This window comes from Protopterus annectens, chromosome 1.part1 (assembly GCF_019279795.1).
Source record: "Protopterus annectens isolate FY-2018-M chromosome 1.part1, PAN1.0, whole genome shotgun sequence".
Lineage (NCBI taxonomy): Eukaryota > Metazoa > Chordata > Ceratodontiformes > Protopteridae > Protopterus > Protopterus annectens.
This window is the reverse complement of record NC_056726.1, coordinates 1,983,076,257-1,983,148,345: the sequence shown is the minus strand read 5'-3', so window position 1 is coordinate 1,983,148,345 and position 72,089 is coordinate 1,983,076,257.

Sequence of the window (72,089 nt, the reverse complement as noted above, 5' to 3'; positions counted from 1 at the left end):
TTCATTTTGATGTGGTAGTACCCGTCCTGAAGATCTATCGAGCACATCCAATTGTCCTGACCAAAGAAGGGTAGAATGGACTGTAGCGTGACGATCCGGAATTTTGTTTTCCTGACAAACTTGTTTAAGTAGCTGAGATCCAGTATGGGTCTCCAGTCCCCTGTTTTCTTTGGTACCAAAAAGAATTTGGAGTAGATTCCGGATCCTTGCTGGTCTGCCGGGACTGATTGGATAGCTCTTTTTGATAGCAGCTTTGAAATTTCTAATGCTGCTTGTTCCCTTAAACCGGTTGGAACATCTGGAAGGGATCTTTTATTTGGGTTGGGATGTGAATAAAGGGAATTTTGTAACCCTCGGATATGATTGACTGTACCCATTTGTCTTGAGTAAGGGAAAGCCAGGCTTTTGGGTACAGTGATAACCTTCCCCCGACTGCCTCCGAAGGTGGACAGCCGGGCAGCCCCTCAGGGATGCTGAAAGGGTTTGTCAGAGAACATTTCTCTGCTACCCTGGTTTTGCGGACCTCCTCTGCCTCTAGGGCGGCTTCTATTATTATTCCCCCCTCTGCCTCTAGAGGGGAATCGGCCTTGTGCGTCAGATGAGACTCCCTGGGATTGTTTGCGGAACCACATCTTTTCTCCCCTTTGACCTTTGGGATAGGGTCTAGAAGGGGTAGAAAAACGGACTCCTACAGCAGAGAGAGTCTTACCTTCTACCTCGCACCTGATCAATGTATCCTTCACCTGTGGACCAAACAAGGATGATCCATCAAAGGGAGAACTGGTGAAGGACGCCTTGAAAGGGTCCGCAAAGTTGCATAGCCGCATCCAAGCGTGACGTCGTAAGGCAACACCTGTGCCTGCGGCTCTACTCGCCCCATCTGCTGCATATGAGACCAGCCGCATGGAGGAGTTAACTATGGAATTTAGGGTTGCCAACTGGGAGTTCATTGTGTCTTTGAACCCCTCAGCTGTAGGATCCTTTATCAGTTCACCCATATCCTTGAGTAAATCTCTCTGGAGACGAGTGAAGTGGCATAAGTAGTTCAGCGACCGCATTGAAAAGGTCGCTGATGAGAACATCCGCTTGCCGTACCTGTCCATGGTCCTAGATTCCTTATTAGGAGGATGGACAGGAACCGAAGGATCAGCTAACTCCTTCTTTGTGGCCGCAGCCACCACCATGGCATCAACAGGGACACCTTTGGATAAAAAATCTTTGTCTCTGGGGGCAGTAATAAATTTGGATGGTCTCCTCGGGTGGGTTCCACTGAGTCAGGAGCCGTCCAAGCCTTCCTTGCCACCACTTCCATAAGGGGGTCAAAGGGAGGGGACACCCAGGAGGTAGAAGGGCGAGAGCCAAACGCCTCAAGATACACTGACTCATCCTCCGAAGGGTTAAGGGCTGGCCAGTTCCCCCTCTGTTTCAGGATCTCAAGGATGTCAGCAAAGGAGACATCCTCAGAGGGGGATCGAGGGGAACCTTCAGATTCCTCTAAGTCAGTGTCAGAGGTGATAGACTCAGTGGAGTCAATGTGCTTCCTCTTGCACTGCCTCTTCCTTGCGGGATCTCCTGCGGGGTCAGGAGAGGCCGCGGAAGAGGAGGAAATTCCCAATGGGGAAACTTGAGGAGTTGGCTCTCTGTGGTCTGAGACAAAGGGGTGAGTAGAAATCACCGCAGGCACTGTAGATGGAGGGGCTGAAGGAGCCGACTGTGGGGCAGAACCTGGTTCTAGCACGCTCCGCATGACCTCGAAGGCACCCCTGTCAGGCAAGGCCCGAGGCCCCCACTCCGAAGAGACAAGGACCTCCCCCGGCACCGACAGGGACGGCTCAGAAGCCGATGTCGGAGCCGAACTCACCAACGCCGAAGCCCCGACAGGGAGAGCGGGGTCGGACAAGGGTCCGATGCCACTCACCCTCTCGGAGCCGACGAGGTAAGCTCGGCGCCGAGATCCCTCCAAAGAGGAGATCGGAGCAGACGACGGAGCCGAAATGGAAGGTATCAGATCTGACGCACCGACAGTCATGGCTCCGACAAGCCTTGGCTCCGAACTCAAAGGAGTTGGAGGAGGAATGTATTGGGGAACGGGAATAGCCACTGACTGGTGAGTCGGGCTATGCAGCATTTGGGCCAGTGCCTCGGACTTGAGAAGTCTACTCACTACCCTTTGCAAGTCATGGTTGGATAATCTGGAAGACCGTGAGGAATGAGTTTTGTGACTTCGTTCCGAAAGAAGAGGGGATCCTGGCGCCGAATGCACGGATCTGATAGAGGGGGATCTGGACCTCTTTCTCGATTGTGGCTCCAATAAAGGTATCAGAGCCGACAAAGTTTTATCAGCCTCGGCTCCAGCCGGAGCTGAGGTAACAGTATGAGGCTTAGAAACATCGGCTCCAGCCGGAGCCGATGTCGAAGCCGACTTATTCTTCTCAGCAGTCGACTCTGGAGCAGGAGCTGACTGTTTGGAAGTTTTTGAATGCTTCCCCGACACAGACTGAGTCGGGGGGCCTTCAGGCTTTAATAAGCCCCGCAAGATAAGCTTATTCTTGCGTTCCTGCAGGACTCTAGGGCTAAACCCATGACAAAAAGCACGAGAGTCCTGCAGGTGCAAAGGCCCCAGGCAATACACACAAGAAGTGTGACCGTCTGTCAGAGACATTTTCTAACAGCACGAGTCACACTTCTTGAAGCCTGAGACCTTGTCTTTAGGCATAGTAAAAAGAGAGTCTAACACACACAAACACACTACAGACACTCTCTTTAGGAAACTATTAAAATAAATTATTAAGGCTAAGCCACAAACACACACACACAAGCCCTTACAAAAAAAACTAATTTAGTAAAGGAGTATGGGGGGAGAAAGGGGCCAAAGGCCTAAAATAAGGGAAAAAAGGAAAAGGGGCTCGACAAACAGGGGTCGACTTATCTAATTTTTTTAAATTAAACTGAAAAGTTATGCATCAAAATTAAAAAAGGGATTTTAAGAAGTACCTAAAGGTAAAAGTGTAACTAACCTGCCTGAGCCGGTAGAAAACGCACCTCATCAGCTATAGTGGCAAACATGATCTGGGTAGTTACCGCCTAGCATTGTGGGATATAGGGGAGCCTCGAGCCGGTGGAATCAGCTCTCGAGCTTTAGTATTGGCCGAGTCGGAGCCAAGGATCGGCTACGAACCCATCCAGCAAGAATGAAGGCGAGATTGACAACTTAACATTGAGGTATAAACAAAAGTTGTATAATTGCCATAATGATAGATCTGTGTTGTCTGTTTCTGTCCTCCTCAACATATTGGTCCTTCGGATCTGATGAGATCTGACTTTGCCCACTCCCACTCTTTAGATCCAAGGCCCAGGTTTATAGGCAGGTGCTACGCTATCGGCCCAAGGGCCTACGTAAGGCTAGCCAACAAGGTTCCCTGGCTTAAGCCACCCAAGAAAGTTATTTTCCTGTGCCACCGTCGAGCAGAGACACAGAAGTGATCCCCGGGGTGTATTTCCTATTTCCCATCCACTCATCAAGATTTTTCTTGAAGAATGCTAATGAAGAACTTTGCTTGACATAGATGGGTAGCCTGTTCCAGAGTATGGGAAGTCTCAGGGACAGGAATATATCCCTCCAGTGTGACCTGTTTATTGTGGTGACAAGGTTTAGGTTCCTAGAGCGTGTAGCTCGGAGGAATTGGGATTTCTTTAGGTGTAGCATGTCCAACAGCTCTGGGTATGACATAGCTTTATATGTTAGGCAGAGATCACCTCGGAGTAGATGATATGCTATGGAGTAAAGTTGGAGTTTTTTGAGGCAGTCAGTGTAGGGCATTTGTTTGAGGCCAGTAATCCTCTTTGTGAGGTACTTCTGTGGCCTTTCCAGCTGCTACAGATGTCTTGTGAGGTACATTCCAAAAGGGGCGTTGTACTCTATAATGGGTCTAATGAGTGTCGAGTAGAGGGGAACAATGACCTCTTTTTTCCTGGATGAGAACCCTTTTATGATGAGGTGTGCCACGTAAAAAGACTTCCTGACTACTGTGGCAATGTGATTATCAAAAGAGAGACTACTGTCCACCCGGGTCCCAAGGTCTCTTATCACACATTTGGTGTTAAGTAGATTGCTGCCTATATGGTAGTCCATGGGTACAGAGTTTTTACCAAAGGGGAAGACACTGCACTTTTTGGCATTGAGCTTGAGGCCGTGGCTCTGACAACAGGCATCTGTCTCAGTGAGTCCCTTCTGTAGGATGTCCACATCATTTGGGGACTTGACTATGGCTCCTAGTTTGCAGTCATCTGTGAACTTCGTTAGCCAGAGGACTTCTGTGTTAGCCTGTACTTCAGAGAAGTAGATACCAAACAGGAGAGGTCCCAGGACGGAACCCTGTGGTACTCCACTTGTCACTGCTTTGAGGTCAGATTTGGAGTCTGCAACTTTTACAGTGTGGGTTCTGACAGTGAGCCACTTGGCAACCCATCTTGTGACGTAGGGATTTATACCTAGTTTAGTGAGTTTAGCTATAATTCCAGAATCGGGGATGGTGTCGAAAGCCTTGGCGACGTCAAGATAGGCTGTGTGAACCACCTTACCCTTATCTACGGCTTTGGTGACTGCCTCAAAGAAGTCGATCAGGTTCAGTAGGCATGATCTGCCTTTCACAAACCCGAACTGGGTGGGAAGCAGAGTTTGGAGGTTACCAATGTCTTTGTTTATGAGTGCCATGATGATACGTTCAATGGTCTTGCAGACCAGGCTCGTCAGGCTAATAGTTCGATAGTTCCCAATATCAGTGATGGCTCCCCCTTTGTGGAGTGGGATAACTGTTGCTGTGCGCCATTCAGTGGGCACAAAGCCTGATGCGAGGCTATTATTGAACATGGTGCTTAAGTGGGGAGCCAGATGGTTCTGAAGTTCATGTAAAATGCAGCCTGGGATGTTGTCCGGTTCCATGGATGCTGTGTTTTTGGCTTTAGAGAGTGCAGCTTTTACCTGTTAGTTGCGATTACAGGGACTCTACATTCTTCCTGTATAGATATGGGCCCGTTAGGGGGTGGGGTGGGGGGTAAAGTTAGCACTGAACCTATCTGCCAGGATGTTGGCAATATCAGTTGGTTCTGTAATTTACGTGCCTTTGTGCTGTAACTCACAGCAGATCTGGGTGTTGCCATCGAGATTCTTGACATAGCTATAGAATGCTTTGTGGTTGTCCTTAGAATTAGTGGCGATTTTGTTTTCGTAGCTAGCTTTGGAGGATCTTATAAGGGATCTCAGCTTCTTACTGAGGCTGACCAAGGAGCACCTCCACTTATAGGATTCTACACTCTTTTGCAACAGTTTCTTCCTTCTGTTGTACAGTTTGTTTATGGCAGGGGACCACCAGATTGGCTTCCTTTTTTGGAGGGTAGCGTCTTGGTTCTGTTTGGGATACCATGATCCATGCACTCATGTAAGTGCTTATAGAGTGCATTTGTGTAGGAGTCAGCAGTTGTAACTGTATTGTCCATCTGTATGGGTGTCATGAAGTTCACCACTTCTGTCTTAAGAAATATGAAGTTGGCTTTGGAGAAATTTTTTTACCGTGGTTTCCTTAATGGGGGGTGGGGGCAGGATGTGGATACAAGGGTGATTAGCTTATGGTCGGATCGGACCAACGAGGAGTTGACTTCAGGTGTGGAACACTGGTCACTCATGTTGGTAATGACTAGGTCTAGGATATTGTTGCCCCTGGTGGGGGTGTGGATAAGTTGATCCAGGGCATTGGAGTTTATGAATTCCAGAAAGTGTTGAGCTAAGGAGTTGGTACACGAGTAGTTTTCTCAGTTAATGGTGAGGTAGTTGAAGTCGCCCATTATTAGGGTGTTTGGTTGAACCCTAATATTTTCCAGTACATCAAGGAAAAGAGGAGTGGGAATACTGGGGCTTGGTGGGGAATCTGTAGCAAGCTACAATTTGGACTGCAGTTTTGCCCAGAGTTAGTTGCACTTGGATAACCTCGAATGCATTATGCTGAGCAACAAGCCTGGAGGTGTGGATATCCTTAATGAATATGGACACATCTCCGCCTTTGGTGTTTCAGCCCAGGTTACATGGCCGAAAAGTGTGGTATGAGTTATAGCCTGGTAGTGCAGGGGTGCTCTCTGGAGCGTTGAACCAGGTCCCAGTCACTGCACAGATATCGATGTTCTCCAATTTAAGGAGTGCCTAGAGTGAGTGCATTTTGAGATTTAGACTTCTAGCATTGAGTAGCATTGCCCTCAGTTTTTGCTTGCCTGTTCGTGTTACAGTGGTAAATTTGTTATTTGAACCTTGCCTAAAAAAGGCACTATAAAGGCTGCAAGAGCCTTAGCCAGTATCCGGAATCCCAGGGGCGACAGGTGCAGGCCATCTGTGGCAAAGCATTGTGGTCTGTCGACCATGTCATCCTAAGCAGACAGATACTGGATCCCCGTAGAATGACACCAGAAGCTTAGCCAATTGTTGAAGTCAATCATTTTGTCCTTGTACTGCAGTATCATTCAGGGCGATGGCAGAATGCTACTCAGGGCTAGGGTCATACCTGCCTGGGCTACAAGATTGAAGAGCTCTTCCATGTCTCTTTTCATGTAGTCCAGGGAGGTACATTTCAGGTCATTCACACCAGCATGGACAATGACAGAGTCATATTTGTACTTGTTGTGAAGTGACCTGATTGCATGGGTTATGTGGCAGCTCCTGGCACTCGACAGGCAGCTGACAGTAACCTTCCCCTTGTTTAGCCTGGTGAGTGGGACATCAGGCTTCTCCATTTACCCATAATCCCCTATTTGCATAAAATCAACTCAGATCATGTTTGCCCACTTTCTATAATAAGAACAATTGCACCCCACCCCAAAAGGGAATAAATTACCTCAGATCAGGTTTGCCCATTTCCTATAACAGGGACAATTATACCCCCAAAAAGGGAATATATTCTGAATATATGACAGAATGGCAAAGAACTTTTGAAACACAGAAACACAGTACATGGCAAAACATCAGCAAGCTGTTAATAGATCAGTGCAGTCACTCCAGAACCAAAGGACTATAAAATGAGATCTAGAAGGTGAAGAGAGGGAGGGATGATGAGTATGGAAGCAGACGACATGGATATAGAAGTTATGTCCTTACCATAACGTTCCATGTGGAGTGTTCATCTCGCCTTTGTTCTTACACATGGGTTCGGAGCCGATCCTCGGCTCCGTGCCGGCCGCTTGCAAGCTCTGCATCGAGAAGAAGCTCGAGACAATCTAATACCCACAATCCCCCTCTGCCTTTACCTCAGATCTAGTTTGCAAGCAAACCAGTCTCTAGAGAGAGCACATTCATGCTTACATCACATATGCACAGAACTAAGAGTCTATATATATAACTATATATAAAAAGACACATAGACATATATATATACATGCCAACTATGTACACAACATCTGCAAAGCAGAAGCAGAATGCTCGGCCAGGCATCAAAAAGAACGTTCTTCTTAAGGGCGGCAGGGTGGGAATGTAAGAACAAAGGCGAGATGAACACACCACATGGAACGTTATGGTAAGGACATAACTTCCATATGTGATAGTCTTCAATCCCGCCGTTTGTTCTTACACATGGGTAGCCCTAGCTCCTTGTTCCTGAGGAACTCACGGAAGGGCGTTCTTGAGCACAGTGGAACCAAAGGTTGCCCTGTCCCTAGAAGCCTTGTCTACCTTATAATGAGAAATGAATGTATGTGGCTTAGACCAAGTAGCAGCCGCTCAAATAGCGTCTAGTGGTAGGCGGGCTGCATGAGCCAGAGATGTAGACACTGACCTTGTGGAATGTCCTTTGGGTTTGTGTAAGAGAGTTAGATTTGAGGAATCATAGACATAGATTATACAATCCGTTAGCCACTTAGAAAGAGTTCTTTTGGTAACCGCTAGTCCTTTCCTGCTATCAGCAAAGGCCACAAAAAGTTGATCAGTTTTCTGTGATCTTTTGTTCTATCCAAGTAAAATCTTAGTTGTCTGTGAACATCTAATTTGTGCAACATATACTCCATTTTGTTGGAGTGATTTTTGAAGAAGGTGGGTAATTCAATGGACTGATTAATATTGTTAATAGAACACACTTTAGGGAGGAAGGATGAATTAGTTCGAAGAGAAACTCTGTCAGAGTGAAAGATCAAATAAGGGTGCTTGATGGAGAGAGCCTGAAGTTCAGATACTCGCCTAGCGGAAGTAATGGCTACCAAAAAGAGAGTCTTCCAGGACAAAAATTTTAATGGGCAAGAGGAGGCTGGTTCAAAGGGGGGCAACATTAATTTAGATAACAACAAGTTTAGACTCCAAGGTGACGTAGGAGATCTGACTAGTGGTCTAATATGGAAAACCCCTTTTAAAAAGGCTTTACAAAGTCTGTGGGCCATGTCTGTGCTGTAACTGAAACCTGGTTCAAGGCTCCTGAGAGCACCCCGGCACTATTAGGTTTTACCTCATATCATGCGTTCCGGCCCCAAAACCCGGACCACTCCACAAAAGGAGGGGGTGTATCCATATTCATAAAGGATACTCACACCTCCAGGTTGGTGGCAACGCATGAAGCTTCGGAAACCATCCAGGTGCAACTAACAATAGGCAAAACTGCTCTACAAATTGTAGCATGCTACAGGCCACCCTCTCAAACTCAGGAACCCCACACAGCCTTCCTGAAGACACTGGAGGGTATAAATGTATCTCCAAACACCATCATATTGGGTGACTTCAACTACCCAAATATAGACTGGGAACATTACTCAAGCCCTAACTTTCTAGCCCAACGGTTCCTGGAGTTCATAAATTCAAATGCCATGGAACAGCTAGTCACTGTTCCCACGAGAGGAGAAAATATACTAGATCTCATTGTCACAAACATGGGGACAAAATGCTCCACACCGAAGTATATCCCTCATTGGTGAGATCTGATCATAAACTAATCTCACTGGAAATCCACATCCGCCCCACCCCAAACAAAAAGACCATAGTGAAGAACTTCTCTAAAGCAAACTTCACACTACTCAAGACTGGTGTGGTATCCTTCAAGGCCCCTGAGTCAGAGGAAACCACAACCCAAGCTGCGGAAGCCCTTACAAATGCCTTCTATGAACACCTCCAGGACTGCATGGATCAGGCAATCCCAAATAAAACCAAGACTCTTTCCACAAAGGGCAAACGTCCAGTCTGGTGGACCCCAGCCATTAACAAACTTTACAATAAGAGGAGAAAGCTATTACATGATAGAACAAAATCCATAAAGGGAAGTCACCCCTGATCATTATTAGTAAAAAATACGAGCACTCATAAAATCAACTAAGGCCAATTTTGAGAGAAAAATTGCCATGGATTCAAAGGACAATCATAAGGCCTTTTTCAGCTATGTTAGGAACCTGGGTGGAAACTCACAGATATGCTCAGAATTAGTCCAAAATGATACAAAATCACTGAACCCACAGACATTGCCAACATACTGGCAGACAGGTTCAGTGCAAACTTCACTCCCTCTCCCCTAAAGGAGAGATAACTATCCCAGCCGAGTGTAGCCTCCCGGACATCTCAAATGCAGGTGAAAGCTGCTCTCTCTAAAGCTAAAACACAGCATCAATGGGACCGGATGGTGTCCCCGGCTGTGTGCTACACGAGCTAAATGAGGAATTAAACCCACATAAGGCAGCTGTTTAATCTCAGCCTTACCACAGGATACGTGCCCAAGGAGTGGCGTCACGGCAACTGTGGTCCCACTCCACAAAGGTGGCGCCTCTACAGACCCTGGTAATTACCGCCCCATAAGCTTAACAAGTCTAGTCTGCAAAGCTATGGAGAGGATCATAATGGAGCTCATAAACAAAGATATAGGGACTTGCAGACATTGGACCCGACCCAGTTTGGCTTTGTCAAGGGAAGATCATGCCTTTTGAACTTGGTCGACTTCTTGAAATAGTCACCAAGGCCATTGATGAGGAAAGGCAGTCCATACAGCCTACCTTGACCTTGCAAAGGCTTTACACAATACCCCACTCGGGTATTGTATAAAACTTACCAGCTTAAATGTAAACCCATATGTCACAAGATGGGTTGCAAACTGGCTTAAGGACAGAACCCACAGGGTTAGAGTTGCTGGCGCTGTGTCAGACTCCAAGCCGGTCACAAGTGGTGTCCCACAGGGTCGGTCCTTGGCCCCTATTGTTTGGCATCTACTTCTCAGAAGTACAGGCCAACATGGGAGGACTTTGGCTGACAAAGTTTGCAGATGACTGCAAACTGGGCCATAGTGGAAAGTGCATCGGACACTGATATCCTTCAGAAGGGACTCACGGAAACAGATAGCTGGTGCCAGGGCCATGGGCTGGAGGTAAACGCCAAAAATGTATAGTCATACCCTTCGGAAAAACAAGGTAACCCCAAGCTACCATATAGGTGGCAATCCACTAAGCACAGAAGAGGTTATCAGGGACCTGGGGACCCAGGTTGACAGTGGCCTTTCTTTTGACACTCACATTGCTAAAGTGGTTAGAAAGACCTTCTACATTGCCCACCTGATCATGAAGGGATTCACATCCAGATCTAGTGAGGTCATTGTTCCCCTGTACTCTTCACTTATCAGACCAATGATCGAGTACAATGCCCCATTCGGGATGTATCTCACCCGACATCTGCAGCAATTGGAGAGACCCCAAAGTTCCTCACCAAAAGGATAAAGGACTCCAAAATCTGTCATATGCTGCCAGATTGAAGAAACTCCAGCTCTATTCAGTGCATACCGTCTGCTCAGAGGTGACATGTGCCTGACATACAAGGCCATGTCCAACCCGGAATTAATGGACATGCTCCACCTCAAAAATCCAAATCCACCAAAACCACTAGAGCAAGCGACTTAAACCTTAGCACGGATATAAATAGGACGTGCTGGAGGGATAGATTTATCACTCAGAGACTCCCTATGCTGTGGAATAAAATCCCGGTCCATGTGAGGCAGAGCACCTCGCTGACTCTGTTCAAGAGAAATCTAGACCTGTGGATGGGAGATCGTAGGTTTACCCCGGGAATCATCTCTGGGTCACTGCTGGACAGAGGCACAACAAACTAATGGGCACAGTATTTTTTCATATAAGGGGTGGCGTAAGCCACAATAATTTGGGCTAGGCTTATAAATGCCTTAGGGCAGATAGCCTAGTATAAACCTATGAACCTATGAACCTATAACAGGAGCCCCACATTCTTCCACATGGAAATTTGAAATGGCAGCCAATTGAACTCTTAGTGTAGCAGGAGAAGCACCCTGATGGAATAAGTCCGTTAAAAACTCTAATATTTTATTCAAAGGAGCTATAAAAGGATCCACTTGCTGTGTATTCGCCCAGAATACAAATCGCTTCCATTTACTAGAATATGTTTTAGTAGTGGAAGCTTTATGAGAAGCCACCAATATATTCCGAACTGCTGGCGAAAGAAGATCAGACCTGGCTAAGTTGGGAATTGGAGCAAACAAGCTGCTAGATGGAGGGACAGGAGCGGGATGGGGAGCCCCTGACGAGTGAGTCAATAGATCTGGCTCTGGGTCCAGAATCCAGGGTCCCCGAATGCAGTGTGTCTTCAGGAAGGGAAACCAAATTTGACGAGGCCAGAATGGGGCAATGAGGATTATTGTCCTGTGTAGGTTTCTGGCTTTCTGGAGAAACTTTGATATCAGGGGAAATGGAGGAAATGCGTGCAGGAGTCCCGGGGCCAATCGTGAATCAGTGCGTCCCTGGGGACTTCCCTGGAGGGTAATAGGGCAAAGTAGCTCCTGCATTTGGCGTTCATTGGAGACGCAAACAGATCGCAGGAAGGCTGGCCCCACGCGAAAAATCCTTTTCGCCACTGACTGTTTTAGGGACCACTGCGGTAACAGAATTGCTCTGCTCAGCCTGTCGGCTATGGCGTTGGATGACCCGGGATGTGCGTTGCTATTAGAAAGCGACCCGTGGACTCTGCCCACTGCCAGATTCTCATGGCCTCTCTGCATAGCTGATAGGACTTGGTTCCCCCTTGCTTGTTTATGTACCAGACTACTGACATGTTGTCCGTCTGAACTGCAATAGTTCCCAGAGGAAGAAGGGGAGCAAAGTGTTGCAACGCTAGAAACACTGCCCTCAACTCTAGAACATTGATGTGCAGATTGTACTCCAAATTGGTCCATTCGCCTTGGACTGTCTGTCCCTGATAGATGCCCCCCCACCCTATCAGGGAAGTGTCCGTGGTCACCGTAACTGTAGGCGTGGGTAGCACAAATGGTCTCCCCTTGGAAAGGTTGCACATTTGAAGCCACCAGTTTAGATGTGTTTTGCATGTTTTCGTTATAAGAATCTCGTGTGTTAGAGGTAGTTGTTGAAACGACCATTGAGCAAACAGTAGCCATTGTAGGACTCTCATGTGCAGCCTTCCCAAGGGTATTGCAATAAGAGAGGCTGACATGAGTCCCAAAACCTTCAGTACCAGTTTTGCTGGAGATTTCCTTGACAAAAGTAGAAGGCGAATGTGAGTCTGAAGTGATAGTATCCTTTCTGGGGGAAGTCTTAGAATTAACTGACGTGTGTTTAATTCTGCTCCTATGAACAAGATACTTTGTGATGGCTGAAGCAAGGATTTTCCGAAGTTTACGGAAATTCCTAGGTGAACACACAGTTGAAGAGTAAAGTCTCTGGCCTGTAATAGTTGACGCTGGGTGGTGGCAGAAAGGAGCCAGTCGTCCAGATACGGAAACACCTGGAATCCTTGGCGTCTCAAGTGAGACGCTACCACTGCCATGCATTTGGTGAAGACCCTGGGGGCTGAGGTCAGACCAAAGGGCAGGGCTCGAAATTGAAAGTGACTGGCCCCAGCCGGAAGCGCAAATGATCTCTGGATGCCCTGGCCATTTTGATGTGGTAGTATGCATCTTCTAGATCTATTGAGCACATCCAGTCGTCCTTCTGTAAGAATGGAAGGATCGATTGAAGCGTGACCATTCCGAACTTTTCTTTCCTGACGAAGGTATTGAGGTAGCTTAGGTCCAGGATGGGCCTCCAGTCCCCTGTTTTCTTTGGAACTAAAAAGAACCTTGAGTAAGTCCTGAATCCTTGCTGGTCCGCTGGGACTGGTTGGATGACTCTTTTTTCTAGCAGCTTTGAAATTTCTATAGCTGTTGGCTCTCGCAGATGGGGCGGTACATCTGGGAGTCTTTTCTTTGGGATGGGATGGGATAGAAAGGGTATGTTGTAACCTCTGGTAATCACGCTTTTTACCCACTTGTCTGTAGTTATATTTTGCCAGGCCTGAGGGTATAAAGCTAAGCGACCCCCGACTGCCTCCAGAGCAGGACAGTCGGGCCTCCTCTCAGGAATGCTGGAAAGGTTTACCAGGGAGTGTATCCCTGTCACCTTGATGTTGCGGACCCCCTCTGCCGCCAGGGTGGCGTCTTCCACCTCTGCCCCCTCCTCTGCCTCTAGAGGGGCATCTCCTGTGTGCCTGGGAAAGATCCTTGGGGTTTTGAAACCACATTTTCCACCACGTTGCCCTTTGGGGTGCGGTCTGGTTGGGGTGGAAAAACGGACTCCGACAGCAGACAGAGTCTTTCCCTCCTGTTCACACCGGGTAAGGGTCTCCTTTACTTTGGGGCCAAAGAGAGTGGCACCGTCAAATGGGGCGTTAGTAAAGGAAGACTTGAAGGCTTCCGCAAATGAACATAAGCGCATCCAGGATTGTCTGCGAAGAGCAATCGCTGAAGCTGCTGCCCTACTCGAACCTTCGCTGCGTAGGAAATCAGCCTCATGGACGAGTTCACAATGGATGTAAGGGTATTAAGTTGCGCTGTCACTTTCTCTGAGACAGCCGCATCTGTAGTACCCTGGAGGGTATCTCCCAACTCTTTGACTAGATCCCTCTGTAGCGTGTAAAATGGGTCAAATAGTTCAGGGATCGCATGGAAAAAGCCGCTGAACTAAAAATGCGCTTCCATACCTATCCATCGTCCTAGAATCTTTATTAGGGATGGTCAGATGAGGAAGATTCCGACATCTCCTTTTTCGTGGCCGCTGCCACCACCATAGCGTCCACTGGAACTCCTTTTGTTAAGTAAGTCTTGTCCTGAGGTGCCGTGATGTATTTATTGGGTTTCCTTGGGACTGGTTCCACTGTGTCAGGAGCCTCCACGCCTTCGAGCAATTAGTTCCATTAATTCGAAGGGCGGAGTGACCCAGGAGGAAGAAGGGCGAGCACCAAATGCCTTCAGCAAAACTGACTCATCCTCAGAAGGGGGAAGGGACTGCCAGTCACCTCTCTGTTTCAGGATCTCCAATATGTCCGAAAAAGAGACATCTTCTGAAGGTGACTTCGGGGACCCTTCTGACTCATCTAAGTCAGTATCAAATGTCAAGGATTCTTGTTGAGAATCCAAGTGTCTCCTCTTACACAATCTTTTCCTAGGGGCTTCTTCGTGGGGAGCATCCGAAGAAGCCTCCGAGGAAGAGGGGGCACCCTCCAGGGGTGGCTGAGACACTGGTGCTCGACGCTTGGATGTGGCCGTGGGTGCAGAGGAGGATAACGGCCCTTTATGGGGAGGAGAGGTTGCTTCCACTGATGTGGTTGTCTGGGTAGACAACACCTTCCTCATTAGGTCGAACGCCCCCGGGTCCCGAATCGAAGAATCTCCCGGTTCCGAAGAAATGGGAAGAATCCCCGAAACAGGCACCGAAGGCATCGACCCCGAGGACGGAGCCGAATCGATCCGCGCCAAGGCCCCGAGGGGAAGAGTCGGAACCGAAACGTCGGTTCGACTCTCGGCCCTGGAACCAAGGACAGATCGTCGGCTCCGAGACTCCGGTATCGGGTCCGACGGAGTCGAGGTGAGAGGAACAGACCGAGAAAAAGACGGTTCTGGACCCGAGGGCTCCACAATCAGAAGATCAACCTCTTCCGGCTCCAAAGACTGAACAGGTCTCGGAGGAGGAATGGATGGAGACACTGGGAGGCCTTCAAGTTTCGACACCAACTGGGTGGAAACTGAAATAAGTTTGGACAGGGCCGAATGCTCCAATAACTTCTGCACCACACGATCCACATCGACATCGGAGAGTTTGGAAGAAGAACGGGTCGAAGGAACCGAAGACGGAGCCGACCTCAATAAGGTCGAAGGAGGGAGCTCCATCACCGGTTCCAAAACTCGAGGCTCAGGAACCGACATCAGTTGAACACTCGGCCCCGAAGTCTGTGGAACCGGTGATCTAACTTTTGCTGAAGAGCTCGGAGCCGATGACTTGGGCTCCGACGTCTTCGATTCCTTAGAGGATTTCGATGCCTGGTCAGAAGCATCCAGAGCCTCCTGAAAAGAAGGTTTTAATAAACCTCTGTCCATGAGTTTCCTGCGCCTATCTGTCATGACCCTCCCACTAAAAGAGTGACAGATAGAACAGTCCTCTTGTAAGTGGAGAGGGCCAAGACAGTAGACGAGGAACTATGGTTGTCAGTCACTGACATTTTTGGCCACACTGACAACGCTTAAATCCTGATTTTACCTTATCAGACATTTTACAAGAAAAAGACAAGTCCAGTATAATAGTCAAATCCGATAAATTAGTGTCAAATCCGATTTAAATGTCGAGTCCGGTTCAAATTTAAGAAGGGTTGGTAGGCCCCGAAAAACTCTAACCGATTAATAAAATTAACGGTACCGAGAATTTAACCTACTCAAACACACAAACACTCAGTATATCAAGTAATCCTTTCTAGTATCAAAGAGAACAAAATTATCCAATAAAATATAACAAAATAAGTTATATCTTAACTTCAGATGCTTGAGCTAGCTCCCAGCGATGCGAACGCAGCAGCGGCAAACTAGATCTGAGGTAAAGGCAGAGGGGGATTGTGGGTATTAGATTGTCTCGAGCTTCTTCTCGATGCAGAGCTTGCAAGCGGCCGGCACGGAGCCGAGGATCGGCTCCGAACCCATGTGTAAGAACAAACGGCGAGATTGAACACTATCACATCTATCATTATGATAAGTGCATAACTTTTGTACTTGATGTTGTCTCTTCTGTCCATCCTCAATGTACAAGAATCAAAAGCTACCACAAACCTTGTGAGGTTTCATGGAAGGATATTCCTGAGGATGGATGAACCAAAGAATGCCCCGGACCTAGGATGCAAGTCCACTTTTTACAGAAATATCAAGGCATGGACATTAGACAAAGTAGCTGATGAACTAATGTCATCAATTGGAACTTTTAAGAAAAAAAAACAGATGAAGTAGCAACTGACCTAGTAGAATGAGAATTAGGATTGCCAGGGAAAATATAGCCCCTTCTCCTTATAAACATAAGAAATGCACTCATACAACCACTGTAAAACTGTTACTTTAGGCAGTCCTTCATCCAATTTTATTGAAGAGAAGGATACAAGTAATTAGTCATTCTTTCTAATGTCCTTAGTCATCATCATCAACCCCTTTTTCCCATTTACTACATAAAGTCTGGTTGTCATGTCAACTGTTGCCATCTCTCTCTGTTCTGTGCCACTTTCCTGTCTTCTTCAACACCCATGCTTAATTGTCGCAGGTCTTTTCTGACACAATCTATCTACCTCTTTGCTGGATGCCCTCGTTTCTTCCTGCCTTCTTCCTGTCTGTCCCAAATCTTCTTTATCATATTGTCTTCTGGTTTTCTGCACGTGCTCAAACTACCATAATCTGTTCTCTTTGACATTTACTGCAATTGGGGCTACTTTGGCTTCTGCTCTTATGTCCTTATTTCTTTGTCTGTCCCACACTGTGCATCCTACCACCTATCTTAGGCACTTCATCTCCATCACCTCTAGTTCTTCAACTGCTCTGCCTTTACTGTCCAGGTATTTGTACCACACAGTAGTACTGGTTGCACTACTGTTTTGTACACCTTACTTTTTAGCTTCTTTGTCATTCTGTCATATACTACACCAGACACTCTGTGCAAATTGTCTGCAGCCCCATCTGATTCTAGCTTTAACCTCCTCATTCAGACTTCCCTTCTCAACCACTACTTGAAGGTGTTAACCAGTTCCACTATTTTCCCTTCTATCTCAGTTCTCAACTTCTTCTGTTTTTCCCATTTGCTGTCATTACAACTGTCTTATCTGCACTCAGTTTCATCCCATGTACCTTCAGTTTTGCATTCTATTCCCCTATCATTTGCTGAAGTTCTTGCTCAGTCTGCCTGTAATGCCACAACATCTGCATACAGCAACTTTGATTAATTGTCCCCTCCGACCTGTTTGCTAAATGTAGTCCATCACTAGTATGAACAGCAGCGGGCTCACAGCTGAGCCCTGATGCACACCTACTCCCACTGGGAACCCCTCTGTGAGTCCAAACACTGTCCTTGCATGAGTCACTGGTCCTTGTACATAGACTGCACTAATTCTACCAAGGTTTCTGCGACTTTGAACCATCGCAAGACTGCCCAAATCAGCTTTCTTGGGACCTTGATATATGCTTTCTCCAAGTCTAATAATGTCCAGTTGGACTCTTTCCTTATCTCTATCTTCTTCTTAACTATCTGTATCACTGCAAATATCAGGTCAGTTGTGCTGTATCAAAATCTGAATACAAACTGCTCATCTCCCATTTTACTTTCTACTACTTGGCATATTCATTTATCAATCCCTCTCTCCAGAACGTTCATGTAATGTGACAAGAGTTTGATAACTGTACTACCCAAAATAATGAATATCCCCTTTATTCTTGAACACCAGCACTAGTATACATATTCTCCAGTCATATGGGATATGCCTTTCTTTCCACACTGCTATCAATACCCTCAGAAGCCATTTTCCTCTATTTCACCCAGCATCTTTATTATATCTGTTCCAACCTCATCTGAGCCTGCAGCTTTCCCTGACTTCATTTTCATTAGCGTGGCTCTTACTTTTTCTGTGGTGGGCTCCTTCTCTTCATTCATTGTAGGCTGTGTCTGGGGCAGTACAGCTTCTGCGGGATCTTCTTCATTCAGAAACTGCTGGAAGTACTCCTTCCATCTGCCTTTCATGTCCTGTGGACTGGTGAGCAAGTTGTTGCTGGCATCCCTTAAGAAGTGTGTTGGACTATCTTCTTTGCATCAGGTTGCAAGGCAAAGATAGAAAGATAGTTTCTCTGTGCCATCCACTGACTTACTTTCCAGAAGCTGGTAGAGTACCTCTAATTCCCTGTTCTTTGCTACTGCAACTTCGCTCTTAGTGTCTGTTAGCCATCCAGTATTCAACCTAGTCTGGTCCATCTTTTCTATCTCCCACTTTTTTTGTATACTCCTTCTTTCTTTTGATTACTTCATGGACTTCTGCATTCCATCACCACCTTTCTTTATGTACGTTATTTCCATACTTGGCTCTAACACATATCTGTTCTGTGGTCTTCACATGTGCTGTTTTGAGGCGCTACCATTCTTCTTCAACTTCACCTAGTTCTTCTAATTCTAGAGGTGCTACAGCCCTGAGTAATTCATTTCTCTCCAGTCAACTTCCAGCAGTTCAGCCTGGTCTCTGTTGACCTTACAGCCTTCTCTGACCGCTGCTTGCAGCTCATTTTGACAACCAGTGATTTATGCTGTGGGCTGACTATTTCACTGGGAATGAATTGGCAATGACTGATTCTACCTCAATACCCTCGGCTCACTAAGAGGAAGTCTACCTGAGTTGCATGTTAGCAACTCTTGTATGTGATCTTGTGACGTTAGCTACTATCAAGCCATTTTCCAGACAGAAGTCTAGAATGGCCTCTCCTTCTTTATTCCTGTTGCTCCACCCATGTGAAAAAAGCAGTCCTAGTATCCTGTTATGTCTGTCCTGATATGTACGTTCAAGTCACCTATTATCAACTTCAATTCATGCTGTCCTCCTTTATCTAGTAGGTGATGCAACTCATGTCTAAATGCATTCTTTTCCTCACTGTCACAACTCTGATGTGGGGCATAGGTTGAGATTATGAATACTGCCCTATCATTAGGCTGCAGTCTAATTGCCATGAGTGCATCACTAAATTCCCTTACATTCACTATTGCAGTATTCTTAAGCAATGGGATTCCCTGCCATGGAAGCCCAATGTCAGACTAGTCTACCAAAGCCTACTGTTGCTTTATGGTATGCCAAACGTCACCCTTACGCTCCTCGTGTAGCATACGGCATAAAAGTAAAGTTCAGCCATACCATCCTCAGAACTTCTTTGCCGCTAGTCACCAATTCTGATGATATTCTGACTGCCTTCTGAAGCCTCTCCCTCACCACATTTCCCACACCATTTATATCCTGTCTTCTTATTGAGCATTAGACTCTGAATCCCAAGCTAAGTGTGTTTGCTACACTGCCCTTCCATCTTATCTACTGGATACATAGGATGTCCAGCCTCCTCCTTGCCATCATGTCATTTGCTTCCAAGCTCTGCCCTGTCAGTGAACCTACATTGAGTGTAGCAATTCTTAGTTCATGTTTGGCAGGCTAATTGGTTTTACGCCCAGCTTTTTGCTCACAGAGCTACCCTAGGTAACACAGGCTGGGCAACTGGACAATGGGTGCCCTTAGCTTAATTGTCCCATGGCTGCTGGGCTTTATGGTGGGCATAGGAACATACACCCCTCCAACCTTTAGAATGGATCACTGACATAAGTCGAAGTAGGCCGAGTCCTCAACCCACTTATCACTGGCAAATATCCATGCCCATTTAATGACATTAATCAACACGACCAAACCCCCTTGAGCCATATGTCAAGTGGCTAGCCTTGCCACAGCACACAGTCTGTGATCCATGTTCTATTACTATGAAAATACTGTGCACTACAGTTAATGTCCAAAACAGCTGGTGTGTACAACTCTTCCCCTATAGAGCACCATCTAAAGTCTGTGCTGCTGCCCACTACTCCATCGTTTGCTGAGTTTGAGACAGAAACACTAAGCATGTTTATTGGAGGTGGGAGAAAACCCACAGAGTCACAGGAAGAATGTACAACTTCTAAAGAGGTATTGATCAGAGATCAGGATCGAACTTTGCATCTTGCGCATGGCAGGCAAAGACCTTAGCCATTATGCCAACTAATGTTCTTAGTGCGGTGCAAATAAAATCTGAGTTGTCAAAGCACATCCATAAGATGAAGCATATATTCTCTCTTATTAGAGAAGTGGGGAAAGAAAATTGTTTCAGTGAGGATTTTGAGGCCACCTTAGAAAGAAAAGAAGGATGTGTCCTCAATGATATCCTATCCTTGTGGAAAACCAAATAACAGCACTTACAAGAAAGGGCATGCAGTTCCGAAACTCCTTGTGTAGAAGTAACTACCACTAGAAATAATTATTAGTTATGGACTTACCATAACTTGGTATCTGTGTTGTCTGCTTTCATTCCTCCTCACGAATGGGTTACAGATCCGTGCTTGGATCCAACTTGGCCACAATTTTTCAGACTAGGATCCAAGTCTCGTGCTCCTCCCACTACCCACAATGCCCTGCACTCTAATCAACCTCCTCAGATCGAGTTAGCTCCCCATAGATAACAGACAGCAAAGGACAGAGACATTTTTAAAATATACAGTTATATATGTATAAATATATGCATCTCCATAACCAGAGGATCAAAAGGCAGGAAGAAGTTATGTACTTACCATAACGTTCCATGTGAGTTGTTCATCTCACCTTCATTCTTACAACTGGGTTTGGAGCCGATCCCTCGGCTCCAAGTTGGACGCTTTCACAAGCTCGAGGTTTTCAAGTAGCTCGAGGCCGAGTCCCTATCCCATGATGCTCTCTGCCTCACCTCAGATCTAGTTTGCTGATCCCAATATATGCAGCATAAGTAACATGAGTATAATTCCAGTCGGAGTAAGAAATTCCACACAAAGACCCACCAGACCTCAAATCTCTTACTCATTCTTCGAGAAGCCTGAAGGGGGTAGGTGGGAGGGAATGTAAGAATGAAGGCGAGATGAACAACTTCCATGGAACGTTATGGTAAGTACATAACTTCTTTGTGTGAAGTTGTTCAATCTTGCCGTTCATTCTTACAAATGAGTAGCGTCCCAAGCACCATTTATCCTGGGTGGCTCACGGAAGTATATTCCTGAGGACATTGGAACCAAAGGAAGCCCTGTCCCTGGAGGCCTTATCTACTTTGTAATGTGTAATGAAAGTATGTGGTTTACACCAAGTGGCAGCTGCACATATTGTATCTAATGGCAGTCTAGCCATGTAACCTGAAGAGGTAGAAATAGCCCTTGTGGAGTGCGCCTTCACTTTATGTTCTAGCGGTTGATTCACGGAAGAATATGTGAATTTTATACAATCTGTTAACCATTTGGAAAGAGTGACTTTTGACAGAGGCTGCTCTTTCTTGGTATCTGAATGAGAGACAAAAAGTTGTTCTGATTTTCTAATTCTTTGGTCCTATCCTAATAAAATCTGAGTTGTCTGTGTACATCAAGTTTATGCAGCATATACTCCATCTTGTTGGAGTGGTTACTGAAGAAGGTTGGAAGTTCAATTGTTTGATTTAAATTAGCCTCTGAACAAACCTTTGGAAGGAAGGATGGATTAGTCTGGAGTGACACCCTGTCAGGGTGAAAAATCAGGTATGGAGGTTTAATAGATAAAGCCTGTAGTTCAGACACCCTGCATGCTGATGTAATGGCCACCAAGAAAATGGTTTTCCAAGACAAGAAAAAGAAGTTATGTCTTACCATAACGTTCCATGTGATATGTTCATCTCGCCTTTGTTCTTACGCATGGGTTCGGAGCCGATCCTCGGCTCCGAGACGGCCACTTCTACAGCTCTGCATCTTGAGAAAGCTCAAGGCACAGTCCTATCCCACAATCCCCTAGTGCTAACCCTCAGATCTAGTTTGCTAACACCAGAAGATAACAATGCGCCCCAGGCGCTAGCAGTAATTTAAAGATAAGGGGCAGCAATGCCCAAAAAAACAGCTAGATAATGAAAGGAGTACCCTGACAACAGAAGCAGCCAGAGACTAACAGAAGGTGTTGAACACAAGCTGAATTAGAATTCAAATCATCCCATTCTCCGAAAAAAAAACATAGGCCAGGGGATGGAGGGTGGGTAGTAAGAACAAAGGCGAGATGAACAATTCACATGGAACGTTATGGTAAGACATAACTTCTTTATGTGAAATTGTTCAATCTCGCCGTTTGTTCTTACGCATGTGCAGCGTCCCTAGCTCCTTTACCCTGGGTGGCTCATGGGAGAACGTTCCTGAGAACCGTGGAACCAAAAGAGGCCCTATCTTTGGAGTTCTTGTCCAACTTATAATGGAGAATGAAGGTATGAGGCTTCGCCCAGGTTGCTGCCGCACAAATAGTATCCAACGGCAAACGGGCTGCATGGGCTAGAGATGTGGCCATAGCCCTGGTAGAATGAGCCTTGGGTTGAAAAGGTAATTGTTGTTTCGTCTGTGAATAGATAAATTTAATACAATCTGTCAGCCATTTAGACAAGGTAACTTTGGTAACCGCCATACCTTTTCTTTGGTCAGCAAAGGATATAAATAGTTGGTCTGATTTTCTGTCATCTTTTGTCCTTTGCAAATAAAATCTGAGTTGTCTGTGGACATCCAACTTATGTAGCATATATTCTAACTTGTTAGTGTGATCTTTGAAGAAGGTGGGAAGTTCGATGGACTGGTTAATATTTGAGAGTGAACAAACTTTTGGGAGAAAAGGCAGATTGGTGCGTAATGTCACTCTATCCGAGTGGAAAATCAAGTAGGGAGGTCGAACAGATAGCACGTGTAATTCCGAAATTCTACGAGCAGAGGTTATAGCCACCAAGAATAATGTTTTCCATGACACGAACTTAAGAGAGGCTGTGGAGGCTGGTTCAAAAGGGGGTAACATTAACTGGGATAAAATTAAATTAAGATTCCAAGGAGCAACTGGGTTACGAATGGAAGGGCGGATGTGAAAGGTGCCTTTCAAAAACACCTTGCAAAGTCTGTGGGACATGATGGAAGAATTTTTGTAACCCACATGAAAGTTCGATATGGCCGCCAGTTGGACTCTAACTGTGGACGATGATGCTCCTTCTTCAAAGATCTTAGACAGAAACTCCAAAATTTTGTGTACCGGCACTTCTGTTGGATCTAATCCTTGTTGTAATGCCCAATAAGAAAAACGTGTCCACTTGCTCCGATAAGTCTTTGTAGTGGATGGTTTAAGAGAGGAAACAATTATACGTTTAACCGCAGGGGATAAAAGGCTTGACCTGGCTAGGATGGGAAGAGTAGCAGCCAAGCTGTCAATTTTAGGGCCTGCAGGGATGGATGAGGGGCTCCTGACGCATGGGTCAAAAGATCTGGAACTGGGTCCAGAATCCATGGCTCCTCGATTTGATGGGCCTGAAGAAAGGGGAACCAGATCTGTCGAGGCCAGAATGGGGCTATTAGAATTATGATCCTTTCCAGACGTTTGGCTTTCTGTAGAAACCTGGCGATTAACGGAATGGGTGGAAAAGCATACAGGAGACCCGGGGGCCAATCGTGAACCAGTGAATCTCTGGGGACACTCCCTGGTGGAGGGAGAAGGGCAAAGTAGCTTCTGCATTTGGCATTCATCGGTGATGCAAAAAGGTCGCAGCAAGGCTGGCCCCACTTGCGGAATATCGCTTCTGCCACTTGAGATTTCAGAGACCACTCGTGAGGTAACAGGATGGCTCTGCTCAACCTGTCCGCAATTATGTTGGACGTCCCGGGAATGTGCGTTGCTATCAGAAAGCGTCCGGTGGAGACAGCCCATTGCCAGATCCTGAGGGCCCCTCTGCATAGTGGATAAGATCTTGTTCCTCCTTGTTTGTTGATGTACCAGACCACTGACATGTTGTCTGTCTGGACTGCCACTGTTCCTTGAGGTAAGATGCCGTGAAAGTGTTGCAATGCTAGAAACACCGCTCTTAGCTCTAGAACATTGATGTGCAGTTTGCATTCTGTTCTGGACCATTGACCTTGGACCGTCTTTCCCTGGAATAAGCCCCCCCCACCCAATCAGGGAAGCGTCCATGGTTATTGTCGCTATTGGGGTTGGCAGGGTAAATGGTCGACCTTGTATCAAGTCTTGAGATGGCATCCACCATCGTAGATCCTGCTTGCAGCAGGATGTGATCAGAATTTCGTGTGACAACGGCAGGTGCTGATAGGACCACTGGGCGAACAGTAGCCATTGTAGGATCCTCATGTGCATTCTTCCTAGACGGACTGCAACCAGTGCAGCTGACATTAATCCCAGGACTCTTAAAACCTGTTTTGCTGTAGCTTTTGTCTTTTGAAGGAGTATTGCAATTTGCTCCCTTAGTTTTGAAACCCTTTCTGGAGGAAGTCTGACCGTGACCAAGGTAGTGTCCAGTTCTACCCCTATAAATGAGATACGCTGTGATGGCGATAAAGAAAATTTTTCTAAATTGATTGTAACGCCAAGACGGGAACAAAGACTGATTGTGTAATCTCTTGCTTGGAGCAGATGATACTCGGTGGTGGTGGAGAGGAGCAAGTCTTCTAGATACGGAAACACCCGGAATCCTTGTTGTCTCAAGTGAGACACTACTACTGCCATACACTTGGTGAACACCCTGGGGGCTGAGGTGAGGCCAAACGGCAGAGCCCGAAACTGAAAATGACTGGCTCCTAGCCAGAAGCACAGGAATCTCCTGGACGGTCTGGCCATTTTTATATGGTAGTACGCGTCCTTGAGATCTATAGAGCACATCCAGTCTCCTTCCTGTAGAAAAGGGAGGATTGACTGTAGCGTGACCATCCGAAACTTCTCCTTCACAACAAAGGTGTTTAATCTGCTGAGATCCAGAATTGGTCTCCAGTCCCTTGTCTTCTTTGGAACTAAAAAGAACCTTGAGTAAGTTCCGGATCCTATTTGGTCTGCCGGGACTGTTTGGATGGCTCTTTTCCTGAGCAGCTTCTGGATCTCTAAGGCTGCCTGATTCCGCAGATTGGGTGGAACGTCTGGGAATCTTTTGGTGGTAGGGGGAACGTTTATGAATTTTATGTCGTAACCTCTGGTAATTATATTTTGTACCCACGCATCTGAGGTTAAATTTCGCCAGGCCAGTGGGTACAAAGTTAAGCGTCCCCCGACTGCCTCCAGAGCAGGACAGTCGGGCCTCCTCTCAGGAGTGCTGGAAAGGCTTGCCAGAGAAAGTATCTCTGTCGCCCTGGTTTTGTGGACCCCCTCTGCCGTTTGGACGGCGTCTTCCATTTCTTCCCCCTCCTCTGCCTCTGGAAGGGGCATTATCACTCTGTGTGGACTGAAAGGAACCCTGTGTCTTATGGAACCACATCTTTCCGCCTCTTTGCCCTTTGGGGTATGGTCTGAAAGGGGCGGAAAAACGGACTCCTACAGCAGATAGGGTCTTCCCTTCTTGCTCACACCTAGTGAGGGTCTCCTTTACTTTGGGGCCAAAAAGAGAGGCACCATCAAACGGGACGTTAGTAAAAGAAGACTTGAAGGATTCCGCAAAGGAGCACAGCCGCAGCCAGGATTGTCTCCTAAGAGCAATCGCTGAAGCTGCTGCTCTACTCGCACCTTCGGCCGCATATGAAATGAGCCTCATGGAGGAGTTGACTACAGAGTTAAGAGTATTAAGTTGCACTGTCACTTTCTCGGTAATAGCAGCATCTGTACAACCCTGGAGAGTATCTCCGAGTTCCTTGAGGAGATCCCTCTGTAAACGCGTAAAATGCGTCAAGTAGTTCAGCGATCGCATGGAAAAAGTTGCAGAACTGAAAACGTGCTTCCCATATCTGTCCATCATCCTGGAATCCTTATTAGGAGGATGGACAGTGGAAGAGGACTCTGACATGTCCTTCTTAGTGGCTGCCGCCACCACCATAGTATCCACTGGAACACCCTTGGTAAGAAAACTCTTGTCCTGGGGGGCTGTTATGAACTTATTCGGCCTGCGGGGAACTGGTTCCACCGTGTCAGGTGTCTCCCAAGCCCTATGAGCTATCAAGTCCATAAGTTCATCAAAGGGAGGGGTCACCCAGGAGGTAGAAGGTAAAGCCCCAAATGCCTTCAGCAATACTGATTCATCCACAGAATCCAGGATGTCCGCAAAGGAGACATCCTCCGAGGGGGACCGTGGGGACCCTTCTGCTTCATCTAAATCTGTATCTATACTAATAAAGAAAGTTATGGAAAAACTTCGAAAAACAGAAAAAGTTTACTGGCCCGAGCTTCTGCGATGCATCTGCTGCCGCGGCAAACTAGATCTGGGGGTTAGCACTAGGGGATTGTGGGATAGGACTGTGCCTCGAGCTTTCTCAAGATGCAGAGCTGTAGAAGTGGCCGTCTCGGAGCCGAGGATCAGCTCCGAACCCATGCGTAAGAACAAACGGCGAGATCGAACAATTTCACATTTTTAGTTGGAAGGAAGATGCAGGCTCAAATGGAGGAAGAATAATCCTAGATAGAACAACATTTAGGTTCCAAGAAGTGAAAGGTTGTCTAACTGGTGGTCTAAGATGTATGGTTCCTTTTAAGAAGGCTCTACATAATCTGTGAGACATGAGATTCGAGCCTTCTGATCTGAGGTGAAAATTTGAAATTGCAGCCAGTTGACACAGAACCATCATTAAAAAGTTTAGTCAAGAACTCTAATTTGCTAGGAATTGGAGTGATATATGGATCAATATTATTTTCAGATGCCCACAAAGCAAATCTTTTCCACTTGCTGACATATAACTTTCTGGTTGAGGCCTTGTGGGATGATACAAGGATATGCTGTACTTCCGAGGAAAGGTTGTGAGATTTGGCTATGTTGGAAATCGGAGCAGCCAAGCTGCCAATTTGAGGGTGTGAAGAGAAGGATGGAGAGCCCCTGACAAATGTGTTGGCAGATCTGGAACCGGGTCCAGAATCCAAGGTTCCTCCAATTGGTATACTCGAAGGAAGGGGAACCAAATCTGTCGAGGCCAATAAGGGGCTGTCAGAATTACAGTCCTTCCCAGGGCTTTGACTTTCTGCAGAAATTTTGGAATTAAGGGAATGGATGGAAATGCATAAAGAAGTCCCAGGGGCCAAACGTGGACGAGAGAGACCCTTGGGTTTTCCCCTGGTGGGGGATTCAGGCAACATAGCTTCTGTATTTGGCATTCATGGGGGATGCAAACAGGTTGCAGCAAGGCTTGCCCCATCTGCGAAAAACCCTTTCCGCTACTTCGTTCTTGAGGGACCACTTGTGCGGCATCAGAATAGCTCTGCTTAGATTGTCCACGATCACGTTATATTTCCCCTGGATGTGCATCGCTATCAGAAAGTGCCTGGTGGATACAACCCACTGCCAGACTCTTAGGGCCTCTCGACATAGGGGATAAGACTTGGTTTCTCCTTGTTTGTTGATATACCAAACTACAGACATGTTGTCGGTCTGAATCGCAATCATTCCCAGAGGAAGAGAGACCTGGAAGTACTGCCACGCCAAAAGTACTGCTCTCATCTCCAGAATATTGATGTGCAATTGTGACTCTGTCTCTGACCAGGTGCCTCGGGCTGTTCTTCCCTGAAAAAGTCCTCCTCACCCTATCAGAGAAGCATCCGTGGTCACCGTGGCTGATGGCGGGGGAAGGACAAATGGGCAACCTACTGTTACATGGTGACTGGTCAACCACCATTATAGATCCTTTTTGCTTGAATCTGTAATGATTATCAAGAAAGACACTGGAAGTTGTTGGTAAGACCATTGGGTGAAGAGTAACCACTGAAGTATCCTCATATGCATGCGTCCTAGAGGAACTGCTATGAAAGTTGCTGCCATAGTACCTAGCAATTTTAAGACTTGAGACGCTGGTACTTTATTTTGTGTCAGGATTTCTGATGCCTGTTGGCGAATTGTGACTATTCTTTCCAAGGGCAGTTTTACCATAGCGATGGTGGTGTCTAAATCTGCTCCAATAAAGGAAATATGCTGCGATGGTGACAATGCAGACTTTTCGAAATTTATAGTAATTCCTAACTGGGAACACAGATTTAGAGTGAGGTCCCTGGACTGAACTAGTTGATGCCTGGTGGTGGCGGTGAGGAGCCAGTCATCCAGGTATGGAAACACTCGGAATCCTAGATGCCTCAGGTGAGCTGTAACCACTGCCATGCATTTGGTAAACACTCTGGGGCTGTTGTGAGACCAAAGGGCAGTGCTCGGAGCTGAAAATGACTGGCTCCCAGCCAGAAACGCAGGTGATCTCTGGATGGTCTGGCCATTTTGATATGGTAGTACACATCCTTTAGATCTATAGAGCACATCCAGTCATCTGATCCTAGAAATGGAAGAATTGACTGAAGCGTGACCATCCGGAACTTCTCTTTCTTTACAAAAGTGTTGAGTTTGCTGAGATCCAAGACTGACCTCCAGTCCCCTGTTTTCTTTGGAACTAAAAAGAATCTTGAGTAGGTTCCGGATCCTATGTGGTCTGCCGGGACTGGCTGGATGACTCTTTTTTTCTAACAACCTTTGAATTTCTATGGTTAATTGATCCCTGAGACTGGGTGGAACGTCCGTGATTTTCTTTTCCATGGGGGGGGTGGTTCTGTGAACAGGATAATATATCCTCTGGACATAATGCTTTGTACCCAAGAGTCTTTTGTAATTTTTAGCCAGGCGTCTGGATACAAAGACAAGCGACCCCCGACTGCCTCCAGAGTAGGACAGTCAGGCCTCCTTTCAGAAACGCTGGTAGGGCTTGCCAAACAACTGATCCCTGTCGCCCTGGTTTTGCGGACCCCCCCCCCTCTGCCACCTGGGCGACATCTTCCATTATTGCCCCCTCCTCTGCCCCTGGATGGGGGTTCACTGCGTGTGTTCTGAAAAAGTCCTTGGGACTTGCAGAACCACATTTTTACTCCCTTTTGCCCTTTTTCCCATGAGATGGAGGGTTGAGACCCAAAGGCCTTCAGAAGTACCGACTCATCATCAGTAGGGTTAATGGACTGCCAGCCACCCCTCTGTCTTAGGATCTCCAGGATATCAGCAAAAGAGATATCCTCCGAGGGGGACCGTGGGGACCCTTCTGACTCCTCTAAGTCAGTGTCTGATGTGACAAGACTCCTGCGGGGAGTCTAAGTGCCTCCTCTTGCAAAGCTTTTTCCTGGGAACCTCATCAGTGGGAGCATCTGATGAGGTCTCAGTAGAACATGGGTCATGCAATAGGGCTACCTGAGGCTCTGGGTCTCTACGCTTTAAGGGGACCTGTGATACAGAGGGAGAACACGGCACTTTCGGGGATGAGGAAGTAGGCCCTGATGAAGTGGGTGTCTTAGAAGACATAACTCTCCTCAAGACATCAAAAGCCCCGCTGCTCCGATGCGAGGAAGAAGCCAGTTCTGAAGAAGATGGCAACTTCCCCAGTGCCGAAACAGTGGGCTCCGAGCCAGAGGAAGGAGCCGAGCTCATTTGTGCCGAAGCTCCGAGTGGAAGGGTTGGAACCAACCCATCGATTCGACTCTCCCCTCCAGAGCCGACCGGAGAGTGTCGGCTCCCAGACTCCCGGAAAAGCATCAAAGTAGTCTGAGTTGACGGAGCAGATGGCACTGGAACAGGCCTCGGCTCCGAGGGTTCCACAATCATCAGTTCTACCTCCTCCAGCTCCGAAGGCCTTGCTCTGCTCAGAGGAGGAGCAGACACAGTAGGTAATGACGTCATCGGCTCCGAGACCGGTTGGGCCTGAGCCGACAACAATTTGGCTAATGCTGGGTTCTGGAGGAGCCTCTGCACCACTCAATCCACATCCACATCGGAGAAGCTCCTCGAAAAATGAGTCAAAGGGATAGATGAAGCCATCGATTGTAAAATTGGTGATTTCAAAACTTCGGAGACCGGCTCCAAAACTGGGGAGCGGCCCTGAAAAACTTGTTCGGTGCTCGGTTCCAAGGACTGTGGAACCGGCGACCACACCTTCTCAGCCAATTTCGAAGAAGAAGACTTCGACTCAGAAGAAGCTTTTGAAGTCTGGTCGGCCTTATCAAGAACATCCTGAAATTCAGGTTTCAACAGTCCTTTATCCACTAACTTTCTCCTACGTTCTAACAAGACCCTGCTGCTGAATGAATGACAAATGGAGCAGTCCTCCTAAAGATGGACTGCAACTAGACAATAAACACAACAAACATGTGAATCAGTAACGGACATTTTTTGTCCACATTTAGGGCATTTCTTAAACCCTGACTTTGTCTCTCTTTCTCCTTATGATCAGCCATAATGTAATTGAAATAACTATATATCTATATATAAATGCCTAGACAAACAAACACACTGGCTAGGCTAACACTGCACTCTAAGATAAACAGTTAAAAATTCAAACAGGTATAACTGCCTAGACAAACAAGCACACAGGCTAGGCTAACACTGCACTCAAAGATAAACAGTAAAGATGCAAACAGCTATAACAGTTAAAGCAGTTACAGTTATAAACCCAAGGGAGTGGGGGCAGATCTCGAAGAAAGAGTCGGGGGTCTCGAACCTCTTGAGAGAACCCACTCCACCACATTGAAAGCCGAGGGTGAACCAATCTCTCTGGGCTCCGTGGTTAACACCCTCGGATCCGGCACGGGGATCAGCGTCGGAACCGAGGCGCTCCAACCCGAGAGGGAAGTGTGCTCCGACCGAAACGGAGCCGAAGACACACTGGCCCCCTAAGATCCGACGCACGGCTCACGGGCCCGAGAGCTCGGATCCAAGAAGGGATACAACAAACTCGAGGGCACGGCCAGTGTCGAGGTAGCGATAACCATCAGCGCCGACTCTGAGACTCCTCAGATCCGAAACATGATAGCGGATCAGAGAAGGAGCTATCGGGGCCAAAAGTGGGGCTGAACTCCCCCCGGAGGGGGGGGGGGGCAGCAACACTCCCATCTGCAGTTGGGTTTGGAGAAAGTGACGCATCATCCGGTCCATATCAGCGTCAGAGAGGCTATGGGTCAACCTAGAGGAGGCCGCAGAAGCTGGCCGGGAGGGCCGCCGCGACGACCTAGAAGATGGTCGGGCCTCCACCTCTGGCTCCGGACAGAAGCATGGAGAACAGAGCCGAGGGGAGGAAGGTCCGGAGACCTTCTGGGGTGAAGAGCACAGTTTTGCAGGCGGGGCCGAAGGGGCTGAGTCAGCCCGCCGCTTGTGGCTTCTGTGCCTCTCTTTCTCTCTGCCTTTCTCTCTCTTTCTCTCTTCTCTTTTTTTGAGTCCCTGTCTCCCTGGGAAGAAGTGGGAGGTTGTGTCCCAGCCAGGGGAGGGGGAACGGCAGGCTGAGCAGCTGCAGCCATGGCTGTAGCCACCGAGGGAGAGGAGGAAAAGCCGACTCTGCGGGTAGGAGACCTGCCAGAATCAGCTTATTCCTCCTATCCCTCAGGGCCCGGGGGTTAAAGGCTGCACAAATTTGGCAGCCCGAGGTCAGATGTGGAACCCCCAGGCAGAGGATGTACTGAGTGTGGCCATCTGCTGAGGACAGCTTATGGCCACACTCACTGCACTTAGAGAAAATGGCCTTTGAGGCCTCGGCCATGATTTCTAACGGAAACACACACATGCCCACACAAACACCTAAAAGAAGGGAGGGACCTACTAGAATTAAACTACGAGGGATCTAGGGAGTAACCCAGGGGTTTAAACTATTAAATTATACTAATCACACTCTCAAACACTAAGATATAATTAAAAAACCCACTAACTAATCACCTAAACGCTAGGAGCTCGAGAAACTCGTGCTTGACAAAGCCGCGGCAAATGAGATCTGGGGATTGGAATGAGGTCGCAAGATGTTATGGGTAAGGGGGAGGAGCTCGGATCTCTAGCTTGGAAAGCTGCCGGCTCGGATCCATGTCGGATCCGATACCCACAGGTTGATGATCAAATGAAGTTAACTACTTCAGATGAGACCATAACTATAACATTAATTAAAATTCCAGTCTGAGGGAAGGATCTGATCCATCAACAAGCCAATGGGCAGGGGGAAGGAGGGTGGGTATGTCAAGGATAAGTGAAGATTGACAACACAGATGGAACATTATGGTAAGACATAACTTCTTTATCTGATGTTGTCAACCTTCACTCAATTCTTAACAGTGGGACAGAGTCCCCAGCTACCTACATCTTGAGAGGTCTCACGGAAGAATATTCTTGAGGATTACTGAGCCAAAGGATGCTCATGCCCTATAGACGAGATCCAGTTTGTAATGAGTAATAAAGGTATGTGGAAATTCCCATGTAGCCGCTGCACAAGTATCATCTATAGAAGCTCTAGAATGGAAAACTGCAGATGCAGCTACTGCTCTAGCAGAATGTACTTTAGCAGGCCTTTGTAATGGCAGATTCTTTTTGTCATACACAAAGGTAATACAGTCCCTTAGCCATTTAGCCAAGGTTATTTTAACAACTGAAGAAAAGGAAACAAACAATTGGTCTGATTTTCTGAATTCTTTTGTCCTGTGAAGGTAAAAATGCAATTGTCTATGTACATCTAGTAAATGTAGACAATATTCACCTTTACTTGAAAAGTTGGGAAAGAAAACTGGGAATTGTACGGTTTGGATAAAGTTGGTCTCGGATACTATCTTTGGAAAAAAGGAAGGAATTGTACGCAAGGAGACCTGGTCTTCATTATGAAAAATTAAATAAGGATGTTTGCAAGATAAGGTTTGTATCTCAGATATCCTCCTTGTAGAAGTAACAGCTACTAGGAATAAAGTTTTCAAGGACAAGAACTTTAGATCACAATTTGTGGAAGGTTGAAAAGGGGGATAAATTAGAGATTGGAGTAGCAGATTCAAGTCCAAAGGTGAAGAGGGTTCTTGATATGGAGGTCTGAGCATTAAGCATCCTTTCAGAAAGACTTTGCAAAGCTTGTAGGACATTAAGGATGTGCCATTTTAACCAAAATGAAAGTTAGAGATTGCTGCTAGATGCACTCAAATCGTGGAAGCTCCTGTTTCAAAAAGTAATGTCAAGAACTCCAAAACTTTTTTCAGTGGAGCTGAGTAAGGGTCAGTGTTAGTCTTTCATGTTCATTTAGAAAATGTTTGCCATTTGTTAATGTACAGTTTCCTAGTGGTAGGCTTGTGGCAGGCCAGAACAATTAGTTGAACTGGGAAAGTGAGAAAGGAATGCCTGGGAATCATGGGATCTGCGGAAACCATGCAGTGAGCTTTAGGTTCTGAAGTTTCGGATGAACCAACCCATCTAGATGGGACAATAGGTCTGGAGTTGGGTCCAGAGTCCAAGGTTTCCGAATTAGATGGGGCCAAAGAAAGGGAAACCATATTTGTCGAAGCCAAATTGTAGCAATGAGGATTATTTTGTTTTTTACCTGTTGGCTTTCCTCAGAAAATGAGATATTAGGAGAATCAGAGAAAATGTTTAGAGTAGACCGGAGGGCCAGTTGTGTAGGACAGCATCTCTCGGTGAGTCCCCCGGAGGGGGGGATCAGGGCAAAGTAGCTACAGTGCTTATTGTTTGGGGGTGATGCAAATAGGTCACAGCAAGGCTGGCCCCAGTGGCGGAATATCTTTTCCACTACCAATGGGATGAGAGACCACTCATGAGGCATTAGAATACATCTGCTCAGTTTGTCCATAATCATGTCGTTGCTCCCGGGAATATGTGTTGCTATTAGAAAGCGGTCATAGGAGACTGCCCATTGCCAAATTTTGACAGCTTCTCAACAGAGAGGATAAGATCTGGATCACCATCCTTCTTGATGTATCAGACTACAGACATAGTGTCTGTTTCAATAGCAGTCATTCCCGGGGAGGGTTTCTTGGAATGTTTGCAACGCTAAGAGCATTGCCCTCATCTCCAGAACACAGATATGCAAGTTGGCCTCCATGAGGGACCAAGTGGCTTGGACTGTCTTTCCCAGATAATGCCCCCCAACCTATTGGGGATGTATCTGTGGTCACTAGGGCTTGTGGTTGAGGGGGAAGAAAGGGTCTGCCTGTCAAAATCTCTTCTGAATGAAGCCACCAACTCAGATCTCTCTTGCATAAATGAGTGATCATTATTGGGCAGGACATTGGTTAATTTAGTAAGGACCATTGGGACGCCAGGAGCCATTGAAGAATCCTCATGTGATACCTCGCCAGTGGAACCAAAGTGATGGAGGCTGCCATAGACCCTAGTGCTTGTAACAAGAGCCATGACGGAACTTTTTTGCTTCAAACAATTTGACTGACCTGAGATCTTATACTTTGCAGACTTTCTAAAGAAAGGGATGTAATGTTTGTATGTGTGCTCAGCATCCCTCCTATGAATTCTAATTTCTGAGTTGGCCGTAGGTGTGATTTTTCACAGTTTATAGTAATTTCCAGTGAGGAGCAAGTTTGAATGACATAGTCTCTTGCCTATAATAGTAGATGCCCAGTGGGAGCAGTGAGGAGCCAGTCATCTAGATATGGATACCACACTGAATCCTCGCAGTCCGAAGTGAGCTGCTACCACTGCCTGAACTTGTAATGACTGGTTCCCAACTGGAAGACCAGGAATCTTCTGGATTGCTTCCCCATCTTTATGAGATAATATGCATCCTGAAGATCTACAGAGCATATCCAATTGTCTTTTCCTAAAAAGGGGAGTATAGACTGCACCATGACCATCTGGAATTTGTATTGTTGAACAGATTTGTTCAACTGTCAGAAATCCAAAACTGGTCTCCAGTCCTCTGTTTTCTTTGGAACTAAAAAGAACCATGAGTAATATCCGGATCCTATATGATCTGGTGGGACTGCCTGGATGACTCTTTTGATGAGCAGTTTTTGAATTTCTAAGAGTGCATCCCTGTGACTGGGTGGGATGTCTGGGATTCTTTTTAACTTCTTGAGCTCTTTTGAGAAGGGAATATTGTAAACTCTGGTTATAATCCTCTGCACCCAATTGTCTGATGTTATCTTTAGCCAGGTTGTTTGGTGGAGGGATAATCATCCCGACTGCCTCCAGAGGACAGCAATCAGGCCTCCTTTCAGGAACGCTGATAGGAGTTACCAGGAAAGGAATCCCTAGAATCTGGATTATGCAGGCCACTTCTGCCTTGTGAACAGCATCTTCTATTATTACTTCCCCCTCTGCCCCGGGGAAAGTCATTGCCACGTGACTCCTGGAAAGGCCCCTGGAACTTCCTGAACCATAGCTTCCCACTTCTCTGGTTCCTGGAGTAAGGCTGTTGAGGACTCGAGAGGCATACGCCCAGAGTAGAAAAAGTCTTTCCATCTTTCTCACACATGGCTAGAGTGTTTTTTAACTTTGGAACCAAAAAGGGATGTTCTGTCAAAGGGAGAAGACTTAAATGGCTCCGCAAACTCACATAAGCGCATCCAGGAATGACGTCTAATGGCAGTGAATCCACTGCCCTCATTCTCCCTTCAGCTGCATGCAAAATTAGCCTCATGGATGAGTTGGAAATGGAATCTAGGGTTGCTAGCTGAGAAGTCACTTTATCTTAGACGTCTTTAGCTACTGCTCCTTTGGGGGTATCTGATAGCTCTTTTATCAGATCTTGTTGAAGTCTTGTGAAATGTGCCATGCAATTCAACAACCTTAGTGCAAAAGTCAATGAAACGTATATGCACTTTACAAATCTATCCACTGTCCTGGATTCCTTACTAGGAGGATGATTAGTAAGACTTTCATCAGCAAGTTCCTTCTTAGTGGCTGCAGCTATCACCATGGCATCTACTAGTATTCCCTTCACCCAGTGTTGCTGATCCTGAGGGGCTGATAAGATCCAGTTTGGTCTCTCTGGAATTGGCTCGATGGAGTCTGGTATTTTCCATGCCTGTTGAGCGATCAGTTTAATGAGATCATCAGCGGGCGGAGAGATCCTAGAGGTAGATGGTCGGGCACAAAAGACTTCCAGGTATACTGATTCCTCTGAGGAAGGTTGAAGGGAAGTTCAGCCACCCGTCTGTTTTTGGATTTCTAAGATGTCTCCAAAGGAGACATCATCCAGGGGTGACTTTGGGGAACCTTCCACTTTATCAAAATCAGTATCTTCAGTGTAAGACTCTTCAGGGGAGTGCTTCTTCTTGCACTTTCTCTTCATGAGTATCTCCTCAGTGGGATGGGCTGGGGAGGTATCTGAACAGGACATAACCATTGTGGTTAAATACTGCGTCTTTTGTACCAACTGTCCTAGGGTAGAGACTGAAGGAAGCTCTGGTTGAGGGGAAGGATAAGATTCTGGTCCGACAATGGAGGTATAGACTGAGTGTCTGCAATGGACAAGACCCTCTCCACAGCCTGGAAGGCAGGCCCCCCCATAGAGGGATGACAGCCTGAAACTGAAATAAACTCCTTCGGAACCATGGTCCCACCCTGCACCAAGGAAGCCACCTATGAAGCTGAACCCCAGCATCGAGTTTACATGTGTAGATGCACCAAGAGGCATGGATGGCTCCAAAAAATCCAGAGTGAAACCATGCCCCCTGGGACCGACAATGAAGCTTTGACCCTGGTAGGTCTCCAGGTTCAACAACCCTGAAGAATTCAAGGAAATTATCGGTGCAGGAGAAGAAGCCCTGACCAGCACCAAAACAGTTGAGGCCAGAAGGGTCGGTACTGGGGACTCTGAACACACAGATGGAGTCAGAGGAGGAACAAAACCTGGTGTGGGAAATGGTAAGGTTCCAGAGTTATGAATGCTAGGAACTGAAGAAGAAGGTAACCCCTCGCCATTTGATGATGGTCCACCAATCTCATAATATCAGATTCAGTTAAGTTCTTGGTGAATTGGACCAAGGTAATTGGAGACTTGGGACAAGGTCTATCTAGAAACCAGCTGGGAGAACAGTCAAAAAGGGGTTTATAGATGGTGAATACCTTGTTCGGGGCATGTCCTTGAAGAAAAACTCCTTCGGTTCCAAGGCAGAGGGAACCGAGGGTTTAGAAGGCACCAAAATTGGGGAGTTCAAAACTGTAGTTGGCGCCATTGTAGTCTGTGTAGACACTGGCACCTAAGGCAACAAAGGTTCAATTTCTTTTCCCATCGGATCCAAGGAAGTTAGTGGAACCAGAGAAATTTTTGACAATTTAAAAGGTGGTTCCGACAAAACTGACAGAACCAAATGGCTCCTCTTCTTAAGACTTTTCATGTTTACTGAAAGAGGAAGAGGAGTAAAGAGAACTGATATTAGTCTTAGATTTTGATGCAGATAAAGCCTCGTCAAAGTCAGACTTTAGTAGTCCTTTCAGAATAAGCTTATTTTTGCAGTCTACTAGAGCCTGATGACTAAAACTATGGCAACTTGCACAGTCTTCCTGGAGGTGCATAGCACCCAAATAGTATATGCAAAGAAAGTGTCTGTCTGAATTTGGAAGTTTTCTGTTGCACTTCTGGCATCTTTTGAAACTAGAAGTGCCTTTAGATTTGTCCGTCATCACAATCTCGTGCGCGCGTGCAAACACACACACACACACACACACACACACACACACACACACACACACACACACACACACACACACAGTAGAGGAATTAAGAAAAAGTGTGAGAATAAAGTTTTTTTTAATAGGTAGAGACAAAGGCAGAAAAAAATGTGCCAACAATGGTACTTAAGAAATACCAGTCAAGGTAAAGGGGAGAAGTACCAGCAATGGTATGTTAGGGTTACTGAGTTGGTAGAAAAGGGAATAAAACTCTAAAGATAGATAGTAAGAGGAGCTGGGTAGTGAAATAAGAAAGTTTCAGCAAGGAAAAACTTGAAAGTTATAAGAAAATTACATTTTTTTTAAAATAAAGGCTGTCGCTCGAGAGTTCTGAAGAGAGAACATGTCTGGGACTAGGAAACGGCAAACGAGATCTGAAGTATTCTTGTGAGGAGCACTATGGGTAGAGCTTAGCTCGAAAGTTTTTGGAGGGAGCGAGCTGAGAAAAATGGCAGAGTCAGTTCCGAGGTTTGGAACAAAACCCACTGTCAAGGAATGAGCGAAGACTGACAACATCAGATCAATCATCCTCCATCACTGGAGAAATTAGAGAAAAAGACTGGTAGTTGGATAGTCTGGTCAAGCTTGGCCTCTGTAGCTAACTTGGGCATAAAAGAAGGGTTTGTATGAAGGGAGACTATCCTTGTGGAAAATTATGTAAGGTGGCTTAGAGGACAAGGCCTGACTTTTCAATATTCTTTTAGCTGAGGTGATGGCAACCAGGAGAACTGTTTTCCATGAAAGAAGCGTTAGGTCACAGACACTCACAGATTTAAAGAGTTTCTAAGTTAAGCTCTGCAAAACCACAGTGAGAGCACATGGTGGAGAGTGATCCATTACCAGAGACCTGAAGAGAAAGACCCCTTTCAAAAAGGCCTTGCATAGTTTGGAAGCTGAAGGGCAGTTGAGAACGTTGCCAGAATGAAAACTAGGTGGAGAAACTAGCGCCATCTTTGAAAAGAAATGCAAGAAAAAGCAGAACATCAGAAATAGGAGCCAAAAAAGGATCAATCTTTTCTTTGGTAGCCCAGAATACAAACTTCTTCCATTTGCTACCATATCTTTCTTAGCAGCTGGTTCTTGAGAGGGCAAAATAATGTCTCGGACTGGGAAAGGAAGCTTGGACCTTTGAATGATCACTGGAAGTGGAGAAACCAAGCGGTCAATTTGAGGGACATCAGAGTGGGATGATAACCCTCTATGGGGTGAGAAAGATGATCTTGTTTGGATTCCAGAATTCATGGAGGATACTTCGGGTGAAACCAGAGGAAGGGGAGCCAAATCTGATAAGGCCAGAAGGGGAGACCGGGGGGGGGGGGCTAATTGTGAACCAGAGTGTCCCTCAAGGACACCACCAGAGGGGGGATCAGAGCCTAATAATAGCTGCATTTGTTTGTTCTAGGGGGGGATGCAAATAGGTTGCAGCAAAGTGAGCCCCAATGGCTGAAGATCAAGTCCGCAACTTATTGATTGAAGGACCACCCATAAGGAGTCAGAATGGACCTGCTGAGCTTGTCTTCAGGACGTTGGATTTCCCTGGCATGTGTGTTGCAAGCAGAAAACGGTCCAAAGACATTGCCCATTCCCAAACCCTCGTGGCCTCTCTGTACAGTGGGTAAGAGAGGGCTCCTTCTTGTCTGTTGATGTACCTACCATATGACAGATATGTTGTCTGTGTGGATCACAATTGTTCCTAGAGTGAGAATGTCCTGAAAGGCTTGCAACTACAGGAGGACAGCTCTCATCTCCAAAACACTGATATGCATTCTGGTCTCTATGGATGTCCACATGCCTTGGACCATCTTCCCCTTGTAATGCCCCCCCACACCCCAACTAGGAAGCGTCAGTGGTCACTATGGCGGAGGGGGTGGGAGAAGGAGAGGTCTGCCTAATGTCAGGTCGTCTGACAGAACCCACAATTGAAGATGCCTTCTGCAAGCAGGAGTCAGCTTAATAAAAACAGACAGAGACTGGTAGAGTATAGACCACTGAGCAGTTACAGTCCACTGAAGGACTCAGATAAAGTATCTTGCAGGAGGAACTAGTGCAATGGCAGCCACCACAGAACCTATAGCTTGGAGAATTAGACTTGTCAGGGGAGAAGCTAGGCTCAACACTGTACCCGATATCTCAAGGTTAGGACATGATGAGGGGAAAGAGTGGCAATCCGACTGACTGTGCCCAAGGTAGCCTTAATGAACTCGAAAGTCTGCACGGGGGAATGATTGAACTTTGCCAGATTTATAGTAATCCCCAGATGGTTGGCAAGGTTGAAGATGTAATCTCTGGCCTGTATTAGCTGATGCCTGGTTGAGGCAGTAAAGAGTCAGTCATCCAGGTAAAGGAACACCAGGAATCCCTGCAGTCTAAGGTGAGCTGCGACTACTGCCATACATTTGGTAAACACCCTGAGGGCTCTGGTGAATCCAAAGGGCAGAGCCATGAATTGAAAATGACTGGCTCCCAGCTGGAAGAGCAGATGACACCTGGAGTACCTGTCTATTTTGATGTGATAGTACGCATCCTTTAAGTCCACAAAGCACAACCAATTGCCCTTCCGCAGCAGCGGAAGAATGCACTGAATCATCACCATTCGGAACTTTGCTTTGTTTACAAGCAAGTTTAACTTGCTTAGCTCCAGTACGGATCGCACGTCCCCGGTCTTCTTTGGCACTGAAAAGAAGCGAGAGTAAGTTCTGAATCTACTTTGTGCGATGACTATTTTTTGCAGTAAACTCCCTCTTACTGGGTGGAATGTCGGGGAGTCTCTTTGACCTCTCTGGAAGAGAACACTGGAAGGGAATAGTGTACCCTCTGAATATAATCTCTAACACCCACTTGTTTTGAGTTATATTAGTCCAGGCTGTAGGATGTAGAAAGAACTGACCCCCGACTGTCTTCAGGACCGCTGAAAAGGCCATTCGGAGAAAGATTCCCCTGAAGGCCAGATTCTGCGGACCCAGTCTGACTCTGGGGTGGTGTCTCCCACTAAAACGTCCTCCTCTACCCCTAGAGGAAGAATCCCCGCATTGATCTTGAGAAGACCCCTGGGATTTATGTAACCAGGTTTTCCTTCCATTGCACTGATTTCTAGAAAAGATGCACTGTGGAGTGGAGAAATTGACCCCGACAGCAGACAAAGTCTTCCCCTCTTGTTCGCTGCAGGTTAGGGTCTCTTTGACCGATGGACCGAAGAGTGAGGATTCATGGAAGGGAGCATTAACCAAGGATGCCTTAAAGTGCTCCAGGAAATCACAAAGCCTCATCCAGGCATGTCTCCAAATAGCAAATTCCTGAGCCAGCTGTCCAAGATGCTCCTTCTGTGGAATGGGAAATTTGCCTCATGGATAAGTTGGACAAGGATGAAAGAGTATCCAGTTGGAGAAAACTTTCGTGAAGTCCTCCGATGACATGGTCTCTGCCAGAGAGTCAGAATGCTCTCTGGCAGCCCGAAACAGGTCCCTCTGTAAGCTGGTAAAATGTGCCATGTAGTTTAATGCCCTCAATGACAAAGTGGCTGAGGTGTAAACAAGCTTCCAAAACCTGTCCATTGCCCTGAACTCCCTGTTCTGGACTTAGAAGGTTTGGATTCAAGTACTCTGAAGCAACCAAAGGAATCAGAGAAGGAGTATGAAGTGGTGGTGTGGTAGATGTATGGGCCTCCTGACCCGAGGTGGTAGAAGCCAGTAAAACACCCATCTGGATCTGTGCCAAAAGGAACTTCCACATTATTCTGTCCACATGTTCCTCACTTAAACTCCTGGATGAATGAGACAAGGTAAGGGAAGGTGACTTTGATTGGTTCCTTTCCAGGAAAAGTGAAGGAACACTGGAAAGCACAAGATCAAGACAAGGAGAATACCTAGTGCTTGGAAGAATAATAGAACCCGAGACAGTTGGATCCAAGGACGCAGAATCCATTCATTTTTTTTTCTTCAGATCCAAAGGAGAGGAACTTTGAGATCTTCTCAGATCTGATTAAGATCTCATCCTTGAAGACTCTATTTGAAATCAGAGTCGAGGAAGTGGACAGCTTGGGAGACAGAGATTTAGACTCCTTAGCTTTAACCTTGAGGGACTGAGCCCCAGCAACAGCTTCACCAAAGGATGATGGCAACAAAGCTTTCAGAATAAGCTTGTTTTTACTATCCATCAGAGTCCTGTGATTTAAACTGTGGCAAATAAAGCAATCCTCCTGAAAATGCTGTGGGCCTAAACAATACATATAAAGATTGTGGGCATCTGAAAGAGACAACTTGTGCCCACACCTTAAACACTTTTTGAAGCTGGATGTACCCTTCTCAGCCATGCCAGCAACAAAAGTTAAAAAACAGTAATACAAGAAAACAAGTTTTTTTACAGGAAGAAAAGATAAGAAAAAGAATGTCAGAAGAAAACTAACAATGGTAATAGAACTAGGACTTCAAAGATAGTTGCACACTGAGTAGCAGCTTAATTCTAGCTCTCCCAGTGTAAAACCAGAAACTCAGCAAAGAAGGCCAGTAAAATTATGTTTATGGGTAAATTTCAGTTACTGGCTAGTAAGTGTACTGCCTGGATGTCAGGAAAAAAATACACAGGACCTGGGAAAAAACAGCTACAAAAAGTGAGGAAGAAACACTGACTGGGAAAGTTCTGCAGCTGTTCAGCAAAAAGCAATGCAACCTCCAGACATGAAGTCCAGTAACCTACAGAAAGATATAAGACAACTGCACACAAACTTGGTTAGAATAAACAAAACAATGATGGAGTATATCAACACAAACAAGAAAAGCCTGGAAAAAAATGAAAGAAGCTTTAAACAAGTGTTCACATGAGGTGATAAAGCTGCAAGAATCACAGGTTGAAATGAAGAAAAGGCTGACTGAATAAGAAGACTGCTCAAGAAGAGATTTTTCAAAAAATATAGAATTAAAGGACATAGTATGTGGGGAAAACCTGAGATTTTCAGCTATACCAGAGAAGCTGGAAAGAACACATGGTATTCATTTTATGAAAGCACAGATAAGCAACTGGACAGGTATTCCACAGCAGGAGTTGTTATTTGAAAGGGCACATCATGTTTATGCTCCAAACCTGGCTATGAGAAAGCAACCTAGACCATCAATAGTAAAGATGCAATCATATCAGCAGGATGAGTTAATTTTGACAAAACTGTGGCAGAAGGACAAAGTACTAAAAGTTGGAGACAGCATAGTGTGTGCGTAGAATGATTACCCATTGTACACCAGGCAAAAGAGAAGCAAATTTATTCCACTAGCAGTCTTCAAAGTACTCTTCCATTGAGGGGCAAAATTCATTTTTTGATTAATTACATGCTAAGGAGGAAATACAAAAGTTTGTCCAACAAAGAGTGAGCTGTGAAACAGAAACAGAGTCTGCTTCTTGTTCTTCTGGTAATAAAGACCACAGACAGACTGTACCTGTGGAACTTTCCCAGTGTTTTACCGGAAAATGTTAAAGTGCAGGAAGGGAGCACGAGAGGTGACTAGAAGAAATGAGAGTAGATTGGAAATAAAGCATAAACATGATCTGGGAGATGGAGATGAACAGTAATAAAGCTAGTAACCTAATGTGAGATTACAATGCAATAATTATATGTGTGGGATATGAAAGAACACGAAAATCTGGAAATATTGGACTTTTTCAGAATTTGTTGGACTTGTGGGGGACTCTAAAGCATAAGCCCTACTTTATGTCATTAATGTTCAAAAATGCTTTGGGGAAGGAAAGAGGAGGGAGAAAGTTAACTGTAAGTACAGAATAGTTTACTTACTAGCACTATTTTTGTGGTGTATGGTTTTCTTTGCATGATAAAAAATAAAGTTTTCTCAGCTATTTTAAGTGTAATGGGGATTGTCAACAGGTGCTGCTGTTTTTTTCTCTTTTCTTTCTCCCTTCTCTCTTTCTTCTTGTTCAGTTTTAAAAAATGTAGGCAGTGCAATGAAAAAAAGCCTGGTTAAAAGAGTATGACAATAGAAAAATGAATGTGCTTTTCTCATTCTTGCATGGGGAAATGACTGGATTAAGGACATTAGATTGATTTAGTAGCAAATTTTAAAAGTAAGCAAGTAAATGAAAAAGAATATTGAATATTATGAGGCTTTTTCTAGCAAATACATGTATGCTCAGTAGCAATTCCGAAGATGGTCTACATATTTCCATGAAACAATCTGATAAAGAGAAACTGGCTTCCTGGTTCTCATGTCTCCATGGAGACAAAATGATAAAGAGAAACTAGCTATGGGCTGGTGGACAGTGATTCGCTGAAGAAAAAAATAAGAAGAGAAACTGGCTAGAACAAAATGTTCTCTGAAAGTATTCATGGGTTTTACCAGCTGGGACAGCTACAAAGAAAAGGCAAAATTAATCAGCACTTAGTAAAAGCACAGGTTGCACCATGACTCTTAGCATGTTTAACCATTCTTTTAGGTTAATTCAAGTCTATGCATGTGGCTGTCAGTTTGGGACTTTTGTTCCTATTAGGAGGGTAAAACTTCAGTATATGAAGATGTACATAGTTTTGTGTGTTAGTATTAAGTTAATAGGATTTGGGAGGTATATTGGACTTTGAATAAAACAAAAAGTTTTGCAAGATGTGACACAGGCTCAAATGGACATGACAAGAAACAATTGTATAAAAGTCTAACCTGTCAAATAGCATATGCATGTAACATAAAAGTTGGAACTAGACTTCTAACAAAAAAGGTGTTATAAATAAAAAGTGAGGAATAATAACGTTTTAATGCAACAATTCTGTCTGTAATATCTTTAAATGTCAGTGGTTTCACAGATAAATACAAAAAAGAAAGAGTAGTGAACTGTAATAAAAAGTGTAAAGCTAAAAATTCTATGTTACAGGAGACACACTTAGAAAAAACTGAACATGTGAATTTGATAAAGAAAGGTTTTCAGGATGGTTATTTAGTGGAATACCTGGGAAAAGGAAAAAAGTAGTACTTATAATAATTTCAAAAGGAGCACCAACAGTGATAGAGGATAAAAAATATAATACTGGCAGATTTGTAATGCTAAGGGGCTACTGGCAAGGGAGGAGGATTACACTGCCATGTATTTATATTATACCTAAAGTTGCTATAATGGAGCTTAAGAAAATTTTGGGAGAAATACTCAGTTTTCAGCAGGGAATATTACTGACAGGTGGGGAGTGGAATGTGATTTCCAATGGTGAAGATGTGTTGGAGGACCCAGAAGGGAAAGTATAACAAAGGATGGTAGATTTTCGAAGAAATTTATGAAAATATTTGGCATGGAAGATATGAATTCAGCAAAAGGAGTTTGCAGTGAATTTACATATTATTCCTCAAGATATAAAAACTGGGCTTGGCTAGACAGAATTTGCTTTTCACAGGAACATGTGCATTTAACTGAAGGTCTTAATACACACCCAATTGTTGAAGTACAAATCTTGCCCCTATCTTGACCCGTGTTAACCCTTGTTCCAAAGTCAAATTAGGGATGTAATTCGACAATGTCAGAATTCGGCATTGTGACATTTTGCATAATTTGACAATGTCAGAATTCGGCATTGTAACATTTCTCGGATGTGGGTCGATGATCTGATCGAGTCCACTTCAACATTTTGATAGTAAGCCTATTATTTTATACCTGAGAAAACCAGAAAGAGACATTACAGTGTTGTGCAACATTTTGAGACAGTTTCACATCTTTTCGGGATACAAAATTAATGAAGCCAAAATAAAGGCAATAGCAGTAACTAATGCACCAACCCACGAATTGGTTCAGCAATATCTATATTTATGGGAGCAGGATAAAATGAAGTATTTAGAAGTATGGATTAAAAATGATTCTGGTGTGGCAGCTAATGATATGTAGGAAGAGACTGAACAAAAGATAATATAAAAACTGAGAAAATGGAATTTTTTTTATATGGATATGGATACTAAGATACAAGCAGTCAAAATGTTTTTAGTCCCTTTAGTCTGACACAGGTCAGGCATATTTTTATCAACCAGAGGAGAAGTTGTGGATAGCAATTAATAAAGAGCTGAAAGAGTTATCTGGGAAGGGAAGATGCCAAGAGTCAAGTGGGATAAACTGATCATTTCAGCAGAACAGGGCAGATTGGGATGACCCAATCTGAAGGAGAATTTCAGAGCTACACAGTTAAGGCTACTATAGATTGTGCAAGCACAAAAAAGAAGTTATGTACTCACCATAATGTTCCATCTGAGTAGTTGTACTTCTTTGGGTATTTGGATCTGGATCGGATCCGAGATGGCCACATCACTAGCATCTGATCTGAGCTCCAAGCCCCTCCCCTTACCCATAATTCCCCTCTATCTCCTACTTTCCCCCAGATCAAGTTTGCTGTACAAGAAAACAAAAGCCCGACCCAATTAGACCTTACCACTAAGGGTCTTCACAAAACCTAGGAAAAGCATGAGCAGGAAAGCCACAATAGTGCCCTCTCCTACATACCAGGATAGGACAATAGTGATAAGGTCAGGGGGAAGGGGGGTGGTTGAAGACAAATGAAGTACAACTACTCAGATGGAATGTTATGGTGAATACATAACTTCTTTATCTGAAGCAGTTTACTTCATATGGTCTTCAACCTTTAGGACAGAGTTCCCAGCTACCAACACAGGGTGACCCTCATTGAAGGATATTCCGAAGCACCGCAGAGCCAAAGGATGCCCTACTCCTGGACACAATGTCCAATTTGTAATGTGATATGAAGGTGTGAAATGAAGACCAAGTAGGTGCAGCGCAAATATCATCCAGTGATACCCTAGCCCAAAAGACTGCTGATGTTGCCATAGATCTAGATGAATGGGCTTTCACCTGACCCGGAGGGAAAATACCTCTATCAGAATATGCTGAAATGATGCATTGTGAAATCCAGAGAGCGAAGGTAACTTTGGAAATTGGTTTGCCTAGAAATGGTTTGGAGTAGGAGACAAAAAATTGGTCAGATTTACGAAAAGATTTTGTTCTGTGTAAATAAAATCTCAGTTGCCTGTGCATATCCAATAAATGTAATAAGAAGTTATGTACCTACCATAACGTTCCATGTTAGTTGTCTTCTTCTCGCCTTCTTTCTTGCTGGATGGGTTCGGAGCCGATCCTCAGCTCCGACTCGGCCAATACTAAAGCTCGAGAGCTAATTCCACTGGCTCGAGGCTCCCCTATATCCCACAATGCTAGGCGGTAACTACTCAGATCTCGTTTGATAGCTATACCAAGCAATCCTAGTCTCCATAGAATGGAGTCGGGAAACCCACCTCAAAAACAATCTGTGTAAAGAAAGGCAGACCTCAGTAAGGATAGAAGAGGTGGAAGAACATGTGGGAATGACAACTTTCAGAAGAAAAACACAAAAAGAATTCCAGTCCGTCTGTCCAGGCTTGGTGGAAGGAGGGTGGGACGCAAGAAAGAAGGCGAGAAGAAGACAACTAACATGGAACGTTATGGTAGGTACATAACTTCTTAATGTTAAGTTGTCAATCTCGCCTTCATTCTTGCTGGATGGGACCGCGTCCCTAGCACCTTATCCCGGGTGGCCTATCGGAACAGACTCTTGAGAACAGTGGAACCAAAATTGGCACGGCTTCTGGAAACCATGTCCAATTTGTAATGTGAAATGAATGTATGAGGAGAAGCCCAGGTGGCTGCTGCACAAATTGAATCTATTGGCAGCCTATCCTGAAAAGCTATGGATGTAGCTAATGCCCTAGTTGAATGAGCTCTAGGTCTTGAGGGTAGTTTTTGATGTCTGATCTCATAGATGAAGGTAATTGTAGAGGTGAGCCATCTAGAGAGGGATACTTTAGTAACTGGAAGGCCCAATTTGCTTTCCGCATATGACAGAAACAATTGATCAGATTTCCTGAATTGTTTAGTCCTGTCTAAGTAATATCTAAGTTGGCGATGAACAGCCAAAAAATGTAGCTTTTGTTCCGACCTGTTTGAATAGTTAGGGAAAAAGACGGGGAGATCAATAATTTGGTTTAGGTTTATTTGAGAAGAAATTTTAGGCAAAAAGGATGGATTAGTATGGAGGGATACCCTGTCTTTGTGAAAAACTAAGTAAGGAGGACGACTGCACAGAGCATGGAGTTCGGATACCCTTCTCGCTGAAGTTATAGCTACCAGAAAAAGTGTCTTCCAAGAAAGCAACTTCAGAGAACATGAAGCCGTCGGTTCGAAGGGGGGAAGAATTAAAGATGCCAGAACCAATTTCAAATCCCATTGAGGCGGGGGATCTTTGATTGGAGGTTTGAGAAGAAATACACCCCTTAAGAAGGCTTTACAGAGTTTGTGAGCCATGATGCTGGACTCTGAAACACCAACATGAAAATTTGATATGGCAGCCAATTGAACTCTAATGGTTGATGCAGAAGATCCTAAATGAAAGAGTTCTGCTAGAAAGTCTAAAATAGACTGGATCGGTGCAGTAAAGGGTTCTATGTTTTTCGATGATGCCCAAAAGGAAAAGCGTTTCCATTTGCTACTATAAATCTTCTGGGTAGAAGATTTATGAGAGGCTATCAAGATATCTCGGACCGAGCGAGATATTGAGGGAAGCCTGGCTAAGGTTGGAATCAGAGAAACCACGCTGTGAGGTTTAGAGAAGACAGAGATTGGTGCAGCTGACCCGATTGGTGGGTTATCAGATCTGGTACTGGGTCCAGATGCCAAGGCTGCTCCAAAAGGTAATGATGAAGAAAGGGAAACCATATCTGTCGAGGCCAGTAAGGGGCAATGAGGATCATTGTCACTCTCAAGGCGATGGCTTTCTGAATTAGTTGAGATATCAGTGGAAAGGGGGGAAAGGCATACAGAAGTCCCCGGGGCCAATCGTGGACTAGCAGCGTCTCTGGTGGGATGGCCTGGTAATGGGAAGAGAGTGAAGAAGTCGTGACACTTGCTGTTTTGGGGAGTAGCAAAAAGATCGCAGCAAGGCTGGCCCCATCTTAGGAATACTTCTTCTAGAACTGATTTCTTTAGAGACCACTCGTGAGGCATGAGAATTGCTCTGCTCAATTTGTCTGCAATAACGTTGGATTTCCCGGGAATATGCGTTGCTATCAGAAAACGCTGAGAAGAGATCGCCCATTGCCAAAGTCTGAGTGCCTCTCGACATAAAGGGTATGATCTGGTTCCGCCTTGTTTGTTGATGTACCACACTACGGACATGTTGCCCGTTTGAATTGCAATAGTCCCAGTGGGAAGAGAGTCGTGAAGGGCTTGCAACGCTAAAAGCACTGCTCTCATCTCTAAGACGTTGCCACGTGCCCTGGACTGTCCTGCCCTGATAATGCCCCCCCCACCTGATCAGGGAGGCGTCTGTTGTCAACGTGGCGACTGGGGGGGGAAGAGTGAAGGGTCTTCCTCGGAGAAGGTGAGGTGATGTGATCCACCAAGACAGTTGATTCTTGCATGCTTGAGTTATCAATATGGTATGGGACATCGGGAGTTGTTGAAAGGACCATTGAGTAAACAGCATCCATTGGAGGATCCTCATGTGAAAGCTAGCTAAGGGGAGAAGGGGAATAGCTGCTGCCATGAGTCCTAGTACCTTCAACACCAGTCTGGCTTTGACTTTGACGCATTGTAAGAGAAGGGACACTTGGGTCCGAATGTCTGACACCCTCTGCTCTGTGAGCCTGGCTGAAAGATTCCGTGTATCTAAGGTGGCGCCTATAAAGACAATAGACTGACAAGGCGACAAGGCAGATTTTTCAAAATTTATCGAAATGCCTAGAGCTTGGCAAGATTGGATGGTGAAGTCCCTGGATAAGAGAAGCTGATGTCTGGTGGTGGCAGTAAGGAGCCAGTCATCCAGATACGGAAACACCTGGAATCCTTGACGTCTCAAGTGAGCCGTGACCACTGCCATGCATTTGGTGAACACACGGGGGGCTGTAGTGAGACCAAAGGGCAGGGCCCTGAATTGGTAGTGACTGGCTCCCAGCCTGAAGCGGAGAAATCTCCTGGAGCGTCTGTTCATTTTGATGTGGTGGTACGCGTCCTGAAGATCTATCGAGCACCTCCAATTGTCCTGACCCAAGAAGGGTAGAATGGACTGTAGCGTTACCATCCGGAATTTTGTTTTTTTGACAAACTTGTTTAAGTAGCTGAAATCCAGTATGGGTCTCCAGTCCCCTGTTTTTTTTGGTACCAAAAAGAATTTGGAGTAGATTCCGGATCCTTGCTGGTCTGCCGGGACTGATTGGATAGCTCTTTTTGATAGCACCTTTGAAATTTCTAAAGCCGCTTGTTCCCTTAAACTGGGTGGAACATCTGGAAGGGATCTTTTTGGTTGGGTTGGGATGTGAATGAAGGGAATTTTGTAACCCTCGGATATGATCGACTGTACCCATTTGTCTTGAGTAAGGGAAAGCCAGGCTTTTGGGTACAGTGATAACCTTCCCCCGACTGCCTCCAAAGGTGGACAGCCGGGCAGCCCCTCAGGGGTGCTGAAAGGGTTTGTCAGAGAACATTTCTCTGCTACCCTGGTTTTGCGGGCCTCCTCTGCCTCTAGGGCGGCATCTGTTATTATTCCCCCCTCTGCCTCTAGAAGGGAATCGGACTTGTGCGTCAGATGAGACTCACTGGGATTGTTTGCGGAACCACATCTTTCCTCCCCTTTGACCTTTGGGATAGGGTCTAGAAGGGGTAGAAAAACGGACTCCTACAGCAGAGAGAGTCTTACCTTCTACCTCGCACCTGGTCAATGTATCCTTCACCTGTGGACCAAACAAGGATGATCCATCAAAGGGAGAATTGGTGAAGGACGCCTTGAAAGGGTCCGCAAAGTTGCATAGCCGCATTAAGGCGTGACGTCGTAAGGCAACGCCTGTGCCTGCAGCTCTACTCGCCCCATCTGCTGCATATGAGACCAGCCGCATGGAGGAGTTAACGATGGAATTTAGGGTTGCCAACTGGGAGTTCATTGTGTCTTTGAACCCCTCAGCTGTAGGATCCTTCATCAGTTCACCCATATCCTTGAGTAAATCTCTTTGTCGACGAGTGAAGTGGCATAAGTAGTTCAGCGACCGCATTGAAAAGGTCGCTGATGAGAACATCCGCTTGCCGTACCTGTCCATGGTCCTAGATTCCTTATTAGGAGGATGGACAGGAACCGAAGGATCAGCTAACTCCTTCTTTGTGGCCGCAGCCACCACCATGGCATCAACAGGGACACCTTTGGATAAAAACTCTTTGTCTCTGGGGGCAGTAATAAATTTGGATGGTCTCCTCGGGTGGGTTCCACTGAGTCAGGAGCCGTCCAAGCCTTCCTTGCCACCACTTCCATAAGGGGGTCAAAGGGAGCGGACACCCAGGAGGTAGAAGGGCGAGAACCAAACGCCTCAAGATACACTGACTCATCCTCCGAAGGGTTAAGGGCTGGCCAGTTCCCCCTCTGTTTCAGGATCTCAAGGATGTCAGCAAAGGAGACATCCTCAAAGGGGATCGAGGGGACCTTCGATTCCTCTAAGTCAGTGTCAGAGGTGATAGACTCAGGGGAGTCAATGTGCTTCCTCTTGCACTGCCTCTTCCTTGGGGGATCTCCTGCAGGGTCAGGAGAGGCCTCGGAAGAGGAGGAAATTCCCAATGGGGAATCTTGAGGAGTTGGCTCTCCGGTCTGAGACAAGGGGGTGAGTAGAAATCACCGCAGGCACTGTAGATGGAGGGGCTGAAGGAGCTGACTGTGGGACAGAACCTGGTTCTAGCACGCTCTGCATGACCTCGGAGGCACCCCTGTCAGGCAAGGCCCGAGGCCCCCGCTCCGAAGAGACAAGGACCTCCCCCGGCACCGGCAGAGATGGCTCCGAAGCCGATGTTGGAGCCGAACTCACCAACGCCGAAGCTCCGAGAGGGAGAGGGGGGGTCAGACAAGGGTCCAATGCCACTCGCCCCCTCGGAGCCGACGAGGGAAGCTCAGCGCCGAGATCCCTCCAAAGAGGAGATCGGAGCAGACGACGGAGCCGAAATGGAAGGTATCGGATCTGACGCACCGACAGTCATGGCTCCAACTAGCCTTGGCTCCGAACTCAAAGGAGTCGGAGGAGGAATGTTTTGGGGAATGGGAATAGCCACTGACTGGTGAGTCGGGCTATGCAGCATTTGGGCCAGTGCCTCGGACTTGAGAAGTCTACTCACTACCCTTTGCAAGTCATGGTCTGATAATCTGGAAGACCGTGAGGAATGAGTTTTGTGACTTCGTTCCAAAAGAAGAGGGGATCCTGGCGCCGACTGCACGGATCCGATAGAGGAGGATCTGGACCTCTTTCTCGATTGTGGCTCCGATAAGGGTATCAGAGCCGACAAAGTTTTATCAGCCTCTGCTCCAGCCGGAGCCGAGGTAACAGTATGAGGCTTAGAAACATCGGCTCCAGCCGGAGCCGATGTCGAAGCCGACTTAGACTTCTCAGCAGTCGACTCAGGAGCAGGAGCTGACTGCTTGGAAGTTCTTGAAGGCTTCCCCGACACAGACTGAGTCGGGGGGTCTTCAGGCTTTAATAAACCCCGCAAGATAAGCTTATTCCTGCATTCCTGCAGGACTCTAGGGCTAAACCCATGACAAAAAGCACAAGAGTCCTGCAGGTGCAAAGGCCCCAGGCAATACACACAAGAAGTGTGACCATCTGTCAGAGACATTTTCTGACAGCACAAGTCACACTTCTTGAAGCCTGAGACCTTGTCTTTAGACATAGTAAGAAAAGAGAGCCTAACACACACAAACACACTCCAGACACTCTCTTTAGAAAAAATATTAAAATAAATTATTAATGTTAATCCACAAACACACACAAGCCCTTACAACACTAATCTATTAAAGGACTAGGGTGAGGGAAGGGCCGAAGGCCTAGAACAAGGGAAAAAAGGTAAGGGGGCTCGACAAACAGGGGTCGATTTATCTAAAACTTTAAAATTAAACTAAAGGATATGTATCAAAAACTAAAAAGGGGCTATTAGAAGTACCTAAAGGTAAATTTGAACTAACCTGCCTGAGCCGGTAGAAAAGCGCACCTCGTCAACTATAGCGGCAAACGAGATCTGAGTAGTTACCGCCTAGCATTGTGGGATATAGGGGAGCCTCGAGCCAGTGGAATTAGCTCTCGAGCTTTAGTATTGGCCGAGTCGGAGCCGAGGATCGGCTCCGAACCCATCCAGCAAGAATGAAGGCGAGATTGACAACTTAACATCTTGTATTCACCCCTGTTCTGGAAGTTTGGAAAGAAGACAGGCGACCTGATAGTTGACTGACATTTGCTTCTGAGGCCACTTTAGGGAGAAAGGAAGGATTAGTGTGCAGGGAAACCCTGTCTTTATGAAAAACCATGTATGGGACTTTGATGGACAATGCTTGAAGTTCCGACACCCTCCGAGCCGAAGTGATAGTCACTAAGAAGGCTGTCTTCCATGAAAGAAACTGTAAATCTACTGATGCTGTGGGCTCAAAGGGAGGGGAGACTAGAGCCTGAAGTACAAAGGCAAGGTCCCAAGGAGGTGTAGGATCTTTCACCGTGGACTGTAAAAAAAGGTAACTTTAAGGAAGGCTTTACAAAGCCTAGAGGAAGCTAGAGAAGCCATATTACTCCCCACATGGAAGTCAGAGATGGCAGCCAGTTGAACTTTAACAGTGGAAGAGCTGGCACCTTGTTGAAGATACCGGCTAGAAATTCTAGAACAGCCAGGACCGCAGCTGTAAAGGGATCTAACTCCCGTTGAGAGGCACATAAAGAAAAACGTTTCCACTTGCTAAGATATATTTTCCTGGTGGAAGATTTTTGAGCCGCCACCAGTATGGTGTTAACCGGAGATGATAAACTGGGAGTCCTAATCACTACTAGAACTGGAGCAGCCAGCTGGTGAGTTTCAGACTGTCCAGGTCTGGGTGAGGAATCCCTGAGCTGTGAGAAATGAGATCTGGAACTGGATCCAAGATCTACGTTGTAACTACCAGGTAAACCCAAAGAGAGGGGAACCAGACTTGGCAAGGCCAGAATGGTGCAATGAGGATTATTGAGCTCCCCAACCTGCGTACTTTCTGAAGAAACGTTGGAATGAGAAGTAATAGGGGGTAAGCATAAAGAAGACCGGAAGGCCAAGCATGAACTAGTGCATCTTTGAGGGCTTTCTCCTGGGGGTACAGAGCAAAGAACTTGCTGCATTTCAAATTGGAAGGAGATGCAAAGAGATCGTAGCACAGCTGACCCCACTTGATGAAGATCTGTTCCGTTATTAAAGGATTCAGAGACCACTCATAAGGCATCAGAATAGTCCTGCTGAGCCTGTCCGCCAGAATGTTGGACCTTCCCAGAATGCGCGTTGCCACTAGAAAGCTGCCAGTGGAAATCTCCCATTCCCACACTCTCATGGCTTCGTGACAAAGGGGGTAAGATCTGGTTCTACCCTGCTTATTTATATAACAGACTACGGACATGTTGTCAGACTGAATACCAATCATCCCCAGAGGAAGATGGGAATAAAGGGCTTGCAACGCTAGAAGAACCGCCATCATCTCCAGGACACTGATATGCAAATTGGTCTTGGAGGGGGACCACGTGCCTTGGACCATTCTTTCCGAGCAATGCCCCCCCCCACCCTAGCTGGGAAGCATCTATGGTCACTGTGGTGGTGGGAAAGGCTGGGAGAAATGGACATCCCTCAGCAAGATCTGGGGAGAGAATCCACCAGAGAAGAGAGTCTCCACACAGCTGAGATATATGAATCAGAAGGGACAGAGGTAGGTCCAGAAGAGACCACTGAACCACTAGCATCCATTGAACAACTCGCATGTGAAGCCGTGCAAGGGGTAAAAGACTGATTGTGGCTGCCATCGAACCCAGAGCCTGCAGCACTGACTCTGCTGATGGAAGGAAAGTCTGTAGGATGCAAGATACATGGCATTTTAGATTGTGGACTCTCTCCAGGGTGAGGTAAACCATCATTTGAACTGTATCCAGCCAGGCTCCGATAAAGTCTAGACTCTGAACTGGAGTCAGTGACAATTTGCTGAGGATGATGGTAATGCTCAGACTGTCTGCTAGTACAAGGAAGTAGTCCATAGCTCGGCAAAGTAGACAATTGGTAGGGGCAGCAAGGAGATAATCGTCCAGGTAGGGGAAGACCTAAATCCCCTGAAGTCTCAGGTGAGCTGCTACCATGGTCATTACTTTGGTGAACACCCTGGGGGCTGTGGTGAGACCAAAGAGTAGGGCCCTGAACAGACAGTGATTGGCCCCCAGCCAGAAGCGGAGAAACCTGTGGGAGCACCTGTTCATTTTGATGTGATAATACGCGTCCTTGAGGTCGATCGAGCTCATCCAATCCTCTGACTGCAGATTATGCACAATAGAAGGAAGGGGTGACCATCAGGAATTTCTCCTTGGCTACAGACAGGTTCAAGGTGGAAAGATCCAGAATTGGTCTTACGTCTCCCGTTTTCTTTGGCACCAAAAAGAACCTGCAACAGATGCCCGAGTGGACTTGGGGGATGGACTGGATGACTCGCTTTCTTAGCAGCTTTTCTATTTGTAATGCTGCTACCTCCCTTTGCACAGGTGGGATGTCTGGGAGGTGTTTTGGGGGGAGGTGGATCCTTAAATGGGATGGTATAGCCTCTGGATATGATTTGTAGCACTCTACAGTCAGTTGTTACGGACTCCCACTCCACTGGATGTAATGAAAGACAGTCCCTGACTGCCTCCAGAGATGAGCAGTTGGGCAGCCCCTCAGGGGTGCTATGTGGGTCTGTCCGAGAAAGGTTCTTGAGACCCAGTGTTCTTCAGTCCCCCTCTGCCTCTGGGCCAACATCTATCGTATCCCCCTCTGCCTCTGGGGGAACATGAGTCCGGAGTGCCCCGACAAAAGAGAGATTTCCAGAGCCACATCTTCTTTGCCCCTTGCTGATTCCTCAAACAGGATCTCTGAGGAGTGTAGAAGCAGATCCCAACGGCAGACAGTATCTTCCCGTCCTTCTCTCTCTGGACCAGGGTCTCACGCACAGACTTCCCGAACAGGGAAGAACCATCATAGGGGGCGTTGTCAAAGGAAACCCTGAAGGGTTCCGAAAACTGGCATAGCCAAAGCCAGGAGTGCCGCCTCATAGCAATGCCGGACTTGGCAACCCTAGCGGCTCCTTCCTTGGCATGTGAGAGGAGATGCATGTACATATTTGTGACTGCTTTCAGAGTGGCCATATGTGCAGAAAACATTTTCTTGCCCTCCGATGACATGGACTCTAGGAGCGACTCAACAACTTCCTTGACCAGGTCACGCTGTACTCAAATGGCATGCTCCATATAATTCAGCGCCCTTATGGAAAAGGTTGCTGAAGCATATACCCGCTTCCCCACCCAATCCATAGTCTTCGACTCCTGGTCAGGAATATGGACCGTACAGCTCTCCTGCATGAGCTCTTTCTTGGTGACGACTGCCACCACCATAGCGTCTACTGGGGACCCCTTACTCCAGCTAGTCCTGTCTGGTAAGGGGCTGAGTACCTTGTCTGGCCTTCTTGGGATAAATTCCACGGTGTCCGGTTCCTTCCATGCCCTGGTGGTGAACAGGTCCACAAGTCGATCTGTAGGGGGGATACCCAGGAGGTAGATGGGCCCATGCCGAATACCTCTAGTAGCACTGACTCGTCTGGGGTTGGTTTTTGGGTGGACCACCCTTCTCTTTGGCACAGTACTTCCATGATGTCTCCAAAGGAAACATCCTTGGGGGATGATCTGGGAAAACCTTCCCCTTCCTCCAAGTCAGTGTCATCTGTGAGGGACTCTGGAGAGGAGTCCAGGTGCCTCCTTTTGCACATTCATTTGCAAGGCACCTCCTTGGTGGGACTCTCTGGAGAGGACTCACAAACTACTTGCTGTTCCCGAGTGGGAGCCTCCTGAGGAAAAATAAGCACAGGCTATCCCTGATACGACAGAAGAGTCGGAGCCATACCCAGAACTGAGGGAGTTGGGGTGGAATCTGAGAAGAAAATGGTCAGGAGTCTCGACCCACTCGAGAGGACCCTCTCCACATCGAATGCCGAAGGAGAGTGGACATCCTGGGAAACAAGCAAGGGAGCCGCTCTCCTCAGATATGACGGAGGAGTCAGAGTCGAGCCCACAGGAGCCAAGATGCCAAGGAAGAAACTGCGGTCCGAGAAACTCGGAGCTGACAGAACCCCCTTTGATCCGACGCCAAGGCTACGGTTCTGAGAGCTCAGATCCAAACTAGTCAGATCCGACACACTCAAGGCAATGGCCAGCATTGAGGTACAAAGTACCATCAGTGCCGACCCCCCGACCCTGAGACTTCTCGGGTCCAAAGACTCCAAAACCGAGGTTCGGATTGGAGAAGGAGTTATGGGGGTGAAAAAGGGTTGCAAGCTCCCCACTCCGGAGGGAGAGGGGGCTGGCAAGACTCCCAACTGGATCTTGGTGCAGATAAATTTCCGCATCATTCTGTCCATCTCTGCCTCACTCAAACTGTGTGTAGAACATGAAGATGAAGCCACTGACACCAGCCTGGAGTGCCGGTAAGGAGAGGCTCTAGACAGTGGTCTGGACACCTCCGGCTCCGGGAAGAATCTGGGTGAACGGAGCCGGGGAATATAAGGCCTAGAAGAGGTCTTTGTCTTGGAAGGAGGACCCGAAACAGTTGAGCGGTCTGGAGATCGCTTCCTCTGTCTGTCTTTTTCAGATTTCTCCCCATCCGCAGGCCTCATGATGGGAGGTTGAGTCCCAGAGGCCTGGAAAGTAGATGAAGCAGTAGTGGCCACCAAAGTGGCCGAGCTAGAAGTAACAGGGACGGCCATCCCTGATGAGGGAAGAAGCCCTTTCATAATAAGTTTAGCCCTTCTGTCATTGATGGCCCTAGGATTATAGCCCGCGCAAATAGAGCAGTCCATGAGGAGATGGGCCACGCCTAAACACACTACACACAGAATGTGGCCATCAGCTGGGGAAAGCTTATGGCCACACTCCGTGCACTTCCGAAAAACAGGCTTGGGGGTTTCATCCATGTTTGAGAAGTAAAGCCCACACACACAACAATCACACACACACTCAATAACAAGAAGGGGTAGTGCGGAGGTGAACAGGGAACTACCACACTAAAACTATTATTATTATTATTATTAGCATTTTTTTTTTAAATGACTGACAATTAAAAACGCGAGGTAGGGGAGGTTGAAAAAGAAAGTAGGAGAATCCTACACTAACGCCTGCAGAGAAAACTGTCACTTAATCAACGATAAGCCTGGAGCTCAGCGACCACGATGCGTAGTTTTTCAGTGGCAAACAAGATCTGAGGGAAGGAAGGAGATGGGGGCATTATGGGTAAGGGGAGGAGCTTGGAGCTCGGACCAGATGCTAGTGATGCGGCTGTCTCAGATCCGATCCGGATCCGAATACCCAAAGGTTGAAGACCAAATGAAGTAAACTACCTCATATCTATAATTCAAAGTGGAAAGGGATGATGCTGAAACAGAGGGGAAGCTCAAGAAACAAGGACAGACTGAGATTTTGCATGCAGGCCTTTAAGTAGAATAATAATAATAATCATACAGAATATTATATCCATAAAATAGTAGAAAGTATTCTAAGAACTAAGCCAAACAGGAATAGAGAAAGGAGATTCTGCCGATAGGGATGAATGCAATTAGGGATATACACAATAGGCAAGAGGAGGCTGGAATTTATTGGCAAAAACTGGCAAAGGAACCAAGGTATTGGGAGCAAATAACAAAAGAGGGAAAGGCAACAGAATGGGAAGAGGCCAAGAATTTATTTGGACTGCAGGTTAGAGATTGCCTTCCGTATCAAGGACTGATATCAAAGTATAAGCAAAAATAAAGAAACAGGAGAGTCCTAAACAGAAGACTTGCACTGGTAGAGTTTTTAGTACAATCTAGAACAGAATTAAAGTTATGTACTTACCATAACTTGGCATCTGTGTTATCTGTAGTCACCATTCATCACGTTAGGGTCTTGGATCGAATATCGGATCCAAGCCAGCATACTCAGAACATAGCTTTGCTCAAGCTCCTCCCCTCTCATAATGCTCTGCTGCCCTACACTCCGTCAGCTGAGTTTGCACAAGGAAGGAAGACAGATAAAACACAGAAACCAAATAGAACCTCATATCCAACCAGTCATCCAGGCAGGGAGCTGGAGGGTGGGATCGTGATGAATGGTGGCTAAAGATAACACAGATGCCAAGTTATGGTAAGTATATAACGAAAAATCTGATGTTATCTAGTCACCATTCCTCATGTTAGGGTCAGAATCCCCACCTACCTAAATCCTGGGAGGTCTCAAGGAAGGACATGCCGAAGAACTGTGGAGCAAAATGAAGCCCTTCTTCTGGAAATCAAATCCAACTTATAATGGGAAACAAACATGTGGGGAGAAGACCATGTTGCTGCCACACAAATGTTATCTAAAGACTGAAGATCTGCAAAGGCAATGGAAGTAGAAACTGCCCTGGTTGAATGAGCCCTCACTTGTGTGGCTAAGGAAATACCCTCTGAATAATATATAAAGGAAATATATTGCAAAATCCAATGGGAAATCGTGACTTTTGAAATACCCCTGCCTCTTCTATTAACAGAGTAGGCCACAAATAGTTGGTCTGAACTCCTAAATTCTCACGTTCGATGTAAATAAAAGCGAAGTTGACGATGAACGTCCAATGTGTGCAGAATATATTCCCCTTTATTGGAAAAGTTAGGGAAAAATACTGGGAAGTGAATACATTGGTTGATATTCGCTGATAAAGCCACTTTAGGCATGAAGGATGGATCAGGTTTTACAGACACTATGTCCATGTGGAAAATTAAATAGGGTGGCTTGACAGTAAGAGTTTGCAGCACTGAGACTCTCTTTGCCGAAGTAAGTGCCACTAAAAAGGCAGTCTTCCAGGAAAGAAATTTAATATCACACAAAGCTGCTGGTTCAAAGGGAGGTTTTGTTAAAGCTTGAAGCACCAAAGTCAAATCCCATAGTTCATAGGTTTATAGTTTAGTACTAAGCTAACTGCCCTTGTGAGCCATTTTAAACCTAGCCAATTACCCTTGTGAGACTCAAACCCTGCACCTTGTGTTTGTAAGGCAAACACCTTAGTCATTAAGCCACCCTCCCAACCATGGAGGAGAAAGATATTTAACAGGAGGCCTTAATAGAAAAATCCCTTTTTAAAAGGTCTTACAGAGGCATGCAAAAAAGGTCAAATCACCACCAAGGTGAAAATTTGAAATGGCTGCCAACTGTACCTTAACAGTGGAAAAACTAGCTCCTTCTTTAAAGAGACAGGTCAAGAAGAGAAGTATTTCAGGAATAGGGCGGAGAAGGGGTCTAAATTCTTATTCTTCGCCCAAACCACAAACCTCTTCCATTTACTGGAATAAACTTTTCTGGCAGAAGACCAGCGAGAAGCAAAAATAATCTCCTTCACGAGTGAAACTAGCCTGGACTAAGCCAAAATCACTGGAAGTGGACATACCACGCTGTCAGATGTAGGATCTGAAGATTCGGGAGCAGTAGAAGAGAAGGATGAAATAGCAGGTCCAGAACTGGATCGAGCACCCAGGGTGGATACCTCAAATGAGACCGTAGAAGGGGGAACCACACCTGCTGAGGCCAAAAGAGGGCAATGAGGATAATCTGACTCTGGAGGTGTCTGGCTTTCTGAAGTACTCTGGGGATTAGGGGTAATGGAGGAAAGGCTTACAGGAGACCCAGAGAACAATCGTGGAAGAGCGCATCACTGGGGGATTTCCCCCTCTAGGGGGATCAATGCAAAGAAGTTGCTGCATTTGTAGATGAGAGGAGATGCAAACAGATCGCAGCACGGATAACCCCACCGACGGAAGATCTGTTAAGCCACCATTGGATTCAGAGACCACTCGTGAGGAGTCAATATAGCCCTGCTCAGTTTGTCCGCCAACACGTTGGATGCTCCAGGAATGTGCGCTGCAATGAGAAAGTGCCCCGTCGCCATCACCCACTCCCAGACCCTCATGGCCTCGCAACACAGCAGATAAGAACGTGTGCCCCCTTGCTTGTTTATATAGCACATAACAGCCATGTTGTCTGATAGAACTGCAATCGTCCTGTGAGGAAGGCAGTCTTGAAAGGTTTGCAATGATAAAAGGACTGCTCTCATCTACAGAATGTTGATGTGCAGTTTGGTCTCTGTGGGAGACCAAGTCCCTTGGACCGTCTGTCCCTGGAAATGTCACTCCCACCCCAGGAGGGAAACATCCAAGGTGACTTTCGCCACAGGAGTTGGAAGAATGAAAGGTCTGCCTACTAGGAGATCCGGAGATCGAATCCACCATGACAGATGCCTGTGACACACCGAGGTGAGCCGAATGAGAAAAGACAGAGGATGCTGCCATGCTGACCACTGAACTGTGAGGGTCCACTGAAGGATCCTAATGTGGTACTGAGCCATCAGAACCAAACAAATGGCTGCAGCCATTGAGCCTAGAGCCCTGAGAATGAGTGAGACTGGAGAGCAGGTTAGCTCCAGCAAAGTCTGAACCTGGTCGCGAATAAGCGACACCCTTCGAGGAGGTAAGGCTGCAATCTGAAAGGTCGTGTCCAAAACAGTTCCTATGAATTCCAATTTTTGTGTTGGAGGCAGGAAGTATTTTGCACTGTTCACTGTGATTCCCCAGGCGATGGAACAGGGAGCGAACGTAGTGAATATTTCCAGTAGTTGATGCCTTGTGGGGGCCATCAGGAGCCAATCGTCCAAATAGGGAATGATCGATCCTAAGCAAAAGCGCAGAAACCTCCTGGACTGTCTATCTATGTTTACATGGTAGTACGCGCCCTGGAGGTTTACTGAACACATCCAGTTGTTGTTGTGCAATAGAGGCACAATCAACTGTATAGTGACCATCCAAAACCACGACTTCCGCATGAATTGGTTCACTCAACTGAGATCTAATATAGAACGTAGGTCCCCTGTTTTCTTTGGAACCAAAAAGAAGTGGGAATAAGTTCAGGATTCTTTCTGTCCTGTGAGGACCTGTTGGATGGCTCGTTTTTGAAGAAGGCTTATGACCTCCTTTCGGGCTGCCTCTTCTTGATTGGGTGGCAAGTCGGGAAGAGGACTAAATTTTGGGGGAGTTTTCAAAAAGGAAATGTAATAACCACTGGATACAAATGCTAACACACAGAGACCATTTGTGACACTTGCCCAGGCTAATGGGTGCAGCAATAATCGACCCCCAACTGCCTCCAGGGAAGGACAGTCGGGCAACGCCTCAGGGACGTTGTAAAGGTTTCTCAAAGAAGGGTTCCCTGGAACCTTGGTTTTACGGGCCTCCTCTGCCCCTCAGGCGATGTCTACCATAGAAATCTCTTTCCCGTTCCCTCGAAGAGGAATCCTCCTGGACATCCTGAAAGGGAGACTGTGCCTTACTGAGCGACATTTTCTTACTCCCCTTCTGGGTCTTGGAAAAGGACCTCTGAGGAGGCAGAAAACCTGATCCCAATGGCTAACAAGGTCTTCACTTCCTGTTCACTGTGGGTCAAAGTGTCTTTCATAGTGGGACCAAAAAGAGTGGAACCATCTAAGGGGACGTTAACAAATGACGTCTTGAAGGCCTCTACAAAACCACTCAAGCAGAGCCAGGCATGACACCTAATAGGGATACTTGAGTCTGCAGCCTATGATAAACCTTCTGCAGTGTTGGAAATGTATCTCATGGACGAATTTGCCACAGAATGAAGGGTTGACAGCTTTGGAGAAATAGCCTTGAATTCCTCCTCGGACATGGACCCAGAGAGGGAGTTCTTATACCAAATCCCTCTGGAGACGGGTAAAATGCGCCGGGTAATTTAGAGCTTGCAGATTGAAGGCAGCCGAAGCAAACACCCACCTTCCAAATCTGTTCATGACCCTCGACTCACGATTGGGTGGATAGACAGAAGAACTCTGCTCTGCCAGTTCCTTTTTGGTGGCAGCGGCCGCCAAAATAGCATCAACCGGGACCACTTCGGACCAAAAGATCATGTTTGGGGGAGGGCTCAAAAATTTGTCTGCTTTCTTGGGCACTGGCTTCACAGTATCTGGCTCCTTCCAGGCCCTGCTGGCCACAAGATCAATAAGAGGATCAGCGGGGGGACAGCCAGGAGGTAGATGGCCCGTACTGAAAGCCTCCAGGAAAACGGATTCCTCCAAAGACAGGGTTTGGATAGACCAACCGCCTTTGGCCTTGATGATCTCGAGTATGTCTCCAAAGGAGACATCCTCAAGCAGAAATCTTGGGGACCCATCCCCCTCATCAGCATCAGTGTCCTCAGTAAGAGACTCCATAGGGTAGTCGAGATGTCTCCTCTTACAAGTCCTCTTCCTGGGAACTTCCTCCGTGGGGGAGGTGGGGAAGACTCAGAAGAGGATGAGACCCTTGTGGGGGGATATCCCCCTGGAGACTAATTTGGATGGGCTGACCTGGAACAGGATGAGACAAGCCGCTCAGAAACTGGGGCTGGGTAGGAGAACTGTGCAAGGGAGAGGCAGCTCGGACAGCAGAGAAGGATCTTTTAGCAGCCCAGAAGGCAGAAGAACTAGAAGAGGTTCCATTCCCCTCTTCCGAAGAAAAAACCCTGGCGAAAGAAAGGGTGGACCCCCCCCCTAGTCCCGCCACTCTGACGGACGGCACTGAACTGGATGCTGGCTCGACAGGGCTGGCCCACCGGGTGGACTGTCCCGGGGGAACAGAAACAGTGCCAGCCATTGATCCCATCAGTGAAGGGCCCAAACTGGACCCTAAAACTCCCCTACCCTCCACCCCACTCAACAGTCCCTGAGAATCCAAGCCACTGATTGGATGAGGATCGATCGAAGGGGTGGGGTGGGAGATTGGATCCCTGACCTATGTGTTGGGGAAGCCAGAAGCCCCAAATCCATCTGAGCTTTCAAGAAGGCTCGCATCATCCTGTCCATATCCACAGGGAGGACACTTCTGGAAGATCAGGAGGAGATGGATGACCTACTAGGAGAGTCGCTCCTGGAGCTCGAATGTCTTCTCTTGCGCTCCCTGGAATGAGATCTCACTGGAGAAGACAGCTGCTTAGGGGGCAAAGGATCCAATGGAAGATCCTCCACTACTATAGGCTCTGGCACAACTCTCAAATCTGACCTAATCGGAACTGAGCACAACAAAGGATCCGAGGAAATCATTTTTGAATCCCTCGGATCAGAAAGGGTCGTATCCGAAGGTACGGTGCCCCCCCCGGGCCAAAGTCCTTGGATCCGGGGGTGGAAAACATCAAAGTCACCAGATCCAAGAGCTTAGGGTCCGAGCCCTTGGATCCAGGAGTGGACTCCCTGGATGACCTAGGACCCGAAGATCTAAGATCCGAACCTGCCCTGGCTGGAGCAGGATCCAAGGACCTAGGATCCGACAGCATGGGACACTTGGTCGGGGCCTCCTCGACAGAAGCTTTGGCCAGGGAAGCAGTGACCAAGGGCACTCCTTTGACCAAGTCCTTAATTAACAACTTTTTTCGACCAAAGCCCTAGGGTTGCATATGGCACAAATGCTGCATTCCACCTCAAGGTGGTTGCCACCGAGACAGTAAAGGCACTCCTCGTGTGAGTCAGAAATAGGGATTTTCCACCCACAACAGGAGAACCTTTTAAAACCTAACGTTTTTTCAGACATGGCCTAACCGCAAGTAAAACTGGAATCCGCAAACAAGTCAAGGTTCAAAGCCTAAAATCCATCCAGAACTCTCACACACACTTATGAAAGAACTCTTGCACACCACAAACAACTAGCCCTAAAACAAAACCCCAAGAAGAAAGGGATTTAACAAGGTTAAGACTCGACCAGGAGGGGATAAATAAGAGGAAATCTACCTACTAACACTACAAACTCAAAAATAATAAGACATTTAAAAAATTCTGAGCTAAATGCACAACAGGAGCTGAGCAATCTGCGTCTGACTGACTGAGCGGAAAATGAGATCTGAGGGAGTGCAAGGCAGCAGAACATTATGGGAGGGGAGGAGCTTGAGCAAAGTTGTGTTCTGAGTATGCTGGCTCGGATCCAATATCAGATCCAAGACCCTAATGTGAGGAATGGTGACTAGATAACATCAGATGCTGCTATTAAAAAAGGAATAATTAGTACAGCATATAAAATACTGCATGATAACCATAAGAATCAATCCAAAAAGATTAGAAAGGATTGGGAAGAGAGACTGGATAAGCAATTCACAAAGAAACAATAGGAGGAAATATGTATGACTTCCAAATATGCAACAAAATCTAGAAGATTTAGAGTTTTTGCTTGGAAATATTTACATAGACATTTTTATACCCCAAGTAGACTCCAGAGAATGTTTTCCTTAGGTAGACAGCAAATGTAGGAGTTGTGATGGGGAAGAAAGTGGTACTTGGGAAAATATTTTTTGGGAGTGCGGTGAGTTGGTGAACCTTAAGGATTCCATGAGGGATGCACTACCGGATATGTTTGGTGGGCAGACTGGTGTGACGATGGAGTTGATTTTTCTGAGCTATGATATAGAATCGAAATTGCCTAAACCTTGCTATGTAATTATGATGGCTGCCAAAAGAGAAATTATTAGAAAATGGAAATCAAAATCTAAACCAACTATATTAGAAGTAGTGAATATAGTAACAGAGGTAAAACAATTGGAATTGAGATCTTTGGAAAAGGGTAGGAGCAAATTACATAAGGAAAAATCAGAATTGTGGGAATAATACATACAGAGGATATGATGTATAATGTTTGCAAATGAAAGTGTGTCAGTATAGTTTGTGATGTCAAATTCTTGCAACTAAGATTGTGTCGGTATGTTTTTCAATTATATAAATGTATAATTGGTATTCTTGTAAGTGATGGTTTAATAAAGCTGTTTCTTATTTAAAAAAGGGGCAAGAATCGAATAATTTATGTAATGTTGCTTAGGTTATATGAAATATAGCGATATATGTGAAGTATAATGTTTGTAAATGTTAATTTGTTAATACAGTTTGATTACTTTTTTATCAATGTAAATTTGCCTATGTCACAAGTGATAATTCACTAAAGGTGTGTTTAAAAAAAAAACAATGGCAATAAAACTGCACCAGTGTGTAAGGCAGGAAAAGTGGGAAGAAAAACTACCAACAATGGTAACATAAACAACACTGTACAAGGTTAAGGGAATAAAGTATGTGAAAGAAACCTAAAATATTAGAGAAATTTTAAAGGAAAAAAATTAGCAGTTATCTGACTAAACTCCAAAGCTAAGGCTGACCATGTCTTTTCTCGAAAAGAAACAAACAAGATCTGGGGTATGTCAGAGCTTGGTGCATAATAGGTAAGGGAAAAGCTCGAGAGCTTTTTGGATACCACAAGCTTTGGCAATGGCTGAGTCGGCTCAGAGGGTTGGATCCGAACATAAGAGTTGAGGACAGAATGAAAATTGACAACATCAGATTACTTTTTTAGGCAAAGACTCATTCAGCTGAGAAAAAATGCAAGCTTTCTTAAAAAACATCCTTCAAGGCTGGGACCAATGGAGGGAAATTTGCCACATCTGGGATCTCATCCTCCAAAAAATCATATACCCTGTTGATCATGGGGGCAGCCAATGACTGCTCACAACTAAATACATCCCAAAACCTAGCCAGGATTTTGGGAAAAAGAAAAAAAGAAGTTATGTACTTACTATAACGTTCCATGTGAGTTGTTCAACTCGTCTTTATTCTTACACATGGGTATGGAGCCAAGCCATCGGCTCCGAGTCGGCCGCTTTACTAGCCAAAGAAATCAGAGTAGCTCGAGGCCAGGCCCCTATCCCATGATGCTCTCTGTCCTACCTCAGATCTAGTTTGCTGAACTCAGCATGAACAAGTATAACTCACTAAATACTCCAGCCGGAGTAAGAAGTCCCAGAACAATACTACCAGACCCCAAGTCTACTCGCTCTTCGAGACCCTGGAGGGGGAAGGTGGGTGGGAATGTAAGAAAAAAGGCGAGATGAACAACTCACATGGAACATTATGGTAAGTGCATAACTTCTTTATGTGAAGCTGTTCAATCTCGCAGTTTATTCTTACACATGGGTAGTGTCCCAAGCACCCTAATCCTGGGTGGTTCAATGGAGTATATTCCTGAGGACAGTGGAACTAAAGGAAGCCCTGTCCCTGGAGACCCTGTCCACTTTGTAATGAGTGATAAAGGTATGAGGCTTAGACCAAGTGGCAGCTGCGTATATAGTGTCCAAAGGTAAACGAGCCGTATAAGCCGAAGAAGGGGAGACAGCTCTAGTTGAATGGGCCTTCACACCATGCTCTAATGTTTGGTTCGTTGAAGAGTAGATAAGTTTAATGCAATCAGTTAACCATTTAGAAAGGGTAACTTTAGAAACTGGTAATCCTTTCTTAGCGTCAGCATAAGATACAAAGAGTTGGTCAGATCTTCTAAATTCTTTTGTCCTGTCCAAATAGAATCTCAATTGTCTGTGGACATCAAGTTTATGCAACATGTATTCCAACTGATTAGAATGATTACTGAAAAGGGTTGGAAGTTCAATAGTTTGGTTCAGATTGGTCTCAAAACACACTTTTGGCAGGAATAAAGGATTAGTCCTCAGTGCTACCCTGTCTGAATGGAACACCAAATACGGGGGGTTGATAGAAAGGGCTTAAAGCTCAGATACCCTGCGTGCTGAAGTAATGGCCACCAAGAAAATCGTCTTCCAAGAAAGAAACTTCAACTAACAGGATAATGCAGGCTCAAAGGGGGGTAGAATAACACGTGACAGCACAAAATTTAGATTTCAGGGAGTAAAGGGTTGTCTAATAGGCAGCCTAAGATGAATGGTGCCCTTAAGGAATGCCCTACATAATCTGTGAGACATTAAATTAGAACCTTCACCTCTGAGGTGAAAATTCGAGATGGCAGCCAATTGAACTCTAATAGTGGAAGCTGCATCACCTTTGTGAAAAAGCTTTGATAGGAATTCCAGGATACTAGCAATCGGGGACACATAGCGATCAATGTTATTTTGAGAGGCCCAAAAAGCAAATCGCTTCCATTTACTAGCATACAACTTTCTGGTAGAAACCTTATGCGAAGATACAAGAATGTGCTGTACCTCCGAAGAAAAATCATGTGACCTGGCTAGGTAGGGAATCGGAGCAGCCAAGCTGTCAGTCTGAGGGAACGAAGGGCGGGATGGAGGGCCCCTGACGAATGTGTCAGTAGCTCTGGAACTGGGTTCAGAATCAAGGGTTCATCCAGTTGATAGAGTCGGAGGAACGGTAACCAAATCTGACGAGGCCAAAAAGGGGCTATTAAAATTACAGTCCTTCCCAGGGTTTTGACTTTCTGCAAGAATTTCGAAATCAGGGGTATAGGTGGAAAGGCATGCAGGAGTCCTGGGGACCAATCGTGTACGAGCGAGTCCCTTGGGATATCCCCTGGTGGGGGATTCAGGGCAAAGTAGCTTCTGCATTTGGCATTCATAGGGTTTGCAAACAGGTAGCAGCAAGGCTGGCCCCATCTGTGGAAAATTTTCTCCGCAACTTCGTTTTTGAGAAATCACTCGTGTGGTAGCAGAATGACACTGCTCAATTTGTCCGCTATTACTTTGGATTTCCCTGGGATATGCGTTGCTATCAGAAAACGCCCGGTGGACACAGCCCACTGCCAAATTCTCAAGGTCTCTCGACACAGGGGGTAAGACTTGGTTCCCACTTGCTTGTTGATGTACCAGACTACTGACATGTTGCCCGTCTGTAATGCAATCGTCCCTAGAGGCAGAGAGTCGTGGAAGTGCTGCAAAGCCAAAAGCACCATTCTCAGCTCCAAAACACTGATGTGCAACTGTGACTCTGTCTCCGACCATGTGGCTTGGGCTGTTCTTCCCTGAAAAAGCCCCCCACCCACCCAATCAGAGAAGCATCCGTGGTCACCGTGGCTGACGGCAGGGGGAGAACAAATGGTCAACCCACTGTAACTTGTTGGCAGGTCAACTACCAGCGAAGAGCCTTCTTGCAAGAGTCCATAATCATGATTAAGAATGACATGGGAAGTTGTTGGTGCGACCACTGAGTGAATAGTAAGCATTGAAGAATCCTCATGTGCATAGGTCCCAGGGGAACTGCTATGAGCGTAGCTGCCATGGTGCCTAGGTTACAGTACTTGATGGGCCGGTACCTTTCTTCTCTGCAGAATGTCCAAGACCTGGTTTCGGAGAGTGGCTATTCTGTCAGGGGCAATCTTACTGTAGTGGTGGTAGTGTCTAGTTCTGCTCTGATAAAGGACATACGCTGCTATGGCGACAACGCAGACTTTCAGAAATTGATAGTGATGCCTAACTGAGAGCAGAGATTGAGAGTGTGATCCCTGGACAGAATTAGTTGATGCCTTGAGGCGGCGGTAAGGAGCCAGTCATTCAGATACGGAAACACTTGGAATCCAAGACACCTCAAGTGAGCCGTAACCACTGCCATGCATTTGGAAAACACTCTGGGGGCTGCTGTGAGTCCAAAGGGCACTGCTCGGAATTGGTAGTGACTGGCTCCCAGCCGGAAATGCAGATGATCTCTGGATGGCCTGGCCATTTTGATGTGGTAGTATGCATCCTTGAGATCTATAGAGCATATCCAATTGCCCACTCTGAGGAACGGAAGAATAGACTGAAGCATGACCATTTGGAACTTATTCTTCTTTACAAATGTGTTGAGTCTGCTGAGATCCAAGATGGGCCTCCAGTCCCCTGTCTTCTTTGGAACTAAAAATAATCTGGAATAAGTTCTGGATCCTATCTGGTCTGCTGGGACTGGTTGGATAACTCTCTTTTCCTGCAGCCTCTGGATTTCTATAGCTGCTTGATCCCCAAGACTAGGTAAAAGGTCTGGGATTTATTTGCCAACAGGTGGACTTTCTAAAAATGGAATGATGTAACCTCTGGTAATGATGCTTTGTACCCAAGAATCGGTTGTCATTCCTAGCTAGGCATCTGGATACAAAGCCAAGCGACCCCAGACTGCCTCCAGAGCAGGACAGTCGGGCATCCTTTCAGGAGCACTGATAGGGCTTACCAAGTAACTGATCCCTGTTGCCCTGGTTTTGCAGACCCCCTCTGTCACCGGAGCGGCGTCTTCCATTATTACCCCCTCCTCTGCCCCTGGAGGGGGGAGTTCACTACGTGTATTCCGGAAAGCTCCTTGGGACTCTCGGAGCCACATTTTTCCACCTTTCTGCCCTTTGGGGTATGGTCTGGTACGGGTGGAAAACAGGACTCCTACGGCAGATAGTGTCTTTCCCCTCCTGTTCACACCTAGTGAGAGTCTCCTTGACTTTGGGCCCAAAAAGAGAAGAGCCATGGAATGGGGTGTTGACAAAGGAAGACTTGAAGGCTTCTGCATAGGAGCATAAGCGCATCCAGGGACTGTCTCCAAAGAGCAATCGCTGAACCCGCTGCCTGACTCGAACCATCGGCTGCATAGAAAATGAGCTGCGTGGACGAGTTCACAATGGAGTTAAGGGTATTAAGTTGTGCTGTCACTTTGTCAGAGACAGCTCCATCTGTATTACCCTGCAGAGTATTACCAAGCTCTTTCAGGAGATCTCTTTGAAGACAGGTAAAATGAGTCAAATAGTTTAGCGATCGCATAGCAAAGGTCGCACAACTAAAGATGCATTTCCCATATCTGTCCATCATCTTGGAATCCCTGTTAGGAGGATGGACAGTAGAAGAGGTTTCTGACATCTCTTTCTTGGTGGCTGCAACCACCACCATGGCATCAACGGGGACTCCTTTAGTGAGGAACATCTTGTCTTGGGGAGAGGTGATAAACTTGCTGGGCCTCATAGGGACCGGTTCCATAGTATCAGGAGACTCCCACGCCTTTCGAGCAACCAATTCCATCAACTCGTCAAAGGGCAGAGTCATGCAGGAGGTGGAAGGTTGACACCCAAAGGCCTTCAGGAGCACCGACTCATCCTCAGTAGGGCTAACGGACTGCCAGTCACCCCTCTGTTTTAGGATTTGCAGGATATCCGCAAAGCATATCTTCTGAGGGGGACTGTGGGGACCCTTCCAATTCCTCTAAGTCGGTGTCTGATGTCAAAGACTCCTGTGGGGAATCTAAATGCCTCCTCTTGCATAATCTCTTCCTGGGAACCTCATCAGTGGGGGCCTCTGGTGAGGTCTCAGTAGATCAAGGGTCAGCCAATGGGGTTACCTGAGGCTCCAGGTCTCGACGCTTCACATGGACCTGCGATGTAGAGGCAGAAAGCGGCACTTTAGGGGAGGAAGAGGAAGGACCTGATGATGTGTGTGTCTTAAACGACATAACCCTCCTCATGGCATCGAAGGCACCACTGCTCCGACCAGAGGAAGCCGCCACTTCCAAAGAAGATGGCAACTTCCATGGCACTGAGACAGTGGGCTCCAAACAAGAGGATGGAGCCAAGCTCATCTGCGCCGACGCCCCGAGAGGAAGGATCAGAACCGATACATAGGTTCGACTCTCCCCCCAGAACCGACGAGAGAGAGTCGGCTCCGAGACTCTTCCAATGGAACCGAAGAAGTCAGGGTTCTTCGGCTCCTAGGATGCCTTCTAAGACTTCAACCCCTTCGATGACTTGGAGGTCTGATCAGCCTTGTCCAAGGTATCTTGAAAATCTGGCTAAAAACAAGCCTCTATCTACCAGCTTCCTTCTTCTTTCTAGTAAAACCCTACTACTGAACGAATGGCAGATAGAGCAATCCTCCTGGAGGTGCACAGGCCCCAAACAATAAACATAATTTACATGGGCACCCATAATGGACATCTTCTGCCCGCATTTTGGACACTTCTTGAAGCCAGATTTCAGTTTCTCCCTATGATCAGACAGGTTATAGCCACAGAAAAACAGTAAATAAGCAAACACGCTATACTAGTTGTCAGATCCCTGAACAACTTTCAATGTACACCAACAATATACAGCAACACTAACACAGAAACACGGTTACTGAAACTAACCACACTGCACGCAGTAAATATATTAACAGTCCTAAGTTGCCAGATCCCTGTACAACTGTAAGTATATAAATGTAATGAACTAACAAACGAACACATTCCTATCTAACACACTATATATATATATATATATATATATATATATATATATATATATATATATATATATAGATAGATAGAAAAAGGATAGGGGTTAACCAAGTAATGGCAGAGGCCTAAGAGCAACCGCTCTGTAAACAAACAAATGACTCTAGTCACTTAAAATAAAGAATTCAAGAGGCTAACTTGCCCAAAAGTTATACAACTAGAATATACTTTAGTTATCTAAAGAGTTATAAGCAGAAAAATTGTCAAAAAACCAATAAAGTAAATCTACTGGCCCGAGCTCTCCGACGACCTTGCGATCAGTTGCAGCAGCAAACTAGATCTGAGGTAGGACATAGAGCATCATGAGACAGGGACCTGGCCTTGACCTACCCAGATCTTTAGCTAGTAAAGCGGCCGACTTGGAGCCGATGTCTCGGCTCTGTACCCATGTGTAAGAATAAACGTCGAGATTGAACAACTTCACATCATCTGTCTGGGTTTCTGAAGCTGTTTATCCTAACAGGAAACTGACCGATCAGATTCTGACACTTC